Genomic DNA, 72089 nt, shown 5'->3' with positions numbered 1-72089 from the left:
TAGTTCCAAGTCAAAATAGTGTGTGACTTGGCGGGGAAATTGCAGGTGGTGTTGTTCCCATGTGCCTGCTGCCCTTGTCCTTCTAGGTGGTAGATGTCGCGGGTTTGGGAGGTCCTGCTTATGAGGATATTTTTATTCTACTCTGGGTTCTATCTTTTTTGATGATTGCAAATGTTGTGATAGAAATAAAAACAAAAAATGCTGGAACTTCATAGCAAGTGAGTCAACAGCTACAAAAGACAGGTTATGACATCATAATTTGTCTTTTCTGTTTACAGCTGCTGACTGATCTGTGTATTTCCAACATATTCTGCCTTTATTTCAGATTGCCAGCATTTTTATCGTGATAGGTTCAGACAGCCATCAGTGCTTTATGTAATTGGTGACTTTTAAATTGTCACCTAATGAGTGTTACTTCATCAATTAATAATCCAGTTAATTACAGGGGATAACACTCTTAAATTTGGATTACTGATTGGGACATGGCTTTTGGATTAAAGTCAGATTCCACACACAGACAATGAGGTGAATTTCTGTGGGGGTTCTCCCATTCGTCCACCGTAACTTCAGTGGAAACATCACAGAAACCCCCCAGGAAAACAGCATTTTTCCGGGGTTTCTATGGCTCTTCCACTGAAGTTATATTAGACAAGTGGGAGAACGCCCACAGGAATTTACTCCCAATACGAATCTTAGGAGGGGCATAGCATGAACATGTCCTCATACATGCCAAATCGCTGTGCTTTACATGGAGTCAATATTTCTGTTCATTCTGTTGCTCCCTGCTTCTCCCCTCACCGCTACCTGATGCTGCGGTTCTGGAAAGTGACACTCGGCTACATGCCGAGGGAATTCTTGGTCTCATGATACTTTCATCCAGAACTTAACTTCAGGTAGGGATGGAGAGAGGAGAGGCAAGTCCCAGTGTAAACTATTGGGGTAGTAGAAGGGTGCTAGTGTGAACGGAAGCAGGAGGGGAAAAGGGCCAACATGAACTGATAGAAAAAAAGAAAAAGGAACAAGAGTGCAAGTGTGAACTGGGAGAGGTTGAAGTGTGGAGGGAAGTGTCTCCATGCCATTTTGACAACCACAGCAACAATTTAGCAACAGGGTACTAATACATCCCGTGTGGTGGCTGGTGTGCAATGGCCACCACACGTTAAAAAAAATCCACGCACAGGCATCTTCCACCCTTCAAGATGTAGTTCAGGATCTGGAATATTAGGTCCTTCATTGAAACACCTGTGAACTCATCCCTTTTTGGCATGGAAGCAAGTCATCCTCGTTTCGAGGGACTGCCTATGATGATAACACATATTCACAATTGCTCATAATACTCCACAAGTGATGATGAAAAATCCCTATACATTTTGCCACAATCTTCTATATCCAAGTGACAGAATGTTGGAGAAAACTGCAGCTTATGTTATGACAACCGTGCCCCGCTGCACCGTGTGTAAATAAATGTCAAAGGCCTATTATTTGGGACTGTTCGTGAGTTGTTTCAGGGCGGTGTTTGCGTTTTTAGAACAATTCGTCAGCTTTTGCAAGCTTTCTGGTTGGCATGATGCAAGTGCACAACAGATGGGGGTCGAGCAAAAGTCCAAAGTTACAATCACCCCTCCATGGCCTCCCCACTTCTCCAGCCTCACATCCTTTCCCGCAATCTTTGGCCACCTGTGCATCCCACCTCCTTTTCCCCATCGCAGGCACTTTTCAGTCGGCCTCGGCCCTGCTCTTCAAACCCCTTCTAATTATGTGAATTCCCTTTCCCTCCGGTGCTGCTTTATGCTTAACTACCTTGCAAGAAGCCAAGATCTGATCACAGTACAAGTTCATCCTGCTCTCCGGGGTGAATTTGACGGTTGACACATAAACGGGCGGCAGAACATGCGCTTCTTCCAACTCCTCGGACTCTGCCGGCCTGTGCTTCATCTCCCGCTGGGCCGCTCGCACCGGCCGAGGAGACGAAGTCAGGAGTCGGACAGAACTGGTCCCACTGCTTTCCCCTGCGCTCTTATCATCCAGGTCAATTTCCGCTGAGTGACTCATCTGTGCATCGCAGGCAACATCCCTCTCGGATGAGCACGACGCCATTACCGCGCTCGCCCGTTGTTCTCGGCCCTTCCAACTGCCCACGGGAGCGCGCGGCGCTGCCCTGCCCAGCCCCAACGCGAGCCACACACGAGGGGCGAGGGGGCGGGGTTAACTGGCGCGAGAACGCGTTGCGCAGGAGGGAAAACAATTAATCAAGCGTTTGACGCCCAACGGCAGAAAGACACGAGACAATAGGCACGCGCCAAAGCGCAGAAGCAAAGGCGGGTTGTGGGCGGCGGCCGAAAGGGCAGCACGCGACAGGCGTTTAAACTGGCGCGGGCGTGTTTTCAAATTGTATGCAGTGCGCCAGCGCCCGGGAACAGCAAAGGAGGCAAAGCAACGGGAAGGAGCTTTCGTACGTGACACGGTGACTGCAGCGGTGGCTGCAAGTGTTGTATTTCAAGCACTTTTTTTTGCATTTTGGTTCTTAAATCTTTGGTTTCTTATTTTGCTTTGAGCAAAAACAGCTCCCCACATAAATACTCAAGAGTTTCTGGAGAGCGATCGGTTCCTTGAACCCAATACATCTCCCATCTTTAAGCCTGGACGGCAAGGAAAATTCATTCAGCTGCCCTTCCGCAAGGGAAGACAACATTCACTTATGAGGCTGTGCTGAGGGCGATTTTAGACATGCGAATGTTACGTGCTCTGTTGGAATGATGGGTTAGCGGCTCTCAATACATTGCTCAACAAAGCTGGATTATGGTGGGTCATAACCGCGGTGACTCCTGCAGCACTGTTCCTTTTTTAAAAAATAAATTGGTTTGAAACTTTACCGCACCAGACTTTGATCTCAGCCGAAGTGATGGTGATAGTAATTATCTTCAGCATCCCTTGTTAAGGAAAGGGAAAAATGAACATATAGGGGGAGGAATTGATCTTCACCAATAGCGCAAATCAGGTGATAACATTTTGGCAGCCTATTTTACACCCATCTGATTTTCTTTTCCTTTGACTTCCCAGCTTTTATTTTCTCCTCATTGGGGGCTGGGCATATGTCTGATTTTCTTCTGAATTGAATTACATTTCTTCATAGCAAGAGAACATTCCATTCTCCCGGTTTCTCCGTCGCATCTGCTCTGATGACGCCACCTTTTACACAAGTGCCTCTGACGTCTTTTTCCTCAACAGAGGATTCCACTCCGCTGTGGTTAACATGGCCCTCGACCGTGTCCGTTTTATTTCCCGCACCTCTGCTCTCACCCCTTCCCCTCCCTCTCAGAACCACGACAGTGTTCCCCTTGTCTTCACCTTTCACTCCACCAGCCTCCACATTCAACGGATCATCCTCCAGCACGATCCCACCACCAATCACCTCCCCTCCCAGCATTCGGAAGGGACCGCTCCCTCCGTGACATCCGGGCCCACTCCGCAGTCACACCCAGCACCCTCTCCCCTTCCCATGGCACCTTTCCGTGCAAGCACAGGAGATGCGACACCTGCCCTTTTACCTCCTCCCTTCCCACTATCCAGGGCCCCTCCTTCCAGGTGAAACAGCAATTTACTTGTACTTCTTTCAATTTAGTATACACTATTCACTGCTCATGATGTGGTCTCCTCTACATTGGGGAGACCAAGCGTAGATTGGGTGACCGCTTTGCGGAACACCTCCGTTCAGTCCGCACATGTGACCCTCAGCTTCCGGTCGCCTGTCACTTTAATTCTCCACTTCCACTCTGACTTCTCTGTCCTCAGTCTCCGACACTGTTCCAACGAAGCTCAGCGTAAGCTCGAGGAACAGCACCTCATCTTTCGTTTAGGCACTTTACAGCCTTCTGGACATCGAGTTCAACAATTTCAGAGCGTAACCGCTGTCAATCTTTGGCTCCCCCCCCCCCCCCACCCCCGAGCCAGTTTTTTTTTCTCCTTGTCTCTAATAGCAGCTGGTCATTATTCCACCATTCACACTCTATCTTGACTAATGTTTTTCTAACTCCTGGCATTACCATTTTAATTCGGCCCATCATCTCTTTTGTCTGTTTAATCTCTCCTGCCTTACACTCTATCACAGACCTTCCCTTTTGTTCTTTCCTCCCCTCCCCCTTTCAGTGCTCGTTAAGAATGTGTTCTTTTCGAATACTCCAGTTCTGACGAAGGGTCGTCGACCCGAAACGTTAATTCTGCTTTCTCGCCACAGATGCTGCCTGACTCGCTGAGATTTCCAGCATTTTCTGTTTTTATTAGAGAACAGGCTATTTTAGATCCAGTATTGTGCAACGAGAAATGGTTAATTAATAACCTTGTAGTAAAGGGGCCTTTGGGGAAGAGTGACCATAATATGATAGAATTTTACATTAAATTGATTTAGTTAAATCTGAAACTAGGGTCATAAATCTAAACAAAAGAAACTACGTAGGTCTGAGGGGAGGGTTGGCTAAGGTAGATTGGGAAACTACATTAAAAGGTATGACCGTAGACAAGCAATAGATTGCATATAAAGAATTAATACATAATTTACAAAAACATACATTCCTTTAAGGCACAAAAACCCCACAGGAAAAGTGATCCAACTGTGGCTAACAAGAGAAGTTAAACATAGTATTAGATCAAAGAAAGAGGCTTATAATGTTGCCAAAAAGAGCAGTAAGCCTGAGGATTGGGAGGATTTTAGAATTCAGCAAAGGATGACCAAGAAATTGATAAAGAAAGGGAAAATAAAATATGAGAGTAAACTAACGAGATACATAAAAACAGACTAAAAGTTTCGATAGGTATGTAAAAAGGAAAAGATTAGCAGAAGTAAATGTAGGTCCCGTACAAGCTGAGACAGGAGAAATTATAATGGGGGAATAAGGAAATGGCAGAGAAATTAAACAAATACTTTGTGTCTGTCTTCACGGAAACATAGAAAATAGGTGCAGGAGTAGGCCATTCAGCCCTTCGAGCCTGCACCACCATTCAATAAGATCATGGATGATCATTCCCTCAGAACCCCTTTCCTGCTTTCTCTCCATACCCCTTGACCCCTTTAGCCGTAAGGGCCATATCTAACTCCCTTTTGAATATATCCAATGATCTGGCATCAACAACTCTCTGCGGCAGGGACTTCCACAGGTTAACAACTCTCTGAGTGAAGAAGTTTCTCCTCATCTCAGTCCTAAATGGCCTACCCCTTATCCTAAGACTGTCCCCTGATTCTGGACTTTTCCAACATCAGGAACATTCTTCCCGCATCTAACCTGTCCAGTTCCGTCAGAATCTTATATATTTCTATGAGATCCCCTCTCATCCTTCTAAACTTCAGTGAATAAAGGCCCAGTTGATCCAGTCCCTCCTCATATGTCAGTCCAGTCATCCCTGGAATCAGTCTGGTGAACCTTCGCTGCACTCCCTCAATAGCAAGAACGTCCTTCCTCAGATTAGGAGACCAAAACTGAACACAATATTCCAGGTGAGGTCTCACCAAGGCCCTGTACAATTGCAGTAAGACCCCCCTGCTCCTCTACTCAAATCCCCTAGCTATGAAGGCCAACATACCATTTGCCTTCTTTACCGCCTGCTGTACCTACATGCCAACTTTCAATGACTAATGAACCATGACATCCAGGTCTCGTTATACCTCCCCTTTTCCTGATCTGCCGCATTCAGATAATACTCTGCCTTCGTGTTTTTGCCCCCAAAGTGGATAACCTCACATTTATCCACATTATACTGCATCTGCCATGCTTTTGCCCACTCACCTAACCTGTCCAAGTCATCCTGCAGCCTCTTAGCGTCCTCCTCACAGTTCACACCGCCACCCAGTTTAGTGTCATCTGCAAACTTGGAGATATTGCACTCAATTCCTTCATTTAAGTCGTTAATGTATATTGTAAAGAACTGAGCCCTGCGGCACGCCACTAGTCACTGCCTGCCATTTTGAAAAGGACCCGTTTATTCCGACTCTCGGAAGAAGACACGAGAAACCTCCCGGAAATAGAGAATGAGGAATTGAAAGAAATTACTATTAGTAAAAAAAATAGTACTGGAGAAATGAATGGGACTGAAATCCAATAAATCCCCTGGACCTGATGGCCTACATCCTAGAGTTTTGAAAGAGGTGGCTATAGATAGCAGATGCATTAGTTGTCATTTCTAAAATTCTAGAACAGTTCCCGCAGAGTGGAAGGTAGCGAATCCCACTATTTAAGAAAGGAGGGAGAGAGCAAATGGGGAACTACAGACCACTTCATCATTATCATAGGCAGTCCCTCGAAATCGAGGAAGACTTGCTTCCACTCTAAAAGTGAGTTCTCAGGTGACTGTACAGTCCAATATGGAAATTACAGACTGTGTCACAGGTGGGGCAGACAGTGGTTGAAGGAAAGGATGGGTGCGTAGTCTTGTTTCCTGCACGCTCCTTCCACTGTCTGCGTTTGGTTTCTGCATGCTCTCGGCGATAAGACACGAGGTGTTCAGCGCCCTCCCGGATGCTCTTCTTCCACTTAGAGTAGTCTTGGGCCAAGGATTCCCAGGTGCCGGTGGGGATGTTGCACTTTTATCAAGGAGGCTTTGAGGGTGGCATTGAAGCATTTCCTCTGCCCACCTGGGGCTCGCTTGCCGTGCAGGAGTTCCGAGTGGAGCGCTTGCTTTGGGAGTCTCATGTCGGGCATGCGGATGATGTGGCCCGCCCAACGGAGCTGGTCGAGTGTGGTCAGTGATTCGATGCTGGGGATGTTGGCTTGATCGAGAACACTGACGTTGGTTCGTCTATCCTCCCAGTGGATTTGCAGGATCTTGCAGAGGCAGCGCTACTAGTATTTCTCCAGCGCTTGAGGTGTCTACCGTATATGGTCCACGTCTCTGAGCCATGTAGGAGGGCGGATATTACTACTGCACTTAGTCTGACATCGGTAGCAGAGAAAATGCTAGAATCTATTATTAAGGACGTGGTAACAGGGCACTTAGAAAATAATAATAGGATTGGGCAGAGTCGATCTGGATTTATGAAAGGGAAATCTTGTTTGACAAATCTGTTAGTTTTTTGAGGTTGTAACTAGCAGAATCGATAAGGGGGAACCAGTGGGTGTAGTATATTTTAGAAGGCATTTGATAAGGTGCCACACAAGAGGTTGTTGAACAAAATTAGGGCTGATGGGCTTGGGGGTAATATACTAGCATGGATTGAGGATTGGTTAACGGACAGAAAACAGAGAGTAAGAATTAGCGGATCATTTTCAGGTTGGCAGGCTAGTGGGGTGTCACAAGGAACGGTGCTTGGGCCCCAGCTATTCACAATCTATATCAATGATTTGGATGAGGGGACCAAATGTAATATATCCAAGTTTGCTGATGATACAAAGCTAGGTGGGAATGTAAGTTGTGAGGCGGATGCAAAGAGACTTCCAGGGGATACAGACAGGCTAAATAAATGAGTAAGAACATGGCAAATGGAATATAAGGTGGAGAAATATGAAGTTATCCACTTTGGTAGGAAAAATAGAAAAGCAGAGTATTTTTTAAATGGTGAGAGATTGGGAAATGTTGATGTTCAGAGGGACATGGGTGTCCTTGTACATTAATCACTGAAAGTTAACATGCAGGTACAGCAAGCAATTAAGAAAGAAAATGGTATGTTGGCCTTTATTACAAGAGGATTTGAATATGAGTAAAGACATCTTACTGCAATTATATAAGGCCCTGGTGAGTCCGCACCTGGAGTATTGTGTACAGTTTTGGTCTCCTTGCTTAAGGAACGATATACTTGCCATTAAGGGAGTACAACAAAGGTTCACCAGACTGATTCCTGGGATGGGGGAATTGTCCTATGAGGAGAGATTGAGTAGACTAGTCCTATATTCTCTAGAGTTTAGAAGAATGAGAGGTGATTTCATTGAAACATACAAAATGCTTACAGGGCTTGACAGGGTAGATGCAGGGAGGATGTTTCATCTGGCTGGGGAGTCTAGAACCAGGGATCTCAGTCTCAGAATAAGGGATCGGCCATTTAGGACTTGGATGAGGAGAAACATCTTCACTCAGAGGGTGGTGAATCTTTGGAATTCTCTATCCCAGAGAGCTGTGGAAGCTCAGTCTTTGAGTATATTCAAGTCAGAGGTCGATATATTTTTGGATATTAAGCGAATCAAGGTTATGGGGATAGTGTAGGAAAGTGGAGTTGAGGTAGATCAGCCATGATCTCATTGAATGGCGGAGCAGGCTCGAGGGGCCGAATGGCCTACTCCTGATGCTAATTGTTATGTTCTGATGTTCAATGATTTCTGGGCTTTACTGTGATCTCCACTTTGTTGCAGCTTTCTGCCAAGAATGTATGCTCTATTGGGCTGCTTGCATTGCTCTACCTGCTTCTGCAGGCTGTTTGTGTCCCACCCCGGGATTCTCCCTTTTATTACTGGGCTGCTTCTAATGAACTCCTGGTGGCTCCCATCTTGCTCCAAATGCTGCTGAATAATGCTATCCACTCACTTCTTGTTGCCTCTTCTCTGGCTTCAGAACTTCTCCATGATCCCTTGCGTGACTGGGTTGGACCAAATTCTGAAGATCCTGTTACTGCCCAACCCTGTCTGCTTTTTTCAGAGGTACAGCGTTTCCTTAGACCACCTTATTTGAACTGATCCATTGGATTTACCCTAAAGCCTCCCCTTGCTTTCCAATCTTCAGTGCTCTTGGTCGCTGGATTTCACTCTTACTGCTCCACACTCCTACATTGGTCAATCAGATCTGGTGTCACTATTAGCATATGGGGCCATTGTTCATCTCCGCTGGACCTCAGAATCAGCCTCTGCTGGCTTCTAGTAACCTCTCTAAATTTATTGGACAACTTCAACCAATGTCCAGTGACTTCTGCAACCATCTTTCTCCCCTATTGATTCCAAAGCTGGACATTGGTGAGCTGACCCCTCACTGTCTACAAATGAGCAGAAATTGCAGGCGGCCTGGAGCCCGTGAACCGACTTAAAAATCTATTGCACGGGACTACTCCGTGCACCACCCTCCAGGCCAAGTCCCCAATAAATAGGGGGAGGACACCCGCATAGAGTGCACTATATTGGGGACTCCTGCCTTCTCCAGACGGCAAAATGGTACGCCATGGCGTGTCCGGATGGCAGACAAGGATGGAGAGTGTGCAGGAGCAGCCCGTACAGGAAACCCCTCCGTGCAGAACTGAAAGGCACGGAGGGGATTTCCCCGAGAAGGCTCAAGTTGTGATGCGGCAGTTCCCGAGGGAGGTTTCGGGGCACCGATGAGGAATTCCGTCCGGACGGGGGTCAGTTTGGACGGGATCTCCCCATGCGCTTGAGTCTCCTCGACACACCTAACGAAGTCAGGGCCCAGTGCTGTTTTTACCGACTCGATGGCATTGGCCCGCGCCGGACGTCGGCCCAGTTTAGGCACCATGCCTGCACGCCTGGCGCCATCTAGCCCGCTCCGCCGTCATTGAGCAGGTCCCTGACCCTGGTCACCTCGCCAGCAACAGCCCTCTCATCCGCCTGCCACCTAAAACTGCGGTCGTGGAGGTACGGATTCCTGAGCAGCGGTTCCTGCAGGACAGTCGCCACTCCAGACGGTGGAGAGCTGCGCTTGGTGGCGACTCTGTTCCAGACCCTGACGAGTTCCTGTTAAAAGACAGGCAGCCCCCGCATGGCGGTCCTGACGCCCCCCCACCAGGCTCACAAACAGGAGTTGAGTGTCATATACAACAGCTCTACAACTCTTTTGTTGTGAATAAAATTAACTCAAGTGCCCCCTGATTAAAGGGGGGGGGGACACTCCAAACACTTTTCAAGTGCCTTTTTTTTTCTTTCTTTTAGGGCAATAAAAAACACAAATTATACAAGTGCCCCCTGGCTAAAAGGAGGGGGGGCACTAAAACCGGCAATTTAAACAAATTAAACTGTAGACATATAAAATCAAATTAAAATTTGGTTGCTGGGGGTGATAATGCATTCCAGTGCAACAGCTCTACAACTATTTTTGGAGAAAACAATCAATCAAGTGCCCCCTGAGTAAGGGGTGGGGGGGGGGGGGGGGGGAGGACACACACGCCAGCAACAGTTCTACAACTATTTTTTGTTGTAAAAACTAAATCAAATGCCTCCTGCTTAAAGGGGGGGGGGAACACATCAAACATTTTTAAACAAGTGCCCCCTTGTTTTTTTTTTGAGGCACTAAAAGCACAAATTTTACAAGTGCCCCCTGGCTAAAAGCGAGGTGGGGCGGGGGGCACTAAAACCGGCAATTAAACAAATTAAACTTTCAACAATAATAATCAAATTTAAATATGGTTGCCGGGGTGATGATGCACTCCAGTCCCTCCGGCGCCCATCTCTCGCGAAGGCCGCGAGTGTACCGGTGGACACCGCATGCTCCATCTCCAGGGACACCCTGGCTCGGATGTAACCGCAGAAGAGAAGCAGGCAGTTGGGGTGAACAGCCCCCTCAACTGGCTACCTGGACCGGCTGTTGGCCCCCATGGCCATGCCCAGGAGCAGTCCTACGAGGAGGCCTTTCGAACTGCCCACTCCCCTCCGCACAGGGTGCCCAAAGATCAGGAGTGTGGGACTGAAGTGCGAACAGAATTTGAGGAGCAGCTCCTTCAAATAATGGAATAGGGGCTGCAACCTCGCACATTCCATAAAAACATGGAACACGGACTTTTCCAGACCGCAGAAATTGCAGGCGGCCTGGGAGCCCGTGAACTGACTTAAAAACTTATTGCACGGGACTGCTCCATGCACCACCCTCCAGACCAAGTCCCCAATAAATAGGGGGAGGACTCCCGCATAGATTGCACTCCATTGGGGACCCCCGCCTGCTCCGGATGGCAAGATGGTGTGCCATGGCATATCCGGACGGCAGACGAAAATGGCAAGGTGGAGAGTGTGCAAGAGCAGCCCATACAGGAAATCTCTCCACGCAGAACTGAAAGGCACGGAGGGGATTTCCCCGAGGAAGCTCAATTTGTGAGGTGCAGGCTCCCGAGGGAGGTTTCGGGGCTTGGCGCCGATGAGGAATTCCGTCCGGACGGGGGTCAGTTCGGACGGGATCTCCCCTCGTGCTTGAGCCTCCTCGACACACCTAACGGAGTTAGGGCCCAGCGTTGTTTTTAGTGACTCGATGGCATTGGCTGTGTGCCGGACGTCGGCCCAGTTTAGGTGCCATGCCAGCACGTCTGCTACCATCCAGCCCGCTCCTCCGCCATCGAGCAGGTCCCTGATTCTGGTCAACTCGCCAGCCACAGCCCTCTCGTCCGCCTGCCACCTAAAACCGCTGTCGTGGAGGTACAGATTCCTGAGCAGCAGCTCCTGCAGGACAGCCGCCACTCCAGAAGGTGGAGAGCTGCGCTTGGTGGTGACTCTGTTCCAGACCCCGATGAATTCCTGTTAAAAGACAGGCAGCCCCCGCATGGCGGTCCTGACGTCCCCCAGGCTCACAAACAGGAGCTGCGTGTCGTAATTGAGGCTGTACTGCTGGCAGAAGAAATACGTCGCCAGCGCACGCCACCTAGGAGGGGTCTCGACGTAAATGTATCTCTGCAGGGTCTGAAGCTGGAAACTCACAAGCTGGGTGCCGACATACACCAACGCCTGACCGCCCTCCCTAAGCGGGAGACTCAAGACCGCGGCAGAGACCCAGTGCTTCCTGTTGTTCCAGAAGAAGTCCACCAGCTTCTTCTGTATCTTGGCGACAAACGCAGGGGGAGGGGTCAAAGTGACCAGCCGGTACCACAGCATAGCGGCCACCAGCTGGTTTATGACTAGCGCTCGACCCCTGTAGGACAGCACTCTGAGTAGTCCTGTCCAGCGCCCTAGGCGAGCGGCGACCTTGGCCTCCAGCTCTTGCCAGTTCGCCGGCCAGGCTTCCTCGTCGGGGCTACGGTAGACTCCCAGATAGAGGAGATGGTCGTGCTCCAGGCAAAAGGCCTGAGCTCCTCTGGCAGGGAGTCCACCCACCACTGACCCACCAGGAGTCCGGAACATTTCTCCCAGTTGATCCTGGCAGAGGATGCGGCCGAGTAAATCTCCTGGCACTCACGCATTCTCCGCAGGTCAACAGGATCCTCGGCCATGAGGAGCACGTCATCAGCGTAAGCTGAGAGGACGACCTCCACGCCCGGACCTTGCAGAGCCAATCCTGTCAACCTTGTCCACAAGAGGCGCAGGAAAGGCTCCACGCAGATGGCATATAACTGGCCGGACATGGGGCATCCCTGGCGCACTCCTCTCCCAAAGCGAAGGAGCACTGTCAAAGTCCCATTAACCTTAATCAGACACTCCGCGGCGGCGTACAAAAGTCGGATCTGGGTGACGAAGTGCGTCCCGAACCCGAAAGTGCGCAGAGTTCCGAACAGATATTCGTGATCCACCCTGTCGAACGCCTTCTCTTGGTCTAGAGATAGGAAGGCGACCGACAGACCAGCCTCCTGGGAATGATGGATCAGGTCCCGGACCAGATGGATGTTATCATGGATTGTCCGGGCCGGGACCGTGTAGGACTGGTCTGGGTGGATCATGGATCCAGCACGGCGCCAAGGCGAGCAGACATCACCCTGGCAAAGATTTTATAGTCCGTGCTGAGGAGGGAGACCGGGCGCCAGTTCTTAAGTAGGCGGAGACCGCCCTTCTTAGGCAGCAGGACGATGACTGCCCTGTGCCAAGAGAGGGGCATCTCCCTGGTCGCCAGACTTTCCCCCAGGACCCGCGCGTAGTCGACCCCAAGACGTCCCAAAACACCCTGTGGAACTCCACGGTCAGCCCGTCCAGCCCCGGGGCTTTTCCCCCCGAGAGCTGGTCGAGGGTGCCGGTCAGCTCCGCCAAGTTTAGCGGAGCGTCCAGATTTTCGGCACCCTCCGGGCCAACCTTCAGCAGGTCCTCCCAAAAAACTCTACGCGCTTCCTTGCTGGACGGGTCCGGAGAGAACAGAGCCCCGTAATATTCTCGGGCCCTGTTGCTGATGCCCTCCGGATCCGAGACGAGAGACCCGTTGTCGGCCAGCAGCGTCAAGAGCTGCTTACGGACCTCCTGTCTTTTTTCTAGCGATTAGAAGAAGGGGGAGCCGCGGTCCAGGTCCCGTAGGAACTGGATCCGCGAGCTCACGAACGCACCTCGGGACCCGACGAGCTGCAGGTCCTTCAGCGTGGCCTTCTTTGCTTCGTACACCGTCCGCAGGGCCGGGTCCTCGACGACTTGACTGAGACGGGATTCCAGGTCGAGCACCTCCTTTTCTAGGCGCCCCACCCTGGCCACCCGGCTCTTGGTCGACCCCCTCGCATACTCTTGACAGAAGAGACAGACGTGAGCCTTGCCCACATCCCACCACAGCCTCAAGGAGGGGAAGCCCTCCTGCTTCCTTCTCCAGTCGGCCCAGAAATGACAGAACGAGTCCTGGAACCGCTCGTCCGCCAGCAGCAGATTGTTAAAGTGCCAGTACGCGGACCCCGTCCTCGCGCGGAGCGAAGTGAGCTCCGCCCACACCAGGTGGTAGTCCGAGCACGGCACCGGCCGCATGGAGGCCGCCGGAACACAGGAGACGTACGCCCGAGACACATAAAGGCGGTGGATTCTGGATCATCCTCTTCCAGGCCTCACCCAAGTAAAAGCGCCGGAGTCGGGATGGAGATTTCGCCAGATAGCCACCAAGTCGAAGGACCCGACCAGGTCCCTCAACTTCTCGATCGCCCTCATGCTCTGCGGGGCACCAGAGTGGTCCCTCGCCTCGAGGGTGCAGTTAAAATCCCCCCCCGAGGACAATGCAGTCGCCGTCGTCAACGGAGCCAAGAAGAGTGGACACTTCTTTGAAGAAGCACGTTTGCTGCGGGCCGGGCTGAGGGGTGTACCCGTTCACGAGATGGAGCGGCATGTCCCCCAGACGAACCGTGACGTGCAGTAAGAACATAAGAACATAAGAATTAGGAACAGGAGTAGGCCATCTAGCCCCTCGAGCCTGCTCCGCCATTCAATAAGATCATGGCTGATCTGGCCGTGGACTCAGCTCCACTTACCCGCCCTCTCCCCGTAACCCTTAATTCCCTTATTGCTTAAAAATCTATCTATCTTTGACTTGAAAACATTCAATGAGCCAGCCTCAACTGCTTCCTTGGGCAGAGAATTCCACAGATTCACAACCCTCTGGGAGAAGAAATTCTTTCTCAACTCGGTTCTAAATTGGCTCCTCCGTATTTTGAGGCTGTGCCCCCTAGTTCTAGTCTCCCCCACCAATGGAAACAACCTCTCTGCCTCTATCTTGTCTATCCCTTTCATGATTTTAAATGTTTCTATAAGATCACCCCTCATCCTTCTGAACTCCAAGGAGTAAAGACCCAGTCTACTCCATCTATCATCATAAGGTAACCCCCTCATCTCCGGAATCAGCCTAGTGAATCGTCTCTGTACCCCCTCCAAAGCTAAGTAAGTAAGTACTCCAGGTGCGGCCTTACCAATACCTTATACAGTTGCAGCAACACCTCTCTGCTTTTGTACTCCATCCCTTTCGCAATGAAGGCCAACATTCCATTTGCCTTCCTGATTACCTGCTGCACCTGCAAACTAACCTTTTGGGGTGGTGCAGAGGGACCTGCGGGTCCTTGTGCATGAAAATCCAAAAGAGTTTCATGCACAAGGACCCACAGGTCCCTCTGCACCACAGCATGTTGTAATTTCTCCCCATTCAAATAATATTCCCTTTTACTGTTTTTTTTCCCCAAGGTGGATGACCTCACACTTTCCGACATTGTATTCCATCTGCCAAACCTTAGCCCATTCGCTTAACCTATCCAAATCTCCTTGCAGCCTCTCTGAGTCCTCTACACAACCTGCTTTCCCACTAATCTTAGTGTCATCTGCAAATTTTGTTACACTACACTCTGTCCCCTCTTCCAGGTCATCTATCTATATTGTAAACAGTTGTGGTCCCAGTACCGATCCCTGTGGCACACCACTAACCACTGATTTCCAACCGGAAAAGGACCCATTTATCCCGACTCTCTGCTTTCTGTTCGCCAGCTAATTCTCTATCCATGCTAATACATTTCCTCTGACTCCGCGTACCTTTATCTTCTGCAGTAACCTTTTGTGTGGCACCTTATCGAATGCCTTTTGGAAATCTAAATACACCACATCCATCGGAACACCTCTATCTACCATACTCCTTATATCCTCAAAGAATTCCAGTAAGTTAGTTAAACATGATTTCCCCTTCATGAATCCATGCTGCGTCTGCTTGATTGCACTATTCCTATCCAGATGTCCCGCTATTTCTTCCTTAATGATAGTTTCAAGTATTTTCCCCACTACAGATGTCAAACTAACCGGCCTATAGTTACCTTCCTTTTGCCTGCCCCCTTTTTTAAACAGAGGCGTTACATTAGCTGCTCTCCAATCCGCTGGTACCTCCCCAGAGTCCAGAGAATTTTGGTAGATTATAACAAATGCATCTGCTATAACTTCCGCGGAAGTAAGTAAGCGGCCTGGCACGGGTTCCTCGACCCCCAAGTTCTCCGGCTGAAAATGTAGGGCCAGCAAGATAGCCACCCCACAAGAAGTGCCAGTGAGGTGGCTCATGCGGACCTCTCCTTGCCATTCCAGGAGCCACGTGGCATCGTCTCTCAGAACAGTGTGGGTTTCTTGCAGGAAGCACACCGCATATTTCCCCTCCTGTAGGGGTGAAAAATTGTTAAATCTACGACATGCCTCTCTGCCGCCGTTGATGTTGAGGCTGGCTATGGTTATCTTCATGGCAAAAGCATAGTGCAACCTCTAACTTAATCTACCGTGGAGGGGGGTAGAGCGGAGCCGTTTGCTGACCTCCACTCCCTCAGCAACCCAGTGAGGAACGTTCTGAGCCGGCGCAGCTCAAGGCTTTGTGGTTTTGACAAGGGCCAGTCCGCGGCCATGGTTTTAACAGCAGCGCGAACGGACCTGATGAGCAGCGCCAGCTCGGACCATTTGTCTAGGGCCAGATGGGCTCGATTGCGGCGACCCTGGCATTGTGCCAAAAAGTCCCAGAGTTCCTGGGCAGGAATGAGGGGGGACTCAGTAGTGGGCACGAGGAGATCCACCACCTCACTGGTGATGGACTTGAGATCTTCTGCCGCGCCCTCCACTGAGTCCCCGTCCCCCTCCGGGAGGTCGCCGCTAGCAGCCGGTCCGTCGACCGCACGGGGTACGGCAAACGGCCCGGCCGCACCATCCGGCCCTCGCTCTGCCCCGATCCCACCCCCAGGATTGTCGGCAGAGGAGTCCCCCCTGGCCCTTTTGGTTGTGATGCCGGGTCAGGAAGCGGCAGCGGACGGTAGTCCTCCTCCGCCCCAGGCACCGGGGAACCGGGAGAAGCCAGGGCGAAGAACCGCTCCAGGTCCTCCAAGTCTCCCGGCTCCAATGTGAGGGGCAAAGGTTCGGTTTCCTCACCCTTCCCTCCACCACCTCCCGGCCCAGCGGGTAGATGTTCTTGAAATTTGTTTGTTTCTTTTAGTTGTTCTTTTTCTGCCAGGTCGAGCAGATCCTGCGGGATGTTGGTTATTGGCTGGGCAGACTCAGGTTCGACCTTTTCGGCCTCGCCCGCCTCAGTCCCCGGGACACTCGACCCGGCGTTCTTGTGGCAGCCCCGCGCCCCCCGCAACAGGCAGATCTTCTTCCCTATCCCCGGGAGGTAGAGGCTGGGCAGCCTCGGCTGTCTCACCCTCCCCGGGGACGGACTCCCCCCGCCTTCGGCCCAGTTTGGAAGCGCTGGTGGGGGACGCGGGACACGCGGTGGGCACCAGCTCCTCCACGGAGGTACGTTGTTCCTCCTCGGCTTCATTGGAGCGGTAGGCCTCTTTTTACCTCTGGGAGGGCGCAGAGGCAGGGAGAACTCCATGTCTGCCGAGGTCTCCGGCTCTGCTCCCCTCTTTGAATTGTCTTGCCCGCGCCCGAGCCCGACCGCGGGTAGTAAGCTCTCCGCGGTAGCGGTTAAGGGCTCTGGATACCCCGCGCTCGCCGATGAAAGGGGTGGGTTGAGTGCGGTGATGGGGCTGTCTGGCCCACTGAGGGGACCCGCCTCGAGGTGTTTCGTTTTACACCGCGCCTTCTTTCCCGTCCGGATGCTCTCCCTCCCCCCCGCCGGAGGCCGCAAAGACAAAGACCTCCAACGATGCCCGCGCACCTACGGCTCCCGGCACGCAGATGGTACTAGAGGGAGGAGTGGCGGCGGCGCCAGCCTTGGCTGCTTTGGTCGTTTTAGTGGCCCTGGAGGCGGGGCAGTTGTTACGAACGTACCCCACTTCTCTACAGGCATGGCACCGCAAGCCGTCCGACGTCCAGGGCAGGACTTCCTTCACCCTGCGCGGAAGGCTGGCACTGACACCACTCGTGGCAGCCTCGCAGGGCGCTGGCCAATTTTCGCCGCGGGGCGGAAAAGTGTCACCATGTGGTGCTAAGGGGTTGCTGTGCACAGTGATGATGTCATCGCCGGTTCCGTGATGGCCCGGGCTGTTACTAATGGGGCGTGGCGCTACCGTCTCAGCGCCTCCACTAACACCCATGCTCTGTGAGGCCTTGATATCGTTCCTAAAGTGTGGTGCCCATTACTCTTCTTTATAAAGATCTATATTTATAAACAAAACGAGATGCAAGATGGCATTCATTTATTGGTTTCCAACTGTCGAACGCTTTGGTTCTCTGGTAATCCATGGCAAGAACTATATCTTGGAAATGTTGTTCGTCAGGGCTGTGCTCTCGCCCTACATTATTCTTGCCTCGTGTTGACTACATTATGTCGTCAACAACGGAAGAAGATGGATGTCTATATGTATACAGATCTGGACTTTGCCGATGACATAGTGGCCTTGACTGAAACTGGATATTCTCACTGAAGTCGTATGACCAGTTACATGTTTGACCAATCGGCATCTGGCCTTGGCCCTTACGTCTGCTGGAACAAGACGAAAGTGCAATCGCTAGGATGCGATATCATTCCAACCTTCATCAGTGACACATTCATTATTTAGCTAGCATGATTTCCTCCAATGGTGATTGTTTTCCTGACTGTCATAGGCGCATTGCATTTGTGAGCTCCGCAATGAACTCTATTCCAGATATGGAGATTGAATATAAGTCGCAATCTGAAAGTACATTATAAATATCAATGTTTAAATATGCTCAGAAATATGGGTCTGGACCAAAGTGAATTAACAGATTTGATTCCAGATCACTTTGTGCACTTCTAAAGGTTAAGCCTCAGATCAAAATCTTAAATGGGACTGTACATAACCTGACTGATCAACCAGCACTGTACCGGTTGGTTAATTGTTACCAACTGCTCTTGTATGGACACCTCATGTGCCACATGAGTCTGACCCTACCACAGCATTCACCACCAACATGGATGAGGTGGACCCAGAACAGATGGGATGCCAACATAAAAATGCTCCTTAATAGCACATTACAGGAAAGATGTGATTCCATTAGAGATGGTACAGAGGAGATTTATGAGGATGTTGCCTGGACTGGAGAATTTTAGCTATGAGAAAAGATTGGAGAGGTTGAGGTTGTTTTTTTAGGAACAGAGGAGGCTAAGGGAAGATCTTATTGAGGTGTATAAAATTATGAGGGGCCTAGATAGGGTGGATAGGAAGGGCCTATTTCCCTTAGCAGAGAGGTCAACAACCAGGATACATAGATTTAGAGTAATTGGTAGGAGGCTTAGAGGGGATTTGAGGGGAAACTTTTTCACCCAGACGGTTGTGGGGGTCTAGAACTCACTGCCTGAAAGGGTGGTAGAGGCAGAAACCCTCACCACATTTATAAAGTACCTGGATATGTATTTGAAGTGCCGTAACCTCAAGGCTATAGACCAAGAGCTGGAAAGTGGGATTAGGCTGGATAGCTCTTTATCGGCTAGCACAGACACGATGGGCCGAAATGGCCACCTTCCATGCTGTAAACCTCTATGATTCTATGAATAACATGGGCCTTACTATTGATCTTGCAGAAGTGAGAATCCTGAACCATAATGGTTGCAAGAAGCTTTGAGCGACAGCATCCTGTTATGAATAAGCAAGACGATGAAAATATGGACCACCTTTTCCACGTCCGTCATAATAGCCCAGATTTTGCTGCACTAATAACAGCAAGGCTGTCAGTGCTCACCATTATTACTGTGTAAAACTGACAGCAAATTCTGGCGTCCACACATGCGCAGTGAAATGCAGAAATCTGGAAGTTGCTGTCAGAGATACACTACTCCTCCACAGGGTGCACTATTGTAGACTTCACCGACGGAATCTGCACAGAAATCACTGTTAAGGGGTGAACTAAACTAATTGCCCACTATTATCACATTATACATTCTTATCTATCTAATTGTAGCCAGAAAATCACCTGCAATGGCTGCTCTTCCCACTCCCACATTGTTACCTCTGGTGTCCCCCAAGGATCTGTCCTTGGCCCCCTCTTATTTCTCATCTGTCTGCTGTCCCTTGGCGCTATAATCCGAAAACACGGAGTCAGTTTCCACATGTATACTGATGACACCCAGCTCTACCTCTCCACCATTTCGCTCAACCCCTGCTTGGTATCTAAATTGTCAGATTGCTTGTCCGACATCCCGTACTGGATTAGCAGAAATTTTCTCCAATTAAATATTGGGAAGACCGAAGCCATTATCTTTGGTCCCCGCCACAAACTGCATTCCCTAACCACTGACTCCATCCCTCTCCCGAGCATCAATCTGAGGATAACAAGACTGTTCATAACCTAGATGTCATATTTGATCCTGAAATGATTTTCCAGCCACGTATCTGTGGCATAACTAAAACCGCTTTTTTCCATCTCCGTAACATTGCCCGCCTCCGCCACTGCCTCAGCTCTTCTGCTGCTGAAACTCTCATTCATGCTTTTATTACCTCTAGACTTGACTACTCAAACTCACCCCTGGCCGGCCTCCACATTCCACACTACGTAAACTTGAGGTGATCCAAAACTCAGCTGCCTGTGTACTAACTCGCACCAAATCAAAATCACCCATCAACCCTGTGTTTTCTGACCTATATTGGCTCCCAGTTAAACAACGCCTTGATTTCAAAATTCTCATCCTTGTTTACAAATCATTCCATGGCCTTGCCCCTCCCTATCTCTGTAATTTTTTTCTGCCTCGCAACCCCACAAGATGTCTGCGCTCCTCAGATTCTGGCCTTTTGAACATCCCTCATTATAACTGCTCAACCATCGGTGGATGTGCTTTCAGCTGCCTGGAACTCCCTCCCTAAACCTCTCCACCTCTCTACCTCTCTTTCCTCCTTTAAGATGCTCCTTAAAACCTACCTCTTTAAACAAGCTTTTCGTCATCTGCCTTAAATTTTTCTTTTGTGGCTCAGTGTCAAATTAATTTGTTTTGTCTTGTAACACTGTTGTGAAGCACCTTGGGATGTTTTACTACGTTAAAGGCGCTATATAAATAAAAGTTATTATTATTAATAAAGTTATTATTATTAAAGACCGATGAAAAACTTAGGCTTTGTTCAATCAAGAATAACTGAGTTTTTAACAGCGTAGTAATTCATAACTACTGTTGAACAAGCGTGGAGTCTCATTCCCTCAGAAGAAAATTAATGTTGCAGATTTTGTAAAAAAATAATGTTTTTGTTTTTGCTATTTCATTTTCTCCCTTAACTCCATAAGTATGTCCAAATCTTTATTTCACTTTTTGTACAATGATTTAAATGTAATTTATATTTTCTATTTTTTACTTCCTGCTTTGCCATCAGTGAGGATTCTTCAATCTGATTGGTTAATCAGCCTCCCTGCTGCTTGACCTATTTACAGATACTACGGATGCCCTGTAGAGAGCGCTGAATTCAAACTGACACTGAAAAAGCAGAAGTCTGCATTCTAAAACGTGCAAAAACATAGTGGGCAGCTGTTTTCGAGGTGAACAGCGAGCGTCGTTCCTTCGCCGCTGACTGCAAAATCTGGGCCATTGCCTGCCTCCATCCCTACGTTAGTCCCTTTGCTGCTGAAATCCTTGTATATGCGTTTTCAACTCCAGACTTGATTATTCCACTGTTTTCTTTGATGCCTCCTACCTGTATCCTATCCCACACCGTCCCACTTATTAATCAGTCCTATTCTTGCTGACTATGATATCTTCCTTATGATATCACAAATGCACACATACAAGATGACTCTCCAGGAACTTGTCCGGTGACCTAGTCACATGATGCTTTTATTATATTTACATAAGCAGTTGCATTACCACAGTAGTCCACTAGGTGGAGCTCTATATTGCACTTCTCCCTCCTTAATGAAGAAGTAATCATAACAAAATAATCGTCATACATAATTTGCATGGTTATACACAACAAAAGAAAAAAAAATATGGGCGGGCGGTTCAGCTAATTCTTGGCGTTAACTTTATGCCGAAACTTATGGCGGCGATAAATTGCCGATAATTGGGCGTTAGTTTCCATTTTTAATGAATTATGGGCATCAGACTAAATCTTAGCGGTTAAATGGGCGGTAACTGGACGGTAGCAGGGCGAACCCGATGGAAAGTCTAGCCCATGGACTTATATTTACAAATCAAACTTAACCACTGGTTTTCTGTTTTGAAGAGGAAACCTTCGCTCTCGAACAGAACTTTCCAAACTTGGTGTCGAACTAGGCTGAGCCTGAGGAGAGTTTTTCTCCAAGGGATGCCCTTGATCTACATTTGAATTCTCTACAACTTCAGATTGTTTGTCTGCCTGACTCGGACTCAGACTTAAATTCTGACTTTCTCTTGGACTTGTTTCTTGTACATCTGATGTAGGAATTGCTGTACTTGTAACAAGACTATCTGACTCATCAGAAATAATCAAATCATTCCAACATTAAACTCCTTCCACATTTGTAGATAAAATATGTTCAATATGAACAACCCTAACGTTTCCATTATCAACTATCTTGACCAAATATGTGCCAGGGCCACATATCTTCACTACTCTTCCTGGGAACCACTTTAACCATTTATCGTGATGTTTCTTCACTCTCACCTGATTCAATTTCACACTTTTCTCTCTTACTCTACCTCTATCATGATTCTCTTTCTGTCTTAATTGCTTCTCTTCTACTGGCTGTGCCAAGTTTGGCTTTAACAACGAGAACCTGGTCCGTGGCTGTCATTTGAGAAACAACTCTGCTGGTGTTCTACCAGTAGTTGTATGAGGAATATTACAATAAATAACCAGAAAATGAACCAGTTTGTGGCCCAACAACTGCCGTTTCTTTAGATTTGGATCCAACATTTGCTTGATGAGGGCACATTTTACAATTTGTACTGTGCACTCTGCTGCACCATTTGAAGCAGGGTGGTACAGTGGAACCTTGGTATGATTCACACCGGTTCTTCTCTTGAACTGTGCAGATTCTTCTGAACAAAATTGCGGCCCATTGTCAGACACAATTTCTTCTGGGAGGCCATATGCAGAAAACAATCTTTGCAAATTGTCTAGTGTTTTACTTGTTATTTTCCTTTTCGGAAACACCTCTACCCAATTCGAATGGCTATCAATCACAATAAACAATTGTTGTCCTTCTGGCTCAGCAAAATCTACATATAACCATTACCACACCCTGGGAGGCCATTTCCATGGCTGTAATGGTACTGATGGTGGTTTCTTGCTTACCGATTGACATGTTGTACACTGATTAATGGTGTACTCTATATCATTATCTAGACCTGGCCTATAAGTAACTGCATGAAAAACTCTTGGTCAAGCATATTCCTAGGTGCTGGTCATGAAGATCTCCTAATAATTTGGACCTGAATTTATTTGGGATAACCACTCTTGCATCCCACATGATACAATCTTTATCCACTGATAATTCATTCCTACAAAAGAAGTATGGATAAATATCTTTCTCTGATACCTGGTTTGGCCAGCCATTTGCTATGTAATCATACACCTTTGACATAATTGGGTCACATTTGGTTGCTCTACTAATCTCTTCAGCTGTGACTGGCAGTTCACCAATATATGAAAATAGAGCACTTCTTAAACATTTGATGTAACTTGTGATGGGGGTGGCAACCTGAACATAGCATTAGCATTACCATCTGACTTAGGTACAACAACAATGGGTGCAGCCCAATTACTTAGATCTACCTTAGAGATAATGTTCTCAGTTCCTAGTCTTTTGAGTTCTTGCTACATTTTCTCCTTGAATGTGTATGGTATGGGACATGGCTTGCAACAAACTGGTCTAGCATCCTTCTGTACACTGACATGCACCTTGAAGCCTTGGATTGGACTGCCTGTTTCACAGAACACCTTCGGATACTGCTTGATGACATCATCCTTCGATGCAACTCTTGTTTCAACATGAAAAATCTCATACCACTCTAACTTCAGTGATCCCAACCAATTTCTATCTATCAAGGCAGGCTTGTCTCCTGACACTACTAAGAGAGGCAAGCTCTGAAATTGATCTTTGTATTTCACCGGTACTATGATACGTCCTACCACAGGGATTTGCTCTCCTGAGTAGCCTCGCAGCTCTAACTTTGACCTCCAGTGGAAAATCACTCAACTTGTTGAGATATAGCAGTTCCAATACTATGATCACGGATGCACCAGTGTCGATTTCCATGGGTATCCTGGTTCCTTCAACATCTACTTGGATGACAATACTTGCGAATCGCTGTTAGATACCCTCCTGCTCCTGATGACGTGTATCTCCAGAACTTCCGCATCCTGTTGCTTCTCTTCAATGTGATGTAGTGTCTGGTGATTTCTACTTGTGGCATTGAACATCGATTTACACTTCAGTCGGCATGCTTTCGCAAGATGCCCTGTTTTCTTGCAGAAGAATCACTCTACCTTCATATATGGACAACTTTGAGCAATGTATTGTCCCAGACACCGATAGCACGACTTCAATCTGCTGTTATCTTGGCCAGTTGCTGAGGCCTTGGGGCCCAACTGCCTTTTACTTCTAACCTTCTAACTTCACCTCGGTTTTCTGACGACCCGGTAATGGCACGAAATTCTCGCGAGTATTGATCGGCCATGTTCATCGACATAGCTGTCTGACAAGTTAAGTTAGCTTGTCAACAACTTTCTTCTGATTGCTTCATTTTTCATTCCAAAAACAAGGTGATCACACAATGCTCAGTCCTGAAAGTTTCCAAAATGACAGCTTTTTTTAATGCTACAATGTACTCACTGATACTCTTGTCAGTTAATTGATTTCTTATTCCAAAACGATAACTTTCAGCAATTTCCAGGGGCTCAGGACTGTAGTGCTTTTCTAACTTGGTTGTGGCGTGTCCTTCGGTATGACAAGAACAAGCACATTTTTCAGGATTTCATACACCTTGGGGTCTCCTTCAGTCAGGAAAAGAGCCCGTTTTCTTTCTAATACCACCCGGTTACGGTTTTCATATCGGGGACTTCGACAATACTATTTGTGGTGAAAAACATTTCTAGCCGCTCCACATACATTCCAAAAGTCTCTTGGTTGCAATGGAACTCACCCCTGTGCCCTATTATTCCCATAGGCACGGCCATCTGGACTCTGGTAATGTCAACAGTGTGCTTGAAATTTACCTTGGATTTTTAGCTGTACTGAAAAACAAAGAAGCTCTCAAAGTCTCTCTGTCAGTTGGTTGAATCATCCAACAAAAAATTTCTGCTAGGAATCCGATTATCCTATCCTACGTCACCAATTTGATATATTCTTTACGACATCACAAACACACAAGATGATTCTACAGGAACTTGTCAGGTGACCTAGTCACATGATGCTTTTATTGTATTTACATCAGCAGTTGCATTACCACAGTAGTCCATTAGGTGGAGCAGTAGTCCACTAAGTGGAGTTCTATATTACACTGACCTTCATTAGCTCCGAGTCCCTCAGCACATCAAGTTTATAATTCTCACCTTTGTGTTTCAAATCCTGCATGACCTTGCCTCTTCCCATCTCTCTGACCTCCAGCGCTGTAACCCTTTCTTTGAACTCTGTTCCTCAGGCCCTGGCCTTTTGTGCCTTCGGCCTCCCTTCATACCACCAATGATGATCGTGTCCTCAACTCCCTAGTTTCCAGTCTCTGAAATTTCTTCCCTGAACCCTCCACTTCCCTCCTCCTTCTTTATACTATCCTTAAAAGCTATCTTTTTAATTAATCTTTCAGTCACCCTTCCTAATCGCTCCTTCCTTAGCTTAGCATCTGTTTTTTCTCATGCCTCTGAAGCATCTGGAGATGTTTTTCTGTGTTAAAAGTGCTACATAAAGACAAGTTGCGATTGTTTATCTTTCAATTTCCTTCTGTCAACTTGATGCAACTTGGGATATGGTTGTATGGCAGTCATCATCCAATATCTTGCTCAAGTAATAATTATTCACGTACACACTTTAGTAAGTATAAGAAGAAAGATTGACATTTATGTAGTGCATTTCTCACCCTCAGGACATCCCAAAGCGTTTTACAGTCAATGAAGTACTTTTGAAATATAGTCACTGTTATAATGTAGGAAATCTATATAATTATGAGCGCATCACAGCTGAGCCCCATGTTTTCCTTACCTGAAATCCATATGTGCGCACTTTTCAGCAGGGGCTGCTGAATAATGATTGGAAACACGGGCTGATTTCCCCTTCCCTAACCCAGGATGCTGAGGTCAATTATAGCACAACCCCAAATGAGATTAGCGAAGTCAGCACAAACTGAAGATCACAACCGCGACTTTTTTTGCTGTGTATAGTTCACCATCACACACCATCCTGACTTGGAAATATATTGTTGTTCCTTCATCGTTGCTGGGTCAAAATCCTGGAACTCCCTCCCGAAGAGCACTATGGGAGTACTTTCACCACATGGACTGCAGCGGTTCAAGAAGGCAGCTCACCACCATGTTCTCAAGGGCATTTAGGAATGGGCAATAAATGCTGGCATTGCCAGTGATGCCTACATCCCAGGAATGAATAAAAACACAATGAGATTGAGGGTAATGTGGACGATAAATATAGTTTCAAATTTAGAAACATAGAAACATAGAAAAATAGGTGCAGGAGTAGGCCATTCGGCCCTTCGAGTCTGCACCGCCATTCAATAAGATCATGGCTAATCATTCCTTCAGTACCCCTTTCCTGCTTTCTCTCCATACCCCTTGATCCCCTTAACCGTAAGAGCCATATCTAACTCCCTCTTGAATATATCCAGTGAACTGGCATCAACAACTCTCTGCGGCAGGGAATTCCACAGGTTAACAACTCTCTGAGTGAAGAAGTTTCTCCTCATCTCAGTCCATAATGGGCTACCCCTTATCCTGTTTCTGGACTTCCCCAACATCGGGAACATTCTTCCCGCATCTAACCTGTCCAGTTCCGTCAGAATCTTATATGTTTCTATGAGATCCCCTCTCATCCTTCTAAACTCCAGTGAATAAAGGCCCAGTTGATCCAGTCTCTCCTCATATGACAGCCCAGCCATCCCTGGAATCAGTCTGGTGAACCTTCGCTGCACTCCCTCAATAGCAAGAACGTCCTTCCTCAGACTAGGAGACCAAAACTGAACACAATATTCCAGGTGAGGCCTCACTAAGGCCCTGTACAACTGCAGTAAGACCTCCCTGCTTCTATATTCAAATCCCCTAGCTATGAAGGCCAACATATCATTTGCCTTCTTTACCGCCTGCTGTACCTGTGTGCCCACTTTCAGTGACTGATGAACCATGACACCCAGGTCTCGTTGCACCTCCCCTTTTCCTAGTCTGCCGCCATTCAGATAATATTCTGCCTTTGTGTTTTTGCCCCCAAAATGGATAACCTCACATTTATCCACATTATACTGCATCTGCCATGCATTTGCCCACTCACCTAACCTGTCCAAGTCACCCTGCAGCCTCTTAGCGTCCTCCTCACAGCTCACACCGCCACCCAGTTTAGTGTCATCTGCAAACTTGGAGATATTACACTCTATTCCTTCATCCAAATCGTTAATGTATATTGTAAAGAGCTGAGGTCCCAGCACTGAGCCCTGCAGCACTTCACTAGTCACTGCCTGCCATTCTGAAAAGGGCCTGTTTGTCTGCCAACCAGTTCCCTATCCACGTCAGTATATTAACCCCAATACCGTGTGCTTTGATTTTGCACAACAATCTTTCGTGCGGGACCTTGTCAAAAGCCTTCTGAAAGTCCAAATACACCACATCCATTGATTCTCCCTTGTCCACTCTGCTAGCTACATCCTCAAAAAATTCCAGAAGATTCGTCAGCATGATTTCCCTTTCATAAATCCATGCTGACTTGGTCCATGCAGCTTTAAAGAACTACTGTAATAGTGATCAGTACTTGAGACGAAGAACATCATGTGATACATTTTTTTATTCGTTCCTGAGATGTGGGCGTCATTTCTGGTCAATGGTGACCCCCCCAGGATATTGACGGTGGGGATTTGGCGATGGTAATGCTGTTGAATGTCAAGGGGCCATGCGAAGACTCTCTTTCATTGGAGATAGTCATTGCCTAGCACTTATGTGGCATGAATGTTACTTATCACTTATCAGTCCAAGCCTGAATGTTGTCCAGGTCTTGCTGCATGCGGGCATGGACTGCTTCATTATCTGGGGAGTTGCGAATGGAACTGGGCACTGTGCAATCCTCAGCGAACATTCCCAGTTCTGACCTTATGATGGAGGGAAGGTCATTGATGAAGCAGCTGAAGATGATTGGGCCTAGGACACTGCCCTGAAGAACTGCAGCGATGTCCCGGGGCTGAGATGATTGACCTCCAATAACCACAACCATCTTCCTTTATGCTAGGTATGACTCCAGCGAGTAGAGAGTTTCCCCTCTAATACCCATTGACTTTAATTTTACTAAGGCTCCTTGAGCCACACTCGGTCAAATACTGCACTCTCACCTCATCTCTGTAATTTGTCTCTTGTCCAAGTTTGGACAAAGGTTGTAATGAAGTTTGGAGACAAATGGTCCTGGCAGAACCCAAACTGAGCATCAGTGAGCACATTATTGGTGAGTAAGTGCTGCTTGATAGCACTGTTGACAATACCTTCTATCACTTTGCTGATGATTGAGAGGAGACTGATGGGGTGGTAATTAGCCAGATTGGATTTATCCTGCTTTTTGTGGATCGGACATACCTGGGCAGTTTTCCACATTGTCGGGCAAATGTCAGTTTTGTAGCTGAACTAGAACATCTTGGTTAGAGGCACAGTTATTTCTGGAGCACAAATCTTCAGCACGACACCCAGGATGCTGTCGGGGCCCATAGCCTTTGCTGTATCCAGTGCACTCAGTCATTTCTTGATATTACATGGAGTGAATCGAATTGGCTGAAGACTGGTTTCTGTGATGGTGGGGACGTCAGGAACAGGGCAATATGGATCATCCATTCAACACTTCTGGCTGAAAATGGTTGCAAAAGCTTCAGCCTTGTCTTTTGCACGTGTGCTGGGCTTTGCCATCATTGAGGATGAAGTTATTCATGGAGCCTCCTCCCCACGTTAGTTGTTTAATTGTCCACCACCATTCATGACTGGATGTGGCAGGACTGCAGAGCTTTGATCTGATCTGTTGATTGTGGAATCGCTTAGCTCTGTTTACAGCATGCTGCTTTCGCTGTTTAGCATGTCACTACAGCTTCCAGCACAAGTCGTCCCAAGTGTGCAACGACTTTGAGGTGGGCGACTGGATGACATCATCAAGGCCCAGGTCACCGGTTAGAGTGTGGGCTGGAACATCGGCGGGGCCCAGGTACAGCGGAAGAGCAGGAAAGTCGTAGCGGAGGTGCGGCAAATAAGGGTACGGGACCCAGAAGAGCCGAGGGCCCAGGGCAGCACGGGCCAGCCCACACTGTGATTTGTTTGCGCACTAGGTCCTTGCAGCAGAGCAGGTCTCCAGTTGTCCTGGTTAACCCTTACCACTGGAGAAAGATCTAGCTCTATCAAGCCCGATTGGTGGCTGATGTGCAACGGTCACCACACTTCAGAAAAAATCCACGCACAGGCATCTTCCACCCCTGATGTTCAGGACTGAAATATCGGGTCCTTCATTGAAACATACCTTTTAATGTGGAAGCAAGTCATCCTCGTTCGAGCGACCGCCTATGATGAATCCTGTGTTGCAACTTCCCCAAGTTGGCACCTCATTTTTAGCCAGTAGTGGTGATACTGAGCAACTCTTAGTGATGGACATTGAAGTCCCTCACCCAGAGTACATTCTGTACCCTTTCCACCCTCCGTGCGGCTTCCAAGTGGTGTTCAACAAGGAGGAGTACTGGACCTATGTGGTAATAGCAGGAGATTTCCTTGCCCATGCTTGATCTGAAGCCATGAGACTTCATTGGCTCCGGAGTCACTGATGAGCACTCCCAGAGCTACTCCCTCTCGAGTATATACCGCTGTACCGCCATCTCTGGTGGGTCTGTCTTACTGGTGGGACAGGACATACCCAGAGATGGTGATGGAGGAATCTGGCACATTGGCTGAAAGGCATGATTCTGTGAGTATGAGTATTTCAGGCTGTTGCTTGATTAGTCTGTGGAACAGCTCTCCCAATTTTGACGCAAGTCTCCAAATGTTGGCTGGACCTGATGGTTTGCAATCCTAGGGTCTTAAGAGGAGTAGCGGCAGGGATAGTGGATGCATTGGTGGTAATTTACCAAAATTCCCTGGATTCAGGGGAGGTCCCAGCAGATTGGAAAACTGCAAATGTAATGCCCCTATTTAAAAAAGGAGGCAGACAAAAAGCAGGAAACTATAGATCAGTTATCTTAACATCTGTGATTGGGAAAATGTTGGAGTCCATTATTAAAGAAGCAGTAGCAGGACATTTGGAAAAGCATAATTCAGTCAGGCAGAGTCAGCATGGATTTATGAAGGGAAGTCATGTTTTACAAATTTGCTGGAATTCTTTGAGGATGTAACAAACAGGGTGGATAAAGGAGAACCAATGGATGTGGTGTATTTGGATTTCCAGAAGGCATTTGACAAGGTGCCACAGAAAAGATTACTGCACAAGATAAAAGTTCACAGGGTTGGGGGTAATATATTAGCATGGATAGAGGATTGGCTAACTAACAGAAAACAGAAAGTCGGGATAAATGGTTCATTCTCAGGTTGGCAATCAGTACCTAGTGGGGTGCCACAGGGATCAGTGCTGGGACCCCAACTATTTACAATCTATATTAACGACTTGGAAGAAAGCACCGAGTGTAACGTAGCCAAGTTTGCTGATGATACAAAGATGGGAGGAAAAGCAATGTGTGAGGAGGACACAAAAAATCTGCAAAAGGACATAGACAGGCTAAGTGAGTGGGCAAAAATTTGGCAGATGGAGTATAATGTTGGAAAGTGTGTGGTCATACACTTTGGCAAAAAAAATCAAAGAGCAAGTTATTATTTAAATGGAGAAAGATTGCAAAGTGCTGCAGTGCAGCGGGACCTGGGGATACTTGTGCATGAAACACAAATGGTTAGTATGCAGGTACAGCAAGTGATCAGGAAGGCCAATGGAATCTTGGCCTTTATTGCAAGGGGGATGAAGTCTTGCTACAGTTATACAGGATATTGGTGAGGCCATACCTGGAATACTGCGTACAGTTTTGTTTCCATATTTAAGAAAGGATATACTTGCTTTGGAGGCAGTTCACTAGGTTGATTCCGGAGATGAGGGGGTTGATGAGGAAAGATTGAGTAGATTGGGCCTCTACTCATTGGAATTCAGAAGAATGAGAGGTGATCTTATCGAAATATATAAGATTATGAGGGAGCTTGACAAGGTGGATGCAGAGAGGATGTTTCCACTGATGGGGGAGACTAGAACTAGGGGGCAAAATCTTAGAATAAGAGGCCGCCCATTTAAAACTGAGATGAGGAGGAATTTCCTCTCTCAGAGGGTTGGAATCTGCTGCCTCAGAGAGCTGTGGAAGCCGGGACATTGAATAAATTTAAGACAGAGATAGACAGTTTCTTAACTGATAAGGGATGATTAAGGGGTTATGGGGAACGGGCAGGGAAGTGGACCTGAGTCCATGATCGGATCAGCCATGATCGTATTAAATGGTGGAGCAGGCTCGAGGGGCTGTATGGCCTACTCCTGCTCCTAGTTCTTATGTTCATGTGTTCTTACGTTAGTCATGAGGACTTTGCAGGAATGACTGTGCTGGGTGTGCCGTTGTCATGTCTGAAGTCAATGCAGAGGTCAAAGCCAGGTGGTCTGCCTGGTTTTATTCTTATTATTGTTATAGTGGTTTGTACCAACTGTGTGGCTTGCTAGGCCATTTAGAGGCAATTAAGAGTCAACCACATTGCTGTGGGTCTGAAGACACATATAGGCTAGACAAGGTAAGGACGGCAGATTTCCTTCACAAAGGACATTAGTGAACCAGATGGATTTTTACAACAGTTTGATAGTTTCATGGGCACCATTCTGATACCAGCTTTTTGTTCCAGATTTATGAATTAACTGAATTTAAAATCCCTAGCTGCCATGGTGGGATTTGAAGTCATATCTCTGGATCATTAGTCCAGGAACATAACCACTATGCTACCATTCCTGGTAAGTAAGAGTTAATTCAAATTACTGTATATACAGTACAGAGTTTTTTAAACAAATCGATTGAAATAAATCTATGAGAAAATGACTAAGTTAGATTTTTAGAATCTGCTTTTACTTCTTGCTTACTACTAACATAACTTTAATTATAAACCATATTGCTGATTAATTGTAGGGTATGTATTTTTAAAGCTAAGGATTATTTTCTCTCTCCTAGAGGAGCTGACTTGATAGAGTGCAGTTAAGCAGTCACTTGCCACCTACAGGCCTCTTGCCCAAGTGACCATTCTCCATATGTGATCAGCCATGATCTTATTGAATGGCGGAGCAGGCTCGAGGGGCTAGATGGCCTACTCCTGTTCCTAATTCTTATGTTCTAGACAGCAAATGTTAGAAAGCTATTCACCATGGATGGCAACCTTATCCTTTTCTCGTCTAATATCCACACATATGCATTTGCCAGCAGGACACACTGAATAACGATTCGGACCAGGAACTCTGGCTAATTTTTTCATTCTCGAGAGTTCAGAGGCATTGAAACTAATTGTATTGCCCCTGTTGCTGCCCTGGATAACATCTGCTACCTCAACAAAACCTAGAGATCTAATTTGGGATCTTTATGTCCCTGGGTCTTTATTTACTTAGCTATTGGGGGTCCTCCATGGAATATTTTATAAGCAACATCTGGATCAACTATGTTTTAAAATGAATTTCAGAGCAGGTGACACTGGAGTGTATAGAATGTAAGAAAATAAGAAATAGGAGCAGGAGTAGGCCATTTGGCCTCTCGAGTCTGCTCTGCCATTCAATAAGATCATGGCTGATCTGATCTTGGCCTCAACTCCACTTTCCTGTCCGCTCCCCATAACCCTTGACTCCCCTATCATTTAAAAATCTGTCTATCTCCACCTTAAAATATATTGAATGACCCAGCCTCCATAGCTCTCTGGGGTAGCGAATTCCAAAGTTTCATGACCCTCTGAGAGAAGAAATTCCTCCTCATCCATTTTAAATGGACAACCCCTTATTCTGAAACTAAGCTCCCTAGTTCTAGATTCCAACATGAGGGGAAATATCTTCTCTGCATCTACCCTGTAAAGCCCCCTCAGAATCTTATATGTTTCAATAAGATCACCTCTCATTCTTCTAAAGTCCAATGGGTATAGGCCCAAGCTGCTTAACCTTTTTTCATAAGACAGCCCCTTCATCTCAGAAATCAGCCTAGTGAACCTTCTCTGAACTTCCTCCGATGCATATATCCCTCCTTAAATAAGGAGACCAAAACTGTACGCAGTACTCCAGGTGTGGCCTCACTAATGCCCTTTACAGTTAGAGCAAGACTTCCCTACACTTAGACTCCATCCCCCTTGCAGTAAAGGCCAACAGTCCATTTGCCTTCCTGATTAATTGCTGTACCTGCATGCTAACTTTTTGTGCTTCATGTACAAGGACACCCCAGATTCCCCCTGTACCACAGCATTTTGTAGTCTCTCTCCATTTAAATAGTAATTTGCTTTTTTATTCTTCCTACCAAAGTGGATAACCTCACATTTTCCCACATTATACTCCATCTACCAATGTGTTGCCCACTCACTTAACCTATCCATATCCCTTTGCAGATTCTTTGTGTCCTCTTCACAACTTGCTTTCCCACTTATCTTTGTATCATCCACAAATTTAGCTACATGACACTCGGTCTCTTCATCCAAGTCATTAATATAGATTTTGTAAATAGTTGAGGCCCCAGCACTGATCCCTGTGGCACTTCACTAGTTACAGTTTGCCAACCTGAAAGTGACCCATTTATCCCGGCTCTGTTTTCTGTTAGTTAGCTAATCCTCTATTCATGCTTGTGCTATCTTGTGCTGTAACCTCTTATGTGGCACCTTATGTGTCTTCTGAAAATCCAAATATACAACATTTTAAAAATTCCCAATCCTCTGGCCTACCATTAAGCTTTGCAACATTGTATGCCTTTGTTTTCCATTTGATACCATTTTTAACTTCCTTCTTTAGCCACAGATGGTTCATCCTTCTCTTAGAGTCTTTCTTTCTCACTGGAATATATCTACGCTGAGAGTTATGAAATATCTCCTTAAATGTCTGCCACTGCTTATCTGCCGTCTTACCTTTTAATCTATTTTCCCAGTCCACTTTAGCCAACTCCGTCTTCATAAATTTGTAATTGCCTTTATTTAAGTTCAGGACACTTGTTTGAGATCCAAGTTTCTTAGCCTCAAACTGAATTTGAAATTCTAACATGCTATGTGTTGTGTATCTGTAAAGCATGCACTCCCATGTTCCGCCACCAGGGAACGCACCCCCTGAAGTCCCAAGGGATCCCAACATCCCTTGGGAGCACTGTATATAAGCCGGCACCTAAGGCCTGTTCCTCATGCTGAAGTGTCTTAAAAAAGACTGAGGTCACTGTTACTTTAACCTCCCTGTGTGCAGTCTCATCTGTGTTAGGAACACAATAACTGGCGATGAGTATACGAATCCAACGCAAAGATGCAGCAACTGTGGGCATCCTGGAGAAGTTCTCGGAGGGTGAGAACTGGGAAGCTTATGTCAAACGGCTATACCAGTACTTTGTAGCCAACGAGCTGGACGGAGAAGGAAGCGCTGCAAAAAGGAGAGCGTTCCTCCTCACATTCTGCGGGGCACCGACCCACAGCCTCATGAAGAATCTTCTGGCTCCGGTGAAATCCACAGATAAGTCGTATAAGGAGCTGTGTACACTGGTTCTGGAGCATCTTAACCCGAGGGAGAGCGTGCTGATGGCGAGGTATCGGTTCAATATGTACCAGCAATCTGAAGGTCAGGAAGTGGCGAGCTATGTCGCCGAGCTAAGGCACTTGCAGGGCAATGTGAGTTGATGGCTACTTGGAGCAAATGCTCAAAGACTTTTTTGTACTGGGCATTGGCCACAAGACCATCCTACGAAAACTTTTGACTGTAGAGACACCGACCCTCAGTAAGGCCATTGCGATAGCACAGGCGATTATGTCCACCAGTGATAACACCAAACAAATCTCTCAGCACACAAGTACTAGCAATGTTCATAAATTAACTGGAACTGTGTTTGCGAGCAGAAATGTACAGGGCAGAAACCACAAGTCTGCAACTGCCAGCAGGCCTCAGGTGATCCAGATGATTCAGAGTCCGCAACAAAGGATGAATGCAAGGCAATTTACACCTTGTTGATGTTGTGGAGGCTTCCATTCAGCCCATTCATGCTGCTTCAAAGGGTATGTTTGCATGAGCTGTGGAACAATGGGACACCTCCAATGAGCTTGCAGACGAGCTGCAAGCTCTGCAAAACCTGCTAACCACCACGTGGCAGAGGAAGATCGGTCCATGATGGATCAAAGCAATTTCGAGCTTCAGAGAGGAGGCAGATGCTGAAGTACACGTGGTGCACACATTTTCGATGAAATGTCCACCTATAATGCTAAATGTAAAATTGAGTGGCTTACCCGTAGCCATGGAACTGGACACTGGCACTAGCCAATCCATCATGAGTAAAAAGATGTTTGAGAGACTGTGGTACAACAAGGCATTCAGACCAGCCCTGAGCCCCATCCACACGAAACTGAGAATGTACACCAAAGAGCTTATCACTGTCCTGGGCAGCGCCATGGTCAAGGTCACCTCCGAGGGCATGGTGCACGAACTGCCACTCTGGATTGTCCTGGGCGATGGCCCCACATTGCTTGGAAGGAGCTGGCTGGGCAAAATCCGCTGGAACTGGGATGACATCTGAGCGCTATCACATGTCGATGAGGCCTCATGTACCCAGGTTCTTAACAAATTTCCTTCCCTTTTTGAGCCAGGCATTGGAAACTTTTCCGGGGCAAAAGTGCGGATCCACTTGGTCCCAGAGGCATGACCCATTCACCACAAGGCGCGAGCGGTACCTCACATGATGAGGGAGAGAGTGGAAATCGAGCTGGACAGGCTGCAATGCGAGGGCATCATCTCCCCAGTAGAATTCAATGAGTAGGCCAACCCGATTGTCCCAGTACTCAAAAGTGATGGCATGGTCAGGATTTGCGGCGATTATAAAGTAACTATTAATCGTTTCTCGCTACAGGATCAATACCCGCTACCTAAGGCAGACGACCTATTTGCGACACTGGCAGGAGGCAAGACGTTCACCAAGCTCGACCTGACCGGCCTACATGACGCAGGAGCTAGAGGAATCTTCGAAGGGCCTCACCTGCATCGCACAACGCACAAGGGACTGTTCATCTACAACAGATGCCCATTTGGAATTCGGTCGGCTGCAGTGATCTTCCAGAGAAACATGGAGAGCCTACTCAAGTTGGTACCACACACGGTGGTTTTTCAGGACGACATGTTGGTCACGGGTCGGGACACCGTCGAGCACCTACAAAACCTGGAGGAGGTCCTCCAGTGACTGGATCGCGTAGGGCTGCTGCTGAAGAGGTCGAAATGCGTCTTCATGGCAACAGAAGTGGAGTTTTTGGGGAGAAAGATCGCGGCGGACGGCATTCGGCCCACAGACGCTAAGACAGAGGCTATCAGGAACGTGCCCAGGCCACAGAACATCACGGAGCTGCAGTCGTTCCTGGGACTCCTCAACTATTTTGGTAACTTCCTACTGGGGTTAAGCACCCTCTTAGAGCCCCTACATGTGTTATTGCTTAAAGGTGAGAACTGGGTATGGGGAAAAAACCAAGTAATTGCTTTTGAGAAAGCCAGAAACATTTTATGCTCCAACAAGCTGCTTGTATTGTATAACCCGTGTAAAAGACTTGTGCCAGCATGTGATGCGTCGTCGTATGGAGTCGGGTGTGTATTACAACAAGCTAGCATTGCGGGGAAGTTGCAACCTTTCGCCTATGCCTCCAGGAGCTTGTCTAAGGCCGAGAGGGTCTACAGCATGATTGAGAAAGAGGTATTAGCATGTTCGGGGTAAAAAAAATGCATCAGTACCAGCTTGGCCTCAAATTTGAGCTGGAAACCGATCACAAGCCCCTCATATCCCTGTTCGCTGAAAACAAGGGGATAAATACTAATGCCTCAGCCCGCATGCAAAGTTGGGCACTCGCACTATCAGTGTATAACTATACCATCTGCCACAGGCCAGGCACCGAGAACTGTGCAGATAGAAACATAGAAACATAGAAAATAGGTGCAGAAGTAGGCCATTCGGCCCTTCGAGCCTGCACCACCATTCAATAAGATCATGGCTGATCTTTTACCTCAGTACCCCTTTCCTGCTTTGTCGGCTACCATTGCCCACCACGGGGGTGGAAATGGCGCAGCCTGCAAACTTGTTGATGGTGGTACAGCCCGCAGACTTGTTGATGGTCATGGAAGCGTTTGAAAATGATAAATCACTTGTCACGGCCCGCCAGATTAGGACTTGGACCAGCCAAGATCCACTGCTGTCCCGAGGAAAAAATTGTGTACTGCATGGGAGCTGGGCCAGCATCCCCATTGAAATGCAAGAGCTAATCAAGCCGTTCTAGCGGCGAAAGGACGAGCTGTCCATTCAGCCAGACTGCCTGTTGTGGGGTAACCGCATAGGCTACCCAAAAAGGACAGGGAGACGTTCATCTCGGATCTCCACAGCACACACCCGGGTATAGTAATGATGAAAGTGATAGCCAGATCCCAGTGTGGTGGCCCGTTGTCAACTCTGACTTAGAGTCCTGTGTACGGCAATGCAGCATGTGTGCTCAGTTGAGCAACGCGCCCAGAGAGGCACCACTACGTTTGTGATCCTGGCCCTCCAGACCATGGTCGAGGATCCATGTCGACGATGTGGGCCTGTTTCTCAGTAAAATGTTCCTGGTGGTGGTGGATGCTTTTTCAAAATGGATTCAATGTTAAATAATGAGGGCCATGTTTGACACCCACGGCCTGCCTGACATACTGGTCTGTGACAATGGGCCATGTTTCACCAGTGCCGAATTTAAAGAATTCATGACCCGCAATGGGATCAAACATATCACCTCGGCCCCGTTGAAACCAGCTTCCAATGGGCAGGCAGAGCGGGCAGTACAAACAATCAAACAGAGCCTTAAAAGAGTCACAGAAGGCTCACTCCAAACCCGCCTGTCCCAAGTACTGCTCAGCTACCGCACGAGACCCCACTCGCTCACAGGGGTGCCCCTGGCTGAGCTACTCATGAAAAGAACACTTAAAACCAGACTCTCGTTGGTTCACCCCAACCTGCATGATCAGGTAGAGAGCAGGCGGCAGCAACAAAATGTAAATGATGGTCGCGTCACTGTGTCACGGGAAATTGATCTGAATGACCCCGTGTATGTGCTAAACTATGGATATGGTCCCAAGTGGATCGTGGGCACGGTGATAGCTAAAGAAGGGAGTAGGGTGTTTGTAGTCAAACTAGACAATGGACAAATTTGCAGAAAGCACCTGGACCACACGAGGCTGCGGTTCACAGACTGCCCTGAACAACCCACAGCAGACACCACCTTTTTCGAGCCCACAACACACACCCAAAGGATCAATGACACCACCCCGGACCAGGAAATCGAACCCATCATGCCCAACAGACCAGCAAGGCCAGGCTCACCCAGCAGCCCTGCAGGGCTAACAACATGCCAGCCCAGCGAGGGCACAGCCAACACACCAGAACAGACATTTGTACCGAGGCGATCCACCAGGAAAAGAAAGGCTCCCGACTGCCTCACCTTGTAGATAGTTGTCACTTTTACTTTGGGGGGGGAGTGATGTTGTGTATATGTAAAGCATGCAGTCCCATGTTCCGCCACCAGGGAGCACATCCTCTGAAGTCCCAAGGGATCCCAGCATCCCTTGGGAGCACTGTATATAAGCCGGCCCCTAAGGCCTGTTCCTCACTCTGGAGTGTCTTAATAAAGACTGAGGTCACTGTTACTTTAACCTCCCTGTGTGCAGTCTCATCTGTGTTAGGAACACAATGCTAAGATCACTCTTGCCTGGAGGATCCTTTACAATGAATGACTAGAATGAAAGACTAGCATTTATATAGCATCTTTCACGACCACCGGATGTCTCAAAGCACTTTACAGCCAATGAAGTACTGTTGTTGTGGTGGATCCGCAATGGCTTCCTTGCCAGACTCGTCTTCCTCATCCTCCTCCTCCTCCTGAGGTGGTCCTGCAATCTCCACTGCAATACCTGGGCCCTCAGGATGCTAAGTTATGCAGCATGCAGCACACCACAATGAATTCGGAGACCTGTTGAGGGGTGTATTGAAGGCTGCCTCCAGAGCGGTCGAGGCATTGGAAGCGCTGCTTGAGCACGCAGTTGTTTGTTCGATGATGTTGCCGGTGGCTGCATGGCTGTCATTGTAGAGCTGCTCGACTTCTGTGGTGGGGTTCTGGAGGGGGAGTCATGAGCCAGGTGGCCAAGCCGTAACCTTTGTCCCAGATCAGCTAGTGCTGCCTTTGCCTTTGTCACTGAAACATTTGTGAGACACTGCTCTCACGCAAGATGAAAGCATCATGTGTGCTCCCTGGATAGCAGGCATTCACTGAGGATGTGCTGCATATGGTCGCGGACTAGCTGTACCTTTAGGGAATGGTATCCCTTTTGGTTTCTGAAGACCTCTGCGTTGTGTAATGGTGCTCACAAGGCGACGTGTGTGCAGTTAATGGTGCCTTGAATCTTGGGGAGGCCTCCAATTCTTCCAAACCCTGAAGCCCTCTCAAAGCCCTCTCATTCTAGCTGTCCGTGCTCATTGGGAACTTTATGAAGTCCCTTCTGCATGCGTAAAATATCCTTGTAACCTGGTGAATGCAGCAATGTCAGCATGCTGAGAGATGCTGCATATGTCCCCTGCTGCTGCCTGGAAGGAGCCGGAGGCCTAGAAGGCCACCGCCACAATCATCTTCACCTCGACAGGCAGCACAGTCCTGTTGGCGTTGGTAGACTGTAGGTCTGCCTGTAGGAGCTGGATTTTCTGTGTCAGCACTTCTTTTCAGAAGCACAGCCTTCTTACGCACTGCGACTCAGATCTGGAGGTATGAACGATGTTCGTTGTAAAGCCGTAGGGAGGTAAGGCCTCCTCCCCATACGTCTGCAACCTCTTCGAATCCATGGCCCAACCTGACCAAGAGCCCTTCTTCCAGCTTGAAGCCGCCTGCCAATATCAACCAGCAAACTACGTTGGCGAACTAGTATTGTCCCCATTGAAATCTCTCACTGATCTTGTAAGCAAAGTTTTTTTCATGTATGTAGACCATGTATACTAACTGTATAGTCACATAAGGTGTGCCACCAGAGGGCACTGCGGTGGGAGACCTGAGGGTCACCTGCATAGGTGTGCAGGGCGAGTATAAAAGGCTGCCCACGATGCTTGTGCCTCACTCTGGAGTTACAATAAATGAGACTAAGGTCACAACAGCTCAAGTGCAATACTAGACTTCATTGCGAGAGGGATGGAATACAAAAGCAGGGAGGTCCTGCTGCAACTGTATAGGGTATTGGTAAGGCCACACCTGGAGTACTGCATGCAGTTTTGGTCACCTTACTTAAGGAAGGATATACTGGCTTTGGAGGGGGTACAGAGATGATTCACTAGGCTGATTCCGGAGATGAGGGGGTTACCTTATGATGATAGATTGAGTAGACTGGGTCTTTACTCGTTGGAGTTCAGAAGGATGAGGGGTGATCTTACAGAAACATTTAAAATCATGAAAGGGATAGAAAAGATAGAGGCAGAGAGGTTGTTTCCACTGGTAGGGGAGACTAGAACTAGGGGGCACAGCCTCAAAATACGGGGGAGCCAATTTAAAACCGAGTTGAGAAGGAATTTCTTCTCCCAGAGGGTTGTGAATCTGTGGAATTCTCTGCCCAAGGAAGCAGTTGAGGCTAGCTCATTGAATGTATTCAAGTCACAGATAGATAGATTTTTAACCAATAAGGGAATTAAGGGTTACGGGGAGAGGGCGGGTAAGTGGAGCTGAGTCCACGGCCAGATCAGCCATGATCTTGTTGAATGGCGGAGCAGGCTCAAGGGGCTCGATGGCCTACTCCTGTTCCTAATTCTTATGTTCCATTTTTCTTATGTAGACCTCGTGGGGTCATTCATAAGAGTAATAAAGACATAACAACTGGCGACGAGATTACGAACTTTCACGCAAAAATGACTAACGTTGGTGCATTAGAAAAGTTCTCAGAGGGTGAAGATTGGGAAGCCTTTACGGAGTGGCTCGACCAATATTTCGTAGCAAACGACCTGGTTGGATGATGATCCGGCCACGCTGGCATATAAGCGCAGAGCTATCCTGTTGACCCGTTGTGGGCCCACAGTCTACGGCCTCGTCAGGGACTTGCTTGCACAAGAGAAAACAATGACCAAGTCATACGAGGAGCTGAAAGTGCTAATTCGGGACCAACTCAAACCGAAGGAGAGCATCCCCATGGCCAGGCATCAATTTTGTACACACCGCCGCCCCGAGGGCCAGGAAATCGCAAACGACAATTGACATCATAATCACGCTGAAAACGGAGGGCGGGGCGGTAAGTTTTTGTGCTGGCGCAAACCAATAGCCGAATATTCCGGCCGGCGCTAAATCCTGGACGCCCGGCGTAACACCCCAAAACAGCATTTAACAGGCGTTACTGAAGCGCAAATTAGCCAAAAGTCCAGCTCATAATTTCTTAAAATTGTGGAGTTAGGCTTCAAGCAAAATACAAGTTTAGTTTTTAAACAAACTCGGGGGCCTGCCATAACCTTTAGTTCAGTGGTGTGAGTCATTCCTTAAGCGGTCTTGAGCATTTTGCCTTTGCGGGAGTTGACTCACGCTGCCTTGTATCTACTTGTATGATAGCATAACATGATAATGAAACAATAATACCACTTTATGATCAGAACCCCATATTGATGTCTTTTACATGTGTACTGCTTTAATGGCCGGAATTTTCTGTACCAGGGCGGGTCAGGTGCGGGTGGTCGCCATGGCGGGTCGTGACCCGGTTCTTCATTTCATCCCTCTCCCGAGATCGACTTTCCATTAATGGCGCTATTAAATGACGTCGTCGATCACGCGTTTTCAGCTGGGCTATTTAAAGGAGCCATGGCCATATTGTATTTGAAGGTACATCCAGGCGTGTGCAGGCACTGCACTGGGCGATTGGAAAGGCTAGCAAACATGACTGTACAGAGACAAAGGGCTGCACCCAAGTTCTCAGATGGCTCCCTCCATATGCTTGTAGAGGGAGTCAGAGCATGCAGGTAAGTCATCTTCCCTTGCGATGGGCGGAAGATACCTTTCCAGCAGACCAAAAGAGCGTGGCTCCAAAATGTAGAGGGGGTCAACAGCAGGGATGTTGCCAGGAGGACTTGGGCGCAGTGCCGGAAACATTTCAATTATCTCATTAGATCAGGAAAGGTGAGTGCAAAGCCACATTTAACTTCATCCTGCTGTGCCTCTCACCACATCCCCATCACTCTGCTTTCCCAAGCCTGCTCCTGAACATCATTACTCGCACCAACATATATTGCACGTTCACTCTTTCCTCCCAATCTACATATTCCCATTTCCATTTGACTAACCACCTCTCACACTCATGCTCATCCTAATGCAATCATACCAACGAACAGCACACAAGGAGGCCATTTGACAGTGGCACACCACTCCATCATAGTCACCTTCTAAAGATGTAACCCATACATTCCTTACGCATTCCATCACTCTCATTCAACCACTTCTTTCCCTCCTTGCAGGAGAAGAGAGCCCATGATGAGGGAGAGGGAGAGAAACGGAGGTGGCTGTATAACATCGACCACCTTAACAGCAGCAAAGGAGGTTGCCCTGGAAGTGTTAGGAGTCGCTAAGCAGATGGAGATGGGAGATGGAGAGAAGGGGACATCTCAGCAACCTGGTGACAGAATTACATCTCATAACCACATGGCATACATCAGTCACTCATATGGGGATTGGTGTCAGCAGTCAATGAATGTTCCATCATGTGCATAATGGTATCTGTATTCATTCTTCATATGACATATCTAACTCATCTCTTTACTATCCCACAGGTCCATCAAGACCACCACCCCTCCCGTCCCCCTCCGCCCACTGTCCAGAAAGAAGAAACATAGAAACATAGAAAATAGGTGCAGGAGTAGGCCATTCGGCCCTTTGAGCCTGCACCACCATTCAATAAGATCATGGCTGATCATTCACCTCAGTACCCCTTTCCTGCTTTCTCTCCATATCCCTTGATCCCTTTAGCTGTCATGGCCATATCTAACTCCCTCTTTGTAAGGTCCTTACTCTACAGCATGAGACCACACAAGACACATTCCAGGGACAAGGCCACTCTGTGACCTTAACTCTTTATTACAGGACTCCAGAAGTGATGACCCTGCATGGGACCTCCCTTTATATACCAGTGTGATCAGGTAAGAAGTGTCTCCCACAAGTTCACCCCCTGTGGTCAAGGTGTGCATCTGAGTTGAGTGTATACATTAATACAGTGGTGTTACATTGTAGTTACAAACATGACATCACCTTCCCCCCCTGCAAAGTTTTACTGGGATCATAGGTTTAGTCTTTCAAGTGGTCTACGCTCCCTCGTGGAGCGCCGCAGTTGGGGCTCAAGTTGTTGGACACTGACGTGAATGTCTGTCACCTGTGGTGATTCTGGCCTGTCCGGGCTGACCTCAGGGACTGTGCATCCTTCTGATTGCTCTTGTTGCACGTTCGGCTGGTGGTAGTGTGAGCTCCATCTCATGGTCTTCTTCAGGTTCCTCCGTGTCCATGCTGAACCTTTTTTTTGACTTGGTCCAGATGCTTACGGCATATCTGGCCATTGTTGAGTTTTACCACAATGACCCTATTCCCCTCTTTGTCAATTACAGTACCCTCAAGCCATTTGGGCCCCATGGCGTGATTGAGGACAAATACAGGATAATTTATTTCTGTACATCTCCCCCTTGAATTTCGGTCATGGTGCTCATTTCATGACTTGCGCTTGCCCTCAACTATGTCGGTCAGGACTGGGTGGATGAGGGACAAGTGAGTTTTGAGTGTCCGTTTCATGAGTAGCTCTGCGGGCGGGACCCCCGTTAGCGAGTGCGGGCGGGATCTATAGGCCAGCAGGAGGCGTGATAGGCGGTCCTTGAATCCTGAGCATACCTTGCTTAATGATTTGGACTGCCCGTTCCACCTGGCCATGGGAGGCCGGCTTGAATGGCGCAATCCTGACATGGATGATGCCATTGCCCGACATAAACTCCCGGAATTCATAGCTCGTGAAACACGGGCCATTATCACCAACCAGGATGTCCGGCAAGCCATGGGTTGCAAAGATCGCACGTAGGCTTTCCATGGTGGTGGATGATGTGCATGAATTCAGGATGATGCACTTGATCCATTTCGAGTACGCATCTACTACAATGAGGAACATCTTCCCCATGATCGGGCCCGCGTAGTCAATGTGAATGCGTGACCATGGCTTGGTGGGCCAGGGCGCGGGCTGAGCGGGGCCACCTTGGGGGCATTACCCAGCTGGGCACAGGTCGTGCACCTGCGAACACAGTGTTCCAGGTCTGAATCAATTCCAGGCCACCAAACGTGTGACCGGGCAATGGCCTTCATCATCACAATGCCTGGGCGCTCGCTGTGGAATTCCCTGATGAATGCCTCCCTGCCCTTCTGGGGCATGACTACCCGGCTGCCCCATAGTAGGCAGTCGGTTTGGATGGAGAGCGTGCTGTGATGGGGGAGCTTGCACTGTCAAAGGCATTGACAGCCATGATCATCTCAGCACTTTACTCAGCTGCCCCCTTGGTGGTGGCCAGTGGGAGCCTGCTGAGCGTGTCAGCGCAGTTTTCAGTGCCGGGCCGGTGCCGGATGGAGTAGTCATAAGCAGCTAGCGTGAGAGCCCACCGCTCTATGTGGCTGATGTGTTGGCATTGACAGCCTTGCTGTCTGACAACAGGGATGTGAGTGGCTTGTGGTCTGTCTCTAATTCAAACTTCCTACCAAAGAGGTACTGATGCATTTTTTTTACACCATAGACACATGCAAGTGCTTCCTTCACGACCATCCCATAGCCCGTTCTGCTTGAGAGAGCGACCTGGAGGCATAAGCCACAGGTTGTAGCTGACCCTCAGCATTACCCTGCTTCTCGGCCTTTTGGCTAAGATCATGCATAACTAACCTGACCAGCCACCATGACCTCCGGGTGGTTTCTCCCTGGTCAGGAAGGTATATGCTTGCTTTTTTGGAAACAGGAGGTGGGTGGGGTGGGTTGACCCATCCACCTCCACGGAGGTGTGTGGGGGACCTGACCCATCCACCTCCATGGCACGAACCTGGTATTGCAGTACTTCCAGGAACGGTGCAGTGGCTCTAGGCCTTTTGGCTAAGAGCATTGGCGCAGAGTGATCCTTGGCATGTGCAAGGTGACCTCTGGCGTTTGTGATTTGACAAAGAATTGGAACGATTGGCTACGAATTAAAAAAAAAAAAAAAAAAATTACCCTGCTGCAACACCGCTTCTCGGCCTTTTGGCTAAGATCATGCGTAACTGACCTAACAGGGGAGTAACCATGACCCCAACGTGGTTCTCCCTGGATCAGGAAGGTGATTCTCCTATGCTTTTTGGAAATAGGAGGTGGGTGGGGTGGCTTGACCCATCCACCTCCACGGAGGTGTGTGGGGGGCCTGACCCATCCAGCTCCATGGCACGAACCTGGTATTGCAGTACTTCCAGGAACGGTGCAGTGGCTCTAGGCCTTTTGGCTAAGAGCATTGGCGCAGAGTGATCCTTGATGTGTGCAAGGTGACCTCTGGCGTTTGTGATTTGACAAAGAATTGGAAAGATTGGCAACGAATTAAAAAAAAAAATACCCTGCTGCAACACGCACCCAACCCCATAGGACGATGCATCACATGTCAGAACTAAACGTTTACCGGGATTGTACAGGGTCAACAACTTGTTTAAACAAAGTAGGTTTCACGCCCGATCAAAAGCCCGTTCCTGACAGTCCCCCCAAAACCAATCGCAACCCTTATGCAGGAGCACGTGTAGCGGCTCCAACAACGTGCTCAAGTTCGACAGAAAGTTCCCGAAATAGTTCAACAGTCCCAGGAATGAACGCAGCTCCGATGTGTTGCAGGGCCAGGGTGCTCGTCGAATCGCCTCTGTTTTGGATTCAGTGGGACGAATCCCATCTGCAGCAACCCCCCCTGCCCAGAAACTCAACCTTAGGAGCTAAGAACATACATTTAGACTTCTTGAGTCGCAGGCCTACCCGGCCCAGTCGGCGTAGCACCTCCTCCAGGTTGTGGAGGTGTTCCTCGGTATCTCGACCCGTGATGAGGATGTCGTCCTGGAATACGATCGTTCCAGGAATGGATTTACACAGGCTTTCCATGTTACATTGAAAAATCGCGGCCACTGATCAAATGCCAAATGGGCACCTGTTATACGCAAACAGTCCCTTGTGCGTGGTGATGGTGGTCAGTAGTTTGGCTTCATCGGCCAGTTCCTGGGTCATATGGGCTATAGTGAGGTCCAGCTTGGTGAACAGCTTGCTGCCTGCCAGCGTGGCGAAGAGGTCCTCTGCTCTTGGAAGCGGGTATTGGTCTTGTTGGGACACCAGATTGATGGTGGCCTTGTAGTCGCCACAGATCCTGACAGAGCCATCCGCTTTAAGAATGGGAACGATGGGGCTCGCCCAGTCGCTGAATTCAACAGGCGAGATGATGTCCTCTCGTAACAGCCAGTCCAATTCGCTCTCGATTTTTTCCCGCATCACATACGGCACCGCTCTGGCTTTGTGATACACTGGCCAGGCGTCCGGGGTGATGTGTATCACTACTTTAGTGCCTTTGAAAGTACGATGCCCGGTTGAAATAGTGACTCGAATTGTTGTAGGACTTGTGAGCACGAACTTCGCTCCACCGAGGACATTGCGTGAACATCCCCCCATTTCCAGTTCATCTCGGCTAACCAGCTCCTCCCCAACAGAGCGGGACCATTGCCCAGGACAATCCAGAGTGGCAGGCGGTTCACTAGCCCATTGTGTGTGACAGCCATCATTGCACTGCCTAGCACCGGAATGATTTCCTTGGTGTAAGTCCGTAATTGTGTCTCTAATTTGGGTCTACTGGCTTTGAGTGGCCATAGCTTCTCGAATTGCTGAACACCCGTGAGTGACTGGCTGGCCCCAGTGTCCAGCTCCATGCGTAATGGGTTGACATTCAACAAAACCCTCATCATCATTGGTGGCGTTTTGGTGTATGAACTGTGAATATTCGCCGCATGGACCCGCTGAACCTCGGCGTCCATCAATTTGCCCCAAAAGTCATCCTGCCTCACAGAACCCTCTTCTGGTCCATCTGTCTCATATATCAGTCTGGTTGCAGGTTTTCTACACATTCGAGCTAAATGGCCACTGAGATTGCAGTTTCTGCAGACAAAATGTTGGAATGTGCAAGATCTGGCTGAGTGTTTTCCCCCACACCTCCAGCATGAGTTAAAGTTTCCATTGTTGTGGACAAAGGGACTATGGCCAGGAATTCCGCGCTGACTGTCCCTTTGGCTGCTGTTAAGTACCCTATTAGTGGGTGTCAATGGCCCCATCCCGGGCCGCATTGTCCACTGTGATAGCGTGAACGTCTGTTCAGCCTGCCATTGTCTCTGTTGAGATCCTGCTCTGGGATCTATTGCTGCCTGGTAAATGTCGGACTGCCCCTGCCTACCTGCGGGGCTCTGAGTAGCATTAATGATGTTGACTCCCTGATCCATCGCCGTGTTAGAGGCAGAATTGCGAATGTAAATCATTTCCGTCTCTTCCTCCCCCCCCCCCATGAAAGTTTGAGCTAACAACGCTGCCGCTTCCAAGGTTAAGTCCTTGGTCTCAATTAACTTACGAAAAATTCCCGCATGACTGATACCCTCGATGAAGAAGTCCCTTAGCATCTCCCCCGCTGCAGGCGTCTGTTAACTTACAGAGGCTGGCCAAACGCCGGAGGTCTGCTACAAAGTCCGGTATGCTCTGTCCTTCACGACGTTGGTGGATGTAGACTCTGTGTCGAGCCATGTGTATGCTGCTCGCTGGTTTGAGGTGCTCTCCGATTAGTTTGCTGAGCTCTTCAAAGATTTTGTCCGACGGCTTTTCGGGTGCCAGTAAGTCCTTCATGAGCGCATAAGTCTTTGGCCCGCAGCTGGTCAGGAGATGAGCCCGTCGCTTGTCGGCCGCTGTGTCCCCTAGCCAGTCTTTAGTTACGAAGCTTTGCTGAAGCCTCTCGACAAAATCGTCCCAGTTTTACCACACACACTACCGTACCTCTGTGCTACCGGTGGCCATTCTCGTGGGTCGTGAATTCCCGTTTCTCGTTGCCAATGTAAGGTCCTTCCTCTACAGCATGAGACCACATGAGGCACATTACAGGGACAAGGCCACTCTGTGACCTTAACTCTTTATTACAGGACTCCAGAAGTGGGACCTCCCTTTATATACCTGTGTGATCAGGTAAGGAGTGTCTCCCACAAGTTCACCCCCTGTGGTCAAGGTGTGCATCTGAGTTGAGTGTATACATTAATACAGTGGTGTTAGATTGTAGTTACAAACATGACACTCTTGAATATATCTAATGAACTGGCATCACCAACTCTCTGCGGTAGAGAATTCCACAGGTTAACAACTCTCTGAGTGAAGAGGTTTCGCCTCATCTCGGTCCAAAATGGCTTACCCTTTATCCTTAGACTGTGACCCGTGGTTCTGGACTTTCCCAACATCGGGAACATTCTTCCTGCATCTAACCTGTCCAGTCCTGTCAGAATTTTATGTTTCTATGAGATCCCCTTTCATTCTTCTCAACTCCAGTGAATACAGGCCCAGTCGATCCAGTCTCTCCTCATATGTCAGTACTGCCATCCCGGGAATCAGTCTGGTGAACCTTCGCTGCACTCCCTCAATAGCAAGAACGTCCTTCCTCAGATTAGGAGACCAAAACTGAACTCAATATTCCAGGTGAGGCCTCACCAAGGCCCTGTACAACTGAAGCAAGACCTCCCTGCTCCTGTACTCAAATCCCCTAGCTATAAAGGCCAACATACCATTTGCCTTCTTCACCGCCTGCTGTACCTGCATGCCAACTTTCAATGACTGATGTACCATGACACCCAGGCCTCGTTGCACTTCCCCTTTTCCTAATCTGCCGCCATTCAGATAATATTCTGCCTTCATGTTTTTGCCACCAAAGTGGATAACCTCACACTTATCCACATTATACTGCATCTGCCATGCATTTGCCACTCACCTAACCTGTCCAAGTCACCCTGCAGCCTCTTAGCATCCTCCTCACAGCTCACACAACCACCCAGTTCAGTGTCATCTGCAAACTTGGAGATATTACACTCAATTCCTTCATCTAAATCATTGATGTATATTGTAAATAGCTGGTATCCCAGCACTGAGCCCTGCGGCACCCCACTAGTCACTGCCTGCCATTCTGAGACGAGGAAGACGACTTCTCAGAGGAGCCTCCAGATTTTGAGGGTGCACCGTCAGGCTAAGCACACCGAACACCAGCGCAGATACGCACACCTCGGTGGGTGCCATGCGAGATAGAGTAGTGTTGTCATCTGGTGTCTCACAAGTCACAAGTGAGCAAGAGCAGATGGTGGAGACAAGGACAGCAGTGGAGACTCCTTGCCGGAGACTGCATGCAGATGATGAGCCTCGAGGACCATCCAGAAAGAGGGTGATCCTGGGGGTGCAGGAAGAAGTGCAGGAGGCTTTGACACATTTTGCGACCACGATGTCTGCAATGGAAGAGTCCTTCTCCAACATGAGCACCACTGTGTCGCAAGCGATGGCGACTCGGCTCTTACATGGATAGGATGGCCGGCTGCATAGAAAATAGAATCATAGAATCATAGAAATTTACATCATGGAAGAAGGGCATTTCAGCCCATCGTGTCCGCGCCGGCCAACCAAGAGCTATCCAGCCTAATCCCATTTTCCAACTCTTGGTCCGTAGCCTTGTAGGTTACGGCACTTTAAGTGCACATCCAAGTATTTTTAAATGTGATGAGGGTTTCTGCCTCTACCACCCTTTCAGGCAGTGAGTTCCAGACCCCCACTATACTCTTGGTGAAGAAATTTCCCCTCATATCTCCTCTAAACCTTCCCCCAATTACTTTAAATCTATGTCCCCCTAGTTGTTGACTCCTCTGCCAAGGGAAACAGGTCCTTTCTATCCACTCTATCCAGGCCCCTCATAATTGTATACACTTCAATCAGATCTCTCCTCAGCCTCCTCTGTTCTAAAGAAAACAGACCCAGCATCTCCAATCCTTCCTCATAGCCAAAATTCTCCAGTCCAGGCAACATTCTTGTAAATCTCCTCTGCACCCTTTCCAGCGCAATCACATCTTTCCTGTAATGTGGTGACCAGAACTGCACACAGTATTCCAGCTGCAGCCTAACCAGTGTTTTATACAGTTCATGCATAATCTGCTTGCTCTTGTATTCCATGCCTCGACTAATAAATGCAAGTATTCCATAAACCTCCTTAACGACCTTATCTACCTGGCCTGCTACCTTTAGGAATCTGTGGACCTGCACTCCAAAGTTCCTTTGTTCCTCTACACTTTTCAGTCTCGTACCATTTAATGTGTATTCCCTTGCCTTGTTAGACCTCCCCAAATGCATGACCTCATACTTATCCAGATTGAATTCCATTTTTCATTGTTCCGCCCACCTGACCAGTACATAAGAACATAAGAAGTAGGAGCAGGAGTAGGCCATACGGTCCCTCGAGCCTGCTCCATCATTTAATATGATCATAGCTGATCCGATCATGGACTCAGGTCCATTTCCCTGCCCGCTCCCCATAACCCATTATTCCCTTATCGTTTAAGAAACTGTCTATTTCTGTCTTAAATTGAATCAATGTCCCAACTTCCACAGCTCTCTGAGGCAGCGCATTCCACGGATTCACAACCTTCTGAGAGAAGAAATTTCTCCTCATTTCAGTTTAAATGGGCGGCCCCTTATTCTAAGATTATGCCATCTGGTTCTAGTCTCCCCTATCAGTGGAAACAGTCTCTCTGCATCCACCCTGTCAAGCCCTCTCATAATCTTAGACATTTCGATAAGATCACCTCTCATCCTTCTGAATTCCAATGAGTAGAGGGCCAACCTACTCAACCTTTCCTCATAGGTCAACCTCTTCATCTCCGGAATCAACCTAGTGAACCTTCTCTGAACTACCTCCAAAGCAAGTATATCCTTTCGTAAATATGGAAACCAAAACTGCACGCAGTATTCCAGGTGTGGTCTCATCAATACCCTGTATAATTGTAGCAAGACTTCACTTCTTTTATACTCCATCCCCTTTGCAATAAAGGCCAAGATTCCATTGGCCTTCCTGATCACTTGCTATACCTACATACTATCCTTTTGTGTTTCATGCACAAGTAGCCCCAGGTCCCGCTGTTACTGCAGCATTTTGCAATCTTTCTCCATTTAAATAATAACGTGCTCTTTGATTATTTTCTGTCACACTTTCCAACATTATACTCCATCTGCCAAATGTTTGTCCACTCACTTAGCCTGTCTATGTCCTTTTGCAGATTTTTTGTGTCCTCCTCACACATTGCTTTTCCTCCCATCTTTGTATTGTCAGCAAACTTGGCTACGTTACACTTGGTCCCTTCTTCCAAGTCGTTAATATAGATTGTAAATAGTTGGGATACCAGCATTAATCCCTGCGGCCAACCCGAGAATGAACCATTTATCCCGACTCTCTTTTCTGTTAGTTAGTCAATCTTCTATCCATGCTAATATATTACCCCCAAACCCCGTGAACTTTTATCTTGTGCAGTAACCTTTTATATGGCATCTTGTCAAATGCCTTCTGGAAGTCCAAATACACCACATCCACTGGTTCCCCTTTATCCACCCTGCTCATTACATCAGTACATTGATATCTTCCTGCAATTCGCAGCTTTCTTCTTCATTATCAACCACACAGCCTATTTTAGTGTCATCTGCAAACTTCTTAATCATAGCCCCAACATTTAAGTCCAAGTCATTGATATATACCACAAAAAGCAAGGGACCCAGCACTGAGCCCTGCGGGACCCCACTGGATACAGCCTTCCAGTCACAAATAAACCCATCAACCATTACCCTTTGCTTCCTGCCTCTGCGCCAATTTTAGATCCAACTTACCACTTTGTCCTGGATCCTATGGGCTTTTACTTTCACAACCAGTCTGCCATGTGGGGCCTTATCAAAATTTTGCTAAAATCCATATACACTACAGCATATGCACTGCCCTCATCGACCCTCCTAGTTACCTTTTTGAAAAATTCAATCGTTAGTCAGACATGACCTTCCCTTAACAAATCCATGCTGACTGTCCTTGATTAATCCATGTCTTTCCAAATGAAGATTTATCCTGTCCCTCAGGTTTCTTTCCACTAATTTTCCCACCACTGAGGTTAGGCTATAATTAGACTGGCCTATAATTACTCAGTCTATCCCTTTCTCCCTATTTAAACAAAGGTACAACATTAGCAGTCCTCTGGCACCACACCAATAGCCAGAGAGGACTGGAAAATGATGGTCAGAGCCTCTGCTATTTCCTCTTTTTTGCTTTTCTTAACAGCCTGGGATACATTTCATCCGGGCCTGGGAATTTATCCACTTTCAAAGCTGCTAAGCCCCTGAATACTTCCTCTCTCACTATGTTTATCTCGTCTAATATTTCACATTCCTCCTCCCTCATTGCAAAATCTGCATTGCCCCTCTCTTTTGTGAAAACAGATGCAAAATATTCATTAAAAATCATACCCACATCTTCTGCCTCCACACACAGATTTCCTTTGTGGTCTCTCATAGGCCCCACTCTTTCTCTAGTTATCCTCTTGCTCTTAATGTATTTATAAAACATCTTTGGGTTTTCCCTGATTTTACTTGCCAACATTCTTTCATGCTCTCTCTTTGCTTTCCTGATATATTTTTTAATTGCACCCCTGCACTTATACTCCTCTAGAACCTCTGCAGTATTGAGTTCTCAGAATCTGTCATAGGCTTCCCTTTTTTAAAATCTTACCCTGTATGTCCCTTGACATCCAGGGAGCTCTAGATTTGTTAGCCACACCCTTTTTTTAAGGGAACATACTTGCCCTCAGGATCTCCTCCTCGAATGCCTCCCACTTCTCTGACACTGATTTACCATCAAGTAGCCATTTCCAGTCCATCTTAGCCAAATCCCATCTCAGCTCATCAAAATTGGTTTACCCCAGTTGAGAACTTTTTTTTCTGGTCCACCTTTGTCCGTTTTCATAACTACCCTAAATTTATACTGAATTATGATCACTTGCACCAAAATGCTCTCCCACTGATACCCTTCCACCTGCCCCTCTTCATTCCTCAAAACCAAGTCCAGAACCACCCTCTCCCTTGTTGGGCTTGTTACATACTGGTTAAAGAAGTTCTCCTGACTGCATTTTAGGAATTCCGCATCCTCTGTACCATTCGCACTGCTTTTTTCCCAGTTATTATTAGGGTAGTTGAAATTCCCCCACTATTGCAGCTCTATAATTTTTGCACTTTGCAGCAATTTTCCCACGTATATGTTCTTCTATCTCCCTCTGACTGCTTGGGGGTCTATAGTACACTCCCAGTATTGTGATAGCCCCTTTTTTGTTCTTCAATTCAATCCATAAGGTGTCCCTCTAACATATCATCCCTTCTCACAGCTGTAATTGTTTCTTTAATTAATACTGCAACCCTCCCCCTCCCTCCTTTTTTACACCCCCTCTCTATCCCGTCTGGAAATCCTGTAACCAGGAATGTTGAGCTGTCATACCTGCCCTTCTTTCAGCCATGTTTAAGTAATGGCTATAATATCGTACTGCCAAGTGACTGTCTGTGCTCTCAACTCATCTGCCTTATTCCCTATACTCCTTGTATTGAAGTATATACCATTTAGTGATGCCAGTTCCCTTTTGTCTCTTTTCCAGTCCTTGTTTCCTCTGTCTTCCAAATTTACTTTCTACTTTTTTGCTGCCCAATTCCAGCTTTGCTTCTTTCACAACTGAATTTATTCTCCGGTTCCCATCCCTCGCCAAGCTAGTTTAAACACCCCCCAACAGCACGAGCAAACCCTCCCGCGAAGATACTGCTCCCAGCTCTATTGAGGTGCAACCCGTCCGGCTTGTACAGGTTCCACTTCCCCCAGAAACTGTCCCAATGCCTCAGGAATCTAAAGCCTTCCCACCTGTACCATCTCTCCAGCCACGCAGTCATCTTCTCTATCCTCCTATTTCTGTACTCACCAGCACGTGGCATGGGCAGTAATCCGGAGATTACTACCTTTGAGGTCCTGCTTTTAATCTCTCTCCTAGCTCCCTAAACTCTGCCGGCAGGACCTCATCCCTCATTCTACCTATGTCATTGATACCGATATGGACCACGACCTCTGGCTGTTCACCCTCTCCCCCCAGAATGTCTTACAGCCACTCGGTAACATCCTTGACCCTGGCGCCAGGGAGGCAACATACCATCCTGGAGTCACATCTGCAGGCATAGAAACATCTGTCTGCTCCCCTAGCTATTGAATCCCCTATCACTAGTGCTCTTACATTCTTCTTCCTCCCCCCCTTTGCAGCTGAGCCACCCGTGGTGCTATGGACTTGGCTCTGGCTGCACTCCCCAGAGGCGCCATTGCCCTCACCGGTACTCAAAACAGAATACTGGTTGGAGAGCGAGATGCACTCAGAGGACTCTTGCCCTACCTGCTTAGTCTTCCTCTTCTGTTTGGTGGTCACCGACTTCCTCCTTGACTGCACACTCTTTAGCTGCATGGTGACCACCTCTAGAATGTGCTATCCACGAAATTTTCAGTCTCGCCGATGCACCGCAGTGACTCCAGCCGCTGCTCAAGTTCCGAAACGCGGAGCTCAAGTTGCTGCAGCTGGAGACACCTCCTGCACACATAGGCGTCCAGGTTACGCGAAGCACCCAGGACTTCCCACATGCCACATGATGTGCACTCCACGGGACTGAGCTGCCCTGCCATGCCTCTAGTTAATTGACTATAAACTAAACTATGAAATAAACTTAACACTCGAAGACAAAAAAAACCACTACCCGGCAACTCACCAATCCGCTCCTTCCCTTGCGCTGACGTCATTTTTGGTTTCTGACATCACTCCTGTTTTGAGTTGCTATTGGCTCTCCGCCTGCTCGCTGCTGCCACTGCTCTGGTCTGCGTTGTCTCTGGGCCTCCCGCTCAATTTATACTCCGCCTGCTCACTGCTGCTGCTGCTCCAGTTTGCCTCTCTTTCTTCCCCCTCTTTTCCAAATTCCCACTCTTTCCAAATTCCCAAATAAACCACTCTGTTTAAGTCCACTCCCTTTAAGACGGATTGCAAAAGTTTCTATAGATATGTAAAGAGAAAAAGGTTAGTAAAGACAAATGTAGGTCCCCTGCAGTCAGAATCAGGGGAAGTCATAACGGGGAACAAAGAAATGGCGGACCAATTGAACAAGTACTTTGGTTCGGTATTCACGAAGGAGGACACGAACAACCTTCCGGTTATAAAAGGGGTCGGGGGGTCTAGTAAGGAGGAGGAACTGAGGGAAATCCTTATTAGCCGGGAAATTGTGTTGGGGAAATTGATGGGATTGAAGGCCGATAAATCCCCAGGGCCTGATGGACTGCATCCCAGAGTACTTAAGGAGGTGGCCTTGGAAATAGTGGATGCGTTGACAGTCATTTTCCAACATTCCATTGACTCTGGATCAGTTCCTATGGAGTGGAGGGTAGCCAATGTAACCCCACTTTTTAAAAAAGGAGGGAGAGAGAAAACAGGGAATTATAGACCGGTCAGCCTGACATCGGTAGTGGGTAAAATGATGGAATCAATTATTAAGGATGTCATAGCAGTGCATTTGGAAAGAGGTGACATGATAGGTCCAAGTCAGCATGGATTTGTGAAAGGGAAATCATGCTTGACAAATCTTCTGAAATTTTTTGAGGATGTTTCCAGTAGAGTGGATAAGGGAGAACCAGTTGATGTGGTATATTTGGACTTTCAGAAGGCGTTCGACAAGGTCCCACACAAGAGATTGATGTGCAAAGTTAGAGCACATGGGATTGGGGGTAGTGTACTGACATGGATTGAGAAATGGTTGTCAGACAGGAAGCAAAGAGTAGGAGTAAATGGGTACTTTTCAGAATGGCAGGCAGTGACTAGTGGGGTACCGCAAGGTTCTGTGCTGGGGCCCCAGCTGTTTACACTGTACATTAATGATTTAGATGAAGGGATTAAATGTAGTATCTCCAAATTTGCGGATGACACTAAGTTGGGTGGCAGTGTGAGCTGCGAGGAGGATGCTGTGAGGCTGCAGAGCGACTTGGATAGGTTAGGTGAGTGGGCAAATGCATGGCAGATGAAGTATAATGTGGATAAATGTGAGGTTATCCACTTTGGTGGTAAAAACAGAGACAGACTACTATCTGAATGGTGACAGATTAGGAAAAGGGGAGGTGCAAAGAGACCTGGGTGTCATGGTACATCAGTCATTGAAGGTTGGCATGCAGGTGCAGCAGGCGGTTAAGAAAGCAAATGGCATGTTGGCCTTCATAGCAAGGGGATTTGAGTACAGGGGCAGGGAGGTGTTGCTACAGTTGTACAGGGCATTGGTGAGGCCACACCTGGAGTATTGTGTACAGTTTTGGTCTCCTAACCTGAGGAAGGACATTCTTGCTATTGAGGGAGTGCAGCGAAGGTTCACCAGACTGATTCCCGGGATGGCGGGACTGACCTATCAAGAAAGACTGGATCAACTGGGCTTGTATTCACTGGAGTTCAGAAGAATGAGAGGGGACCTCATAGAAACATATAAAATTCTGACGGGGTTAGACAGGTTAGATGCAGGAAGAATGTTCCCAATGTTGGGGAAGTCCAGAACCAGGGGTCACAGTCTAAGGATAAGGGGTAAGCCATTTAGGACCGAGATGCGGAGGAACTTCTTCACCCAGAGAGTGGTGAACCTGTGGAATTCTCTACCACAGAAAGTTGTTGAGGCCAATTCACTAAATATATTCAAAAAGGAGTTAGATGAGGTCCTTACTGCTAGGGGGATCAAGGGGTATGGCGAGAAAGCAGGAATGGGGTACTGAAGTTGAATGTTCAGCCATGAACTCATTGAATGGCGGTGCAGGCTAGAAGGGCCGAATGGCCTACTCCTGCACCTATTTTCTATGTTTCTATGTTTCTATGACCTCTATGCAGACCACTAATGCGCCACTCACACGAGCACATGGTCTCTATGGAGAATAGCTGGCTATCTGTGGAGGATAGATGGCTATCTATGGAGAATAGATGGCAGACGCTCATAGACCTTCTGTCAAGGAGGGATGTCAACATAGACTTGGGTCCTCATGGCCCCACTACTGTGCAGCAATGTGCTCTCCAGCTCCTTACCAGCAGGGAAGTACGGGTGGCCCACGAGAGGAATAATGGTGAGAGGGGTCATGGAAGTGCCAACTCCTCTCAAAGTGTTCACACTTCTCCTCCATTGACTCACCCCCCCCCCCCCCCCACCTCAATCAGAGCCCCAGATGGCTCCTTGGATCATGATAGCCAAGTCTGTTCCTGTACAGTCGCAGAAGGAGCAGACTTTGGCGGAACCATCACAGGCTCCAAAACGCAGAGGACGTCTGTCAAAAGTGTCTATGAAGTCGCAGCAGGGAAGTGAGCAGGCTGCTGTTACCTCTATTGAAGCCATGGGGTAGCACCTCATAGAAGCACATGTAAGAAAAAGATGAAACACAAGTATCCACTTGGGTGTTTTCATAAATGTTTGTGTAAAGTTTTTGTTACTGTGATGTCACAGATAAAAATATTTATTTTTACAACTTTTTACAACATGGCCAAATTTGTGTGCAACCTTGGAAGTGGCTTAGTGAGTTGGAGGGAACGGTGAGACATAATGTTACCTCCAGCAATGGCAGGGCAGTGTGAAAGGAATGGCTTGGTCATTGTAGGGGATGCTTTATGGTGTTGCTGTGGTGTGCTGGGAACCTGGCGCAGCATTTGGCAGCCATATGGGTGTAATGGCTGAAGTTAAGTAAATCTGGCCAAGCTGAGGCCATCTCTGGCCTGCTGGGCAGCAATATGCTCGGGTGGTGGTGGTATCTGGACCGCAGGTTTCTCCTGCTCCTCCTCCTAGTTTTCCAGCTGATGCTTCTCTTCCTCCAAAGTGAATGTGCGCTCAGAGCCTTGCTCCTCATGCAATGCTAATCCTCGCTGCTGTGCTATGTTGTGTAGGGCGCAGCAGACTACGCTGATTCTGGTGACCCTGGCTTATGCGTACCGAAAGGCTCCTCCAGATCCGTGAAGACATCTAAAGCATGTTTACAGCATGCCTATTGTCTGCTCTATGACAAATCTGGTAGAAATGTGGCTTTCATTATATCTCTCCTGGGCCTCAGTACTTGGCCTCCTCAAGTATGTCATGAGCCACGTCTTCAGTGGTTAGCCCTTGTCTCCAAGCAGCCAGCCGAAAAGTCTGCTTGGAGGAGCGAAAAACTGAGGGAGGGTGGACTGGTGCAGGACGAAAGAGTCATGGCAGCTGCCAGGAAATTTGGTGCACACATGCATGATGATCTTCCTATGGTTACAGACGAGCTGTACATTGAGTGAGCAGAAGCCCTTGCAGTTGACAAAGACTCCTGGGTGATAACGGGGTGCCTGATGGCCACATGTGTGCAGTCGATGATGCCTTGTACACGTGGGAAGCCAGGCACAGTGGCGAAACCAGGCACAGCGGCAAAGCCAAGCGCCTGCTCAGTAACACTGGCTTCATCAGTTGATATAATTGGCTGACTTGTCAAACAGGGCATCGGTGACCTGTGCGATGCACCTGTGGGTAATCGACTGCAAAATGCCACAAAAGTCTGCTGCAGATCCCCGGAAGGAGCCTGAGGTGAACACATTAAGGGCGTTGGTGACTTTGACAGCCAGTGGTAAGGTGTGGCCACCCACTCCTTTGAACTGCATGTCTTGCTCCAGCAATCTGAAAATGTCTGTGACGACTGAGCCTCCTTTGGCACTGCTGCTCAGTCACATTGAGGAAGCTCATCCTCTGCCTGCATACTTTGTGTTGGGTGTGTCATGTATCTTACATTATTATATATAACTGTATCCTAACATGCTATACATGACTTTAATAAGATATGACCTGTAACCACCAGCATACCTTACCACCAGGGGTGCACTTGCAAGAGACAGGTATATAAGGGTAGGTCTCAGGCAAGTGCAGCATTCCAGAGCTGTGAAATAAAGGTGCAGGTCCAGAGTGACCTTGACTTCACTACATGCCTCGTGTGAATCTGTACTGAGGGGACAGGACTTTACAGGGTGTATCGCCTCTGGTGCGGTGCAGCCCTGCGCTGATGCCCTCGGTCCTGGGCAGCATCAGGTAGTTGATGGTGTTGTTGTTGGTGCTGCTGGTGTGCCTGGTGCTGCTGGTGTTGGGGCTCATTGTCCTCTGATTCTGAGGACTAAGGTGATACAGTATAAATGGCACCCATGCTTATGTAATAGATGGCAGGTCAAGTAGAGATGAGAAAAGCAAGCTGTCAATGATGTGACAGGTTCTACCAATGACAGGCTGCTGAAATGGGCAGACATGTGGCAGATGAAATTTAACACAGAAAAGTGTGAAGTGATACATTTTGTTAGGAAGAACGAGGAGAGGCAATATAAACAAAAGGATACAATCCTAAAGGCGGGTGCATGAATAGAAAGACCTGAGTAACAAGGTGGATGCAGAGAGGATGTTTCCACTGGTAAGGGAGACTAGAACTAGAGGGCATAATCTTAGAATAAGGGGCCGTCCATTTAAAACTGAGATGAGGAGGAATTTCTTCTCTCAGAGAGTTGTAAATCTGTGGAATTTGCTGCCTCAGAGAGCTGTGGAAGCTGGGCCATTGAATAAATTTAAGACAGAGATGGACAGTTTCTTAACCGATAAGAGAATAAGGGGTTATGGGGAGCAGGCAGGGAAGTGGACCTGAGTCCATGATCGGATCAGTCATGATCATATTAAATGGCGGAGCAGGTTCGAGGGGCCGTATGGCCTACCCTTGCTCCTATTTCTTATGTTCTAATGAATGTATATGTGCACAAATCGTTGAAGGTGGCAGGGCAGGTTGAGAGAGTGGTTAAAAAAGCATACGGGATCCTGGGCTTCATAAAAAGAGGTATAGAATGCAAAAGCTTGAAAATTGTGATGAACCTGTATCAAATTCTGGTTCAGCCTCAACTGGGATATTGTGTCCAATTCTGAGCACCGCACTTTAGGAAGGATGTGAAGGCCTTAGAGAGGGTGCAGAGAAGATTTACTAGAACGATTCCAGGGATACGTGGATAGACTAGAGCTGAGGTTGTTCTCCTTAGAGCAGGGAAGGTTTGAGAGGAGATTTGATAGAGGTGTTCAAAATCATGAGGAGTCTAAACAGAGTAGAAAGAGAGAAACTGTTCCCATTGGTGGAAAGGTCGAGAACCATAGGATACAGATTTAAGATGATTGGCAAAAGAACCAAAGATGACATGAGAAAAAAAAATTTATGCAACGAATCGTTAGGATCTGGAATGCACTGCCTGAAAGGGTGGTGGAGGCAGACTCAATCGTGGCTTTCAAAAGGGAATTGGATAAGTACCTGAAGGAAAATAAATTGCAGGGCTACAGGGAAAGGGCGGGGAGTGGGACACGCTGAAGTGCTCTTGCAGAGAACCGGCATGGGCTCGACGGGCTGAATGCCCTTCTTCTGTGTTGTAACCATTCTATGATTCTATGATAATGATGTGACAGTGGATCCTGACTTTGCTGAAAAGACTTGCGATCTCTACAAAGCCCTACATATGTGTTGACAGTGAACTCAGCAACAGCATCTGCCTTAGGAAAGTGACCAGTGCCAGCTGGGAGTATTTATTGCACTTTCCATGCTGTGCACTAATGAGCCAGATCAATGGCCACTGAATTTCCACCTCAGATTCAAAGACGGCGTGGTTCTTGAGCTGTGTGGTTCCCGTGGTCATCCAGGGAAATTCGAACAGTAGGGTTAAAAAGAGGTTTAAGCATCTTACAAGTAACTAATAATCATCTAAATTACCTCGGCCGCCTCTGCCGTTTGGGTCACTGCAGTGCTTTCAAATGCGCCTGAGGGAAAGGCACATGGGGACAGGATTTCAAATTTCCCTCCCTCCAATCGCGCCCACACTGACGCCAGAAAATTCTGGCCAATGTTTCTGAAAACAGAGTAAGTAAGCACATTGTAAGATGAAGTATGATACCAATCAATAAGCTGCTCTATTTCAGTGGTAGATGAAAATGCGGAACTGCAATTATGATTGGACTCGCTTAATTCAAACAGTGTAACTTTATTTTCATGTGATGACGCAAGAACATGTCACACTTCTTCAAACAATTAAAACAAGATTTCTAACTGTTCCTCCAGCATTTCTGAACTCTTATTCTCGACGAAAGCTTTCACAGCTTTCTCTTTAAAAAGCTGATTGCCCTCACAGCCTTTCCAAAAACCTTTCTGGCAGGCTGTGTCCCAACCTCTACCTTAGCCCCCAAAATTTATCATGGCATTTCCAATACAATAGAGTTTTTCAATTCTTGAATTGTGCTAACAAATTGATTACAATCTATGGGGAAACAACATTGAAGCTATTTTGTTTAGAATAACTCCACAAAACTGTATTGTAAGCTCAAACTGTTGTGACCTTGGTCTCTTTAATGTGACTGCAGAATGAGGAAGCAGCATGGTAGATTACCTTTTATACCTGTTTGCCCAGGGTGCACAGGTGACCCATAGGTCGCCCACAGGTCTTGGCGGCAAGTCTTACATATTGGTGAGGATTACATACATACATAACATCACTCCCCCCTAGCCCCCGCCAAAGTCTTATGTACAAGTTATTTACAAACGATCTAGTGCTCGACATTCCCAGGTCGATCGCCTGAGTTGAAGTCCTGGCATGGGTGAGTTGGTCGGATCATTGCTGCACGGCCGCGCGGCTGGTCTGATCGGACTGTCGGGCATGGTGGTTGACAGCGAGCTCGATTGTGTCAGTGGGTCGCTGGGGTCCAGATCCTTTCACAGTGGTTGCTGGTTATCTGTAGTTTGCAGTTTGGTCTGGTCCAAATGCTTTCTGCGTTTGCCAACAAACACTCCATTTTCATCGCAAACACTCCATTCCCCTCTTTGGCTAATATAGTGCTAGCAGCCTATCTGGGGCCATGAACCTGGTCTACATCATTTATTCTGACATCGCGTGGAGGAGCCGTGCAATCATGGTACATTCTCTGCTGATAGCATACGGAAGGCTCGGTTTTGAGTGATTCCGTCCGGTGACTGCGTAGCACTCGGGATAGCCGGGTCTGTAGGGAGTCTACCGTGACACGTGTGGTGCTTGGCTTTATGATTTGGGCTGTCCACTCCGGACTATTGTCGCTGACCCTACGGTCTGGCAAGCCAAGGATGGCTGATATGGCCTTGAGACTTTCAATAGTGGCGGGAGGCCGCGTGGTCTCCGTGGATCCTGGGCCATGGTATGGAGTCCCTGGACTACCGACTGTGTGTAGCCTCCCAGCCTTTCTTTGCAATGTTGCAGGTGGGATGAGCATTTCGTCTTTGCGACAGATAAGCTGCAACATCCCGTCTAGCAGTTTGCCGTTAGCAGGTGGTAACGTGGGATCCTGGCTGGTCCAAGTCCTAATCTGGGGAGCGGTTACAGTTGACCCCTCGCTTTCTAGCATTTCCATAACAACGAGCAGGTCTGCGGACTGCGCCATTTCCACCCGGTGGTGGGCAACGGTAGCCAACTGAGGGCATCAGCGCCGTTCTCAGTGCCTGGCCCGTGGCGGAGCATGTTACAGTGCACAGACAGTGTTAGACATATTCGAAACAAAGCATCGATAATAGTGTCTTTGCTCTCCAAAAACTGTGAGATTGGCAGCTTGTCTAACTCGAGCAAATATTGGGACACTCTTTAGTACGTCTCTTTTGTCCCGTGAATGCAGGCTACTGCCTTGGTTAACTTATTGGATACATGTACAACCGGTTGGGGCTCGCCCGCTACTTTGGCTTGCTGTACAACACGCCCGACCCTGTGTGATAACACATCACTTGCTACAAAAACTTTGTCAGTTACATATATGACCGGTTGGTGTTCGCCCGCTACTTTGGCTTGTTGTAAGGTACCCCTGACCCCATATGATAATACATCATTAGCCGCGAAAGAGCGCTCACATGGGTTACACAGTGCAAACAACTTATTGGAATGTGGTGGGTTCCTGGCCTTCTCACCAGCTGCCCCTTTACCTTTGCCCCAAGCCCAGTTGTCTTCCATGCTGGGCAACACATGCCTCTGTTTCGTTGCGGCAACATCCCATGGTCTGGACGCTCTCTTGTCCCGTGCTCTGGACGCACTTTCTTCCCGTGGTCTGGACGCACTCTCGTCCCATGGCCTGGATGCTCTTTCATTCCGTGGTCTGGATGCACTCTCATCCATGTCCGTGATGCCGACTGCCGCGATCTTCCTCCCCAGGGATTTTGCCTCTGGCGTTGGGAAGACGCATTCGGATCGTTTCAGCCGGAATCCCACTCTGCTTGGTCGACCTGGAGCCTCTTCCATCGTCGCGAAGAGGTCATCGACTTTGGATGGTGGGTACCGAGCCTTTACTACTGCTCGGTTGATCTTTATCTCCTCGTGATCGTGATGAGCGGCCAGTGCCTCAGGGATCTGCAAATGGATCTATACTTCGATGCCTGGTTCAGCTGAAGATGGGGGCTTGCTCAGCCTTCGAGCAAGGAAGACGTCGTTTGCCGGAGAAGGTATGCAGAGGTGTTCCCAGTTCCATCGAATCTTCCCCATCCACCTTCTACCAAGCAGCATTGGCCCATCACCTGAAACAATCCACAGTGGTAAATCGTGCACTGCTCCCTCATGGGATACTCTTATGTCCGCACTACCAATAACTGGTATCAGTTCCTTGGTGTGGGTGCACAGCTTTGCCTGATTTGGGATCAGCTTGGGTCGTTGTGCTCGGTCGCCCCACAGCCTCTCGAATGCCTTCTAGCTCATTATTGATTGACTTGCCCCCGTGTCCAATTCCATGGAGACTGGAGTGCCGTTGAGTTTAACTTTTAACATTATCGGAGGCCTTTTGGTGGTGAAGGTGTGTATCCCATATACTTCCTCTTCATTCTCAGGTTGAGTTGCCTCTCCAGCTCGATCAGCGTGATCCTCGCTGGATCGGTCGTCCTCTCCTGACTCTGCCACGTGGTGAGTCAGAGATCGTTTGCACATTCGCTGGAGGTGCCCCATTGTTCCACAGCCCTTGCACACAAAAGGCTTGAATCGACATTGATGGGCTCTATGACTGCCCCTGCAGTGCCAACATGGTGTTAATGGATACGCATTCACACCCCACAGCGGACTCTGGGTCACCCTAGGTCTGGCCTCTGTGGTTGTGTAGGCCCTGCCATGTACAGTTCTGCCTGCTGAAAGCATTATTTTATGCACAGTGCCGGTGTGCTTCGATTCTGTGCCAATATCTGTTTTGTGTTGTCGCTCGTGGATATGAAAGCCTGGGCTATCGTGATGGCCTTGCTCAGATCTAGGGATTCGGCAGACAGCAGTTTGCGAAGGATGACCTCGTGGCCAATTCCAAGCACGAAAAAGTCCCGCAACATTTCCTCCAAAGATCCGGCAAATTCGCATTGTCCCGCAAGGCGTCTTAGGTTGGCGACAAAGCTCGCCACGTTCTGGCCCTCGGAACGATGGTGCGTGTAAAAGCGATACCTGGCCATTAAGATGCTCTCCTTTGGCTTGAGATGCTCCCGAACCAGCATGCACAGCTCTGTGTAAGTCTCGTCCGTTGGTTTGTCCGGTGCCAGCAGATTTTTGAGGAGGCCATATATCTAAGACCCATATACGGGGAGGAGAATCGGCCTGCGCTTGACCGCCGTCTCAGCCTTATCCAGTTCGTTGGCCATGAAGTACTGATCGAGATGGTCAATGAAGGCTTCCCAATCATCAGCCTCAACAAATCTCTCAAGAATACCAACGGCAGCCATTACCGCGTGAAAGTTTGTGATCCGTTACTCGTCGCCAATTGTTATGTTCAGAATAACTCCACAAGACTGTATTGTAAGCTCAAACTGTTGTAACCTTGGTCTCTTTAATGTAACTCCAGAGTGAGGAAGCAGCATGGTAGATTATCTTTATACCTGCTTGCCTAGGGTGCACAGGTGACCCATAGGTCTCCCACAGGTGTGCCCCCTGTTGACAAGTCTTACATATTGGTGAGGTGTTGTCCCAGCCTTTAAAAAAAAAAGAATTGTCTGAATAGACTACGGGCCCGAGTTTTCTCGGCAGTCTCCCTGGTTTCTGGGTGGTCTCCCCTCTGAGCGAGTTTGGTGGAATCCTCCTGCCAGCAAGGAGAGAAGACCACTGGGTACCGTGCACTGACGTGCGCCATCCAGAAGAGTCCTCCCGCCCGCTGAGCTGCCAGTTTGGTCCGGATGGTCCTCCACTGCAGCAGGGAAAAAGTCCGCCGCATGGAGGCAGGTCTAACCTCAATGGTAAGTATGAAGACCTGCAAAAAAAGGTTAGTCCACTTTTTTCTTTAATTTTTTTGCTGGGATTCAGATGGATGGGGTCTCCTGAACGATTTGTAATGGTTTTTTTTTAGGATGTGTCTATTTGTACTAACTGAAATGCAGCCATTTCTCTGACTGGCTCTCCTGGCCTATTGCTGATTGGACCCCTTGGAGGATAAGCTGCACCCTGAAGTTCTTCTGGAATGTATAACTGGATCTGCCCAGCCCAAGTTCTGAGTGAATTTCCAATTTGTAATTCGATCCATTTTGACTTCAGAAGCCACAGAGGATAGATGCCCCCAAAAGCCACCAAGTTCTAGCCGAAGTCCCTTACCCCAGCGCAAGTGCATCCCTCTGCCAGCTGAAGACCCTTACCCCAGCAATCCCTCTGCCAGCTGAAGACCCTTACACAAGCGCAAGACTTTTCCCTCCATAGATGGGGCATTTTGTGCGGATTGTCAACATGTTTATTGAGTATGAAGTGAATAGTGACAGTGTCGTGACTTTTGGATTTCATCCACCCCAACGATGTCCCTTGTAACCCACGCACTGAGCTTGCAGGCACCAGGGGCTAGGAAGAACGTGATCTGTCTTCTCTGAGTTCACTCTCCTCCAATCCCCCCGCACCTGTGTCTCTCTCTCTCCACCCCCGCCACCAAAACCAGGCTCTCTCTCTCTCTCTCTCACACCCTCCCCCCCGCGCTCTCTCTCTCTCTCTCTCCCCCCCAAGCTCGCTCTCTCTCTGCCTCCACTCCCAAGCTCGCTCTCTCTCTGCCCCCACCCCCAAGCTCTTTCGCACCCCCAAAGCTCTCTCTTCCCCCCCCCCAGCTCTCTCACCCCGCCACCCCCCCGCCAAGCTCTTTCTCTACCCCCCAAGCTCTCTATCTTTCCCCGCCCAGGTTCTCTCTCTCTCCTCCCAAGTTCTCTCTCTTTGCACCCCCCCAAGCTCTTTTTCTTCCCCCCAAGTTCTCTATCTCTCTCCACTCCCCCAAACTCTCTCTCTCTCTCTGTGCCCCCCAAGATCTCTCTCCCCTCCCCACCCCCCCCGCAAGCTCTTTCTCTCCCCCCCTCCCCAAGCGCTCTCTCCTCGCCGAAGCTCTTTCTCTTCCCCACTCTTTTTCTCTCTCTCTCTCTCTCTCTCTATCTATCCCCACCCCCCCATGCTCTCTCTCCACACCTCACTCTCCCCGCCTGCCTCTCTCTCTCCCATTCGCCCACTGTCCCCGGCGATGTGGGAGGCTCGGGGCCCGCTCGTGGCTGTGGGAAGCTCGGGGCCCAGGGATGCTCGGGGCCCATTCGGGGCTAAGGGAGGGTCGAGGCCTGCTCGGGGCTCGGGGAGGCTCGGGGCTCGGGAAGTCTCGGGGCCCACTCGCGGCTCAGGGCCCGCTAGGGGCTCGGGATGGCTCGAGGCTCGGGAATACTCAGGGCGCACTCAGGGCTCGGGGCTTGCTCAGGGCCCGGGGAGGCTCAGGGCCCGCTCGGGGCTCGGGCAGGCTTGGGACCCACTCGCGGCTCGGGGAGGCTTGGGGCCCACTCGGGGCTCGGGGAGGTTCGGGGCCCGGGGATGCTTGGGGCCCGAGGAGGCTCAGGGAGGGTCGAGGCCCGCTCGGGGCTCAGTGCCTGGGAAGTCTCGGGGCCCACTCATGGTTCGGGACCCGGTAGAGGCTCGGGGTGGCTCAGGGATACTCGGGGCGCGCTCAAGGCTTTCTCAAGGCCCGGGGAGGTTCGGGGCCCGCTCGGGGCTCGGGGAGGCTCGGGGGCCTGCTCGGGAGTGCTCAGGGCCTGATTCGGGCCCATGGCCCACTTGGGGAGGTTCGGTGTTATGAGAGGCTTGGCGGGCATGTTCAGCTGCTTGGGCCTTGCTGCTGCTGCTGGATGGATCAGAGGCAACATGGTGTTGGACGCATGTGCAGAAAAGGGTTAGTAGGAATTGCGCTGGGGGGGGCGGCGGAGTCGGTGATAATTGTACCAACTCTCGCTTCTGCACAGGTGTTGGGAGACGCCTGCGCAGAAGGGAGACAGTAAAAATAGTTACTGCATTTTTTAAAATGTTTTGAACATTTTTTATTTCAACAGTTCCTCCCTCCCTGGGCTCGACTCAATCCTCGGTACTTTGCCGAGGATTGCATTTGCCGCCGAGAATGGGAGCTACCACTTGCTGCCGCCCAGAATCGGTGCTTCAGTCCTATTTTTACCGCTGGGCGGTCTTTCCCAGATTTTTCCATGAAACTTCCACCCAAAGTACCGTCAGGGTCTCAGCGGTCCTTTGGACAGTTCTTGGGCGGAACTTAGTGTTCACCAATTTCGGGCCCGATGCTTTTTAAAAACTCAACATTAAAAGTAACTGTTTTTCCATAATCCTTTCTGTGGAATTAACAATGACAGAACCCAACCCTGTACTCCAGTTGTTAAGGCTTTATGCCATTAACCATTTGGAAATGTTTGGTCAGCAGTCACTGTGGGGTTGCAAGTTATTTGCTGACGTGCCTTTCTTGAAGTGTTCACTTCATCTGAAGGAAAGGCAGATCAGGAATATCTTGGTAGGGGAGTTAAAAATGTTTTCCTTCTCTGAATAAAGCATAATAAGTCTGGGTTTTACTTGGCACACTGTTCTGGGAACTAGTTGATAAAGCCGGTGGCTTCAAGCTAGTATTTGTAATATCTTTATTTGTTGAATCCACCTACACAGATTACTATCAATTAGAAAACTAAAAGTGATTTTTCTGAGAATTTTCTTGAAATAACTCTTGTAGGTGGCAAAGGAGGAAATATGCTCAGTTTGTTCCCCAAATCCCTTTGCTGCATTTTACCACGTAACTATTTAATATAGTTTGGGTCAATAAATTTACGGCAACTTTGAAATGGTAAGATCTTTTTTCCACTGTAACCTTTCCTCAATTCCTGTTGCATTATGTAAACGGTTCAAAATCTGCCCAGCTCCTTGTAAATGTCTTATTGATCTTTTTAGAAAAGTTCATAAAAAATACTATATTTTTGTTTATTTTTTTAAACTGTTGTAACTAACTTTTAAATCAAAAAATTTTGGGATGGAAATTGGCTCGCTTAGGAAAGGATTGGAACAGGGACTAAAGGGTCGGAGCCGCGAACGCCGGCATTCGCGCTGCTTGGCACATTCAGTGTGCCGGTGCCAGCGGCACTGACCAGGAGCGCCCGGGAGCGTCAAGCCGGTGTGCAACGCTGTAGCGCCACATAGCATGCTGTAGTGGGACCACAAGTGAAAGCAGGCGGTCCGAGCTGTTCCGGCGACGGTGAGGGATGGAATGACTAAATGAGGTAAGTGTGATTGTTTTTTGTTTTTTTATTTTTGTGATTTATCTTGATGTGGGATGAGCAAGGTATTGGCAATGTTTTTTGTGGTTTTTTTGGCGACTTTTTTTTCCAGGGAAGCCTCTCTTAAGGGTGCTCTGAGGCTGGCTCTTTGGCAATGTATTTTTCAACCGGCCTAGCGCCCTAAGAGAGGGTGCAAATTTTACCGTCCCGTCGCCATTAGTGCCCTAAGTAGCCTCCAACCAAATTTCCACCCCAAATAAGTTTAATCAGAGATAATTTATTCTAAAAGAGAAACGTATCTTTGACGTAGATAAAGAGCTAGTCAGGTAAGAGATGTGTGGGAGGTCTTGAAGAATCTGATATAGCAAGAAAACAGTCAAAGAATGAAGTACAGAAATACAGGATAAGCACACTGATGTTATTTCCAATATGGGAAGGTGTGTTCGTTTTTTTCAGCTTTCCAAATCTGGAAAGAAACTAGTTAGCAAATGGCAACTCTTGATGTGATATTTTATGTCTAATTTTAATCCGTATTAATTGGAGCTCGACTTGATTTACAGTATGTGCGGTTGCCTAGACGTAGATTAACTGTCATCCTGTCTCAGAGTATTCAAATATTGGTTCGTCTAGGTTAATTAGAGCTCGTCTCGACTTACAATATTTACGGTTGCCCAGACTGTAGATGAATATCTTTCAGCCTATCTCAACATATTCATTTTGTTCGACTGAGGAACTGAGGGAGACTATATTTTACTTCTAAGTTTGTTTATAAACAATTGATATTTCAGCATGACATTATATCCGATCTTCTGCTTGCTTTCTTCCAAGAGATGATGGGTTCTTCCACCAACACGATCCATTGACTTTTTTATCCCATGCCCAGCTAAATCTGTCTTTGACATTCCTGCCCTGCTCCTGGTTCCTCTTGTCCAACAAAAGCAGTTTACATATCCTCTCCAAGGCTTTTCATAACCCACTTGTCAGGACCAGTTCCCATGACTTAATTTTCATATTTGGACCATAAAGTCAGACCTCTCGCATTTGTTATTCTCCCTTATCTTGTTTTTAACCATCCTTAAGGACTCATTGCTTGTTAGCAATACTTTATTATTCTTCAACAATTTGTCACATTTTTAACTTTATATATGTCTCCACAGTTTGCTCTCTACATGTCAAAATGTTGTGTTTTCTGTCTTTTTTGTCAGAAATGTCCTTGTTTCAATCTTATTGGCATCCACTACATCAGCAATTTCCTTGTTTTTCAAAGACAAAAGGGGTGAAATTGGATTGGGCCCGGAAACGGGCATGGGGAGCAGGAACTGCCTGCGTTTGTTCAAAGTGACGCAGGCAGCAGACAAAATTTGTGCTGCCTGCTCATTTACATGATTGGAGTGTTGAGCTCAATGTGAAATGCGCTGTTGGTTGGCTCAGAGCTCAAGAGGGGGGCCAATATCTAGTGCAGTCTACTGGCCAATAAAATGTTGCCTAGGTTCTCTGCACTTCTCAAAGGGGAGGTGCTTTGTTGCAGAAGCATCTCATTGTCATTCTGCATGTGGCCATGTCTCAACAGGGAAGTGAAAGGGCAAGGAGATTCTCTGATGCAGCACTGGAGGCCTAGATCCAGGGGATACACAGAAGAAGACAGGTTCTATACCTACAGAGGGACAGGAGGCCTGTCAGGCAGAACACCAGAAGACAATGGGAAGAGAAATCAGAAGCCATCAGTGCTACGTGTGTTGCCCCCAGGACCTGGATCCAGTGCTGGAAGAATTTTAATGACCTGACATGAGTGGTCAAGATGAATGAATGCATCTTCAAATGCCATATCCCACCAACTGCACCACTTGACTCACACATTGCTCAATGCACCATACCCCATCACTCACCTACCAGCAACCTCTATCAAACAGAAGGGTTGACTTTGTGTGTGGTTTAGATTGAATAATTTATAAATTATGTTTGGTCTGTTTGTTTTGTGGTGCTTCTCATTTCTGCTTTGGGACCAAGAGGACGCTGTGATGTTCCAAGACAGGGATACTAAGGTGGGGAAGTGGTGAGCACCGGGGATCTACTGGCTGCCTCCTCCTCCTCCTCCTGAGGTGATCGTGGAACTCGTGGTGGCAAGGGCTATGCCCTCATGATGGCCAAGATGTGGAAGATGCAGCAGACAACCAGGAAATGGGACACCCGATCCGACGTGTACTGGAGGGCTCCTCTCGAGCGGTTTAGTGAGTGGATAGTCTGCTTAATAAGGTTCCTTGTGGCAACATGGCTCTCATTATATAATTGCTGGCCACGTGGTGAGGTTATGGAGGGGTGTCATCAGCCAGATGTAGAGCAGATAGCCCTTGTCTCCCACCAGCCACCCTCAGGTTCGACTTGAAGATCGCTGGCACAAGATGAAGGCATCATGACGACTGCCAGGATACCGAGCATTCTCCATCATAATGTGCTGGGTGTGGTCGCACACTACACTGCACATTAAGTGAGTGGCAGTCTTTGTGGTTGCGGTACATCTTAGGATTGATATGCGGGCCCGCAAAGCCACTTGTGTGCAGTCAATGGAGCCCTGCACCACGGGGATGCCCAATATCCTGGTAAAGCCACATGTGCGCTTCTCCTGCTTCTCTCAATGCAGCAATGGATGGCAAAGTGGAAGATGTTAGCTATATCTCCTGCTTCTGACTGGAAGGATCTGGTGGCAAAAAATTAAGGGCCACGGTGACCGAGAGGGCCACTGACAGCACCTTTGTCGCCCTGCTCTGAGGCTACAGGTCTGGTTCCAGGAGATGGCAGCGATCTGTGACCACCTCATTAGTTAAGCGGAGCCTCCAAATGCACTGCTTGTGGCTTAAGTGCAGTTAAGAGAAGTGCTGTTGGAAGACCCTAGGTGGGTAAGGCCACCTGCTGAGAACATTCCTGTCCCTCTTCCTTCCTCCGCGAGCAGCTTGTCCTCGTCTTTGCTGCCTCTACTCCATCTCCCTGTAATGCTCTAGCGCAAGGGGTACTGAAAGTAGAGCCCCATGACTTGGAGCAAGTGATCTGAGCAGAACCCTTGAATTCAGAAGCAAGGCCTTCCAGCACCACTGCCTGCCACCTCACCAACTTTAAATAACTGTAGAAAGCTCCAGTCACACAAACTTAGAGCCAGTAGAAATCAAAAAGCAAGTCACCTGCAAGTTAGAACATAAGAAATAGGAGCAGGAGTAGGCCTTTCGGCCCCTCGAGCATACTCCGCCATTCAATAAGACATGGCTGATCTTCAACCTCAACTCCACTTTCCTGCACTATCCCCATATCCCTTGATTCTCTTAATATCCAAAAATCTATCAATGACTGAGCCTCCACAGCCTTTTGGGGTAGACAATTACAAAGATTCATAACCCTCTGAGTGAAGAAATTTCTCTTCATCTACAGAGTGTGTATTGACCCAGGAAGGCATCGCAAAAGCCGGTTTTCAGCGCACAATGCGCATGCACCGAAAACCAGCTTTTCCGATCTGTCAAGATCTGGCTTGACAGATCCTCCGTATCCCCACAGCTAGGACATTCGCATGGGCAAGATTGCTGTATTTG

The 72089-nt window shown here is 48.1% G+C and overlaps 1 protein-coding gene and 2 pseudogenes across 1 annotated transcript in view; 2 read left to right on the top strand and 1 right to left on the bottom strand.

Moving 5' to 3' along the window:
- Window positions 1-2220, bottom strand: part of LOC139268130 (testicular spindle-associated protein SHCBP1L-like) — a 129485-nt gene extending 127265 nt beyond the window's left edge. The window contains exon 1 of the mRNA XM_070886155.1: window positions 1801-2220. Within this exon, the coding sequence (XP_070742256.1) occupies window positions 1801-2097 (297 nt within the window). The 5' untranslated portion in view covers window positions 2098-2220. The remainder of the gene's footprint in view (window positions 1-1800) is intronic.
- Window positions 2221-44682: 42462 nt separating this feature from the next.
- LOC139269996 (U2 spliceosomal RNA) lies at window positions 44683-44914 on the top strand (annotated as a pseudogene).
- Window positions 44915-45055: 141 nt separating this feature from the next.
- Window positions 45056-45293, top strand: LOC139269966 (U2 spliceosomal RNA; annotated as a pseudogene).
- The last annotated feature ends 26796 nt before the right edge of the window (window positions 45294-72089 follow it).

This window comes from Pristiophorus japonicus, chromosome 8 (assembly GCF_044704955.1).
Source record: "Pristiophorus japonicus isolate sPriJap1 chromosome 8, sPriJap1.hap1, whole genome shotgun sequence".
In the NCBI taxonomy this organism is placed as follows: Eukaryota; Metazoa; Chordata; class Chondrichthyes; family Pristiophoridae; genus Pristiophorus; species Pristiophorus japonicus.
Note: the sequence above shows the minus strand (reverse complement) of the source record. Positions and strands in the feature narration are given on the sequence as shown.